Source organism: Procambarus clarkii, chromosome 38, assembly GCF_040958095.1.
Source record: "Procambarus clarkii isolate CNS0578487 chromosome 38, FALCON_Pclarkii_2.0, whole genome shotgun sequence".
In the NCBI taxonomy this organism is placed as follows: domain Eukaryota; kingdom Metazoa; phylum Arthropoda; class Malacostraca; order Decapoda; family Cambaridae; genus Procambarus; species Procambarus clarkii.
Window position 1 is genome coordinate 34801822 of NC_091187.1, and position 72089 is coordinate 34873910.

At 43.7% G+C, this 72089-nt stretch overlaps 1 protein-coding gene across 1 annotated transcript; it reads left to right on the plus strand.

Moving 5' to 3' along the window:
- Positions 1–10248: 10248 nt before the first annotated feature.
- LOC138372331 (fibrous sheath CABYR-binding protein-like) lies at positions 10249–26544 on the plus strand. The gene is made up of 2 exons (XM_069337612.1): positions 10249–10469; positions 25749–26544. The coding sequence occupies exons 1-2, from the start codon at positions 10249–10251 to the stop codon at positions 26542–26544; spliced, it is 1017 nt and encodes a 338-aa protein (XP_069193713.1).
- The last annotated feature ends 45545 nt before the right edge of the window (positions 26545–72089 follow it).

Sequence of the window (72089 nt, forward strand, 5' to 3'; positions counted from 1 at the left end):
CACACACACACACACACACACACTCACACACACACACACACACACACACACACACACACACACACACACACACACACACACACACACACACACACACACACACACCCTCACCCTCTAAACGCACCTGGAAAGAACAAGTGAAACGAAATGAGCGCATTCGTCCCCGTGGGACGTGGCCAGAGACTAGGCACGAGGACAGACGAGAGAGCCAGCCAATAACCTGTCAACCAGCCCATCCACCTGAACACGAGTCGAAATATATATATATACAATAAAAATATATAAAATACGAAATCAACGTAATAACACAATCAAATTTCGGCCGTAAAAATGAATCTTTAATCAGTTTTTAAACACATGAACGAAAATCTGAAGTACTGAACACTACACAAATGAACACCTGACACAGTTATGGACAGAGGAGGGGGGGGGGGATGTTATGCAAACAACACAACGACTAAACAACCTCGACCATTATAGTCTTCAACAACCCCATTAACAACACTACTAGCCACACAACACAACCCTTCAGTCCAACCACTACCACCCCCTGGTACTGGTGGTGGTGGTGGTGGTGTGATTGTGGTCGTCTGAGTGATGGAACTTTAAACTGTATTTTTGTAAATTCTTAAAATTTCCAAGCACCAGTGGCGGAGATTCGAAGCCCCCGCTCGTGTGATGCAACGGTGAGCGAAGTGCCACTGTGCCACCACCCCACAGGAGTAAGGGGTGGTATTATTCAGCTTATTCAACCGCCCTTTACCCAAGTGCTTTGGTTATTCATGGTATTTACAAGGTGTAGTCTGGGGACCGTTCAGCAGGGGAGGGGCAGCAGGGGGAGAGGCAGCAGGGGGAGAGGCAGCAGGGGGAGAGGCAGCAGGGGGAGAGGCAGCAAGGGGAGAAGCAGCAGGGGGAGAGGCAGCAGGGGGAGAGGCAGCAGGGGGAGAGGCAGCAGGGGGAGAAGCAGCAGGGGGAGAGACAGCAGGGGGAGAGGCAGCAGGGGGAGAGGCAGCAGGGGGAGAGGCAGCAGCAGGGAAGAGGCAGCAGGGGGAGAGGCAGCAGGCGAGGCAGCAGAAGGACGCAACAGGGAGACGAGCGAAGCAGCAGAGAACACAGAGGCTTGCATCGCAGCAACAATGAACACCAATGAAGGGGTGTGGCAGCATGAAGAACACCCCAAGTGTTCATTTTGTGTTCACCAGCGCCACCACCGTCTCCAGGGTTCTGGAGAACACCACCCAAGTGTTCAACGGGTATCGAACCCCCAGTGTCTACACCATCGTGTCGTATATTGCACCAACTAGCAAAATACAAAGCCCTAACCTAACCAGAAACGCACGAACACCCAAGCAACCTACCTAACCCAATTTAGTGATGCATAGAAAACTGGATTTGTGAGGCGCAACTTCTCATAGTGTTTTTGAACGTTAGGGGGAGGACCTTAACGGACAAAATATGACGTACTAGTTGAGAGGACGGGTTAGGATGGACTCACAAGAGGACATCTTGTCCCCCTTGTGGATTTATCTGAAGATAAATCTACCCGTGTCGACTCCAAGAGGACACGGGTGGATTTGACTTGCTGGAAAGTAATCGCTATTTTTATTGGGGGATTTAGAGAGCAGGATCATCCACAACTTTCTCTCTCTGTCTCTCTGTCTGTTTCTGTCTCTGTCTCTCCCTTTCTCTGTCTCTCCCTTTCTCTCCCTCCCCCCCTCCCTCTCTAGGCTAAGAAGTTTATCACCTCGTAAACTCAGACAGAGAGAATTAGCACCATTTTTTCTCCAAATCTTACCTTGAATCAGCCGCTAATTCTCAGATAATGTCCCAAATGTCTTCATGCCATGTAAATGTCCCGTGCTTAACGACCCAACAGTTGTGAGGCGGATAGTTCTCTCTCTCTCTCTCTCCTCTCTTTTTTTTCCTCGGCTCCCCTTGTTCTCTCTCTACTCCTCCCCTCTTTGTCTTCCCTTCCGTCTCTCCCATACCCTCCCCTGTGTGTGTGTGTGTGTGTGTGTGTGTGTGTGTGTGTGTGTGTGTGTGTGTGTGTGTGTGTGTGTGTGTGTGTCTCTCTCTCTCTCTAAACCTCCAGAAATTGGAATGACAAATTATTTCTGTTCATCCAATGAAAACATTCTAGTATAGTATTAGTCGCATTGTTGAGGGATCTTGATACAAAGCAGAGCATCTCCCCCCCCCTCAGACCAGAGGGCAGCCCCCCCCCCCCTCAGGGGTTGAAGGATTGGTGCCCTTCTACACGCAGAAGGGCACCAAACCTTCCCCTCGTCCCATCCCAAAGCCTTATCCTGACCCCTTCCAAGTCTTATAAAGTCGTAATGGCTTGGCGCTTTCCCCTGATATTTTTTTTTATTAAAAAATCCTACCTCATACTCAAATGCTCATTTCTGGAACCAGTCTTCTGGCATATCTCTAAACTTTCTCCTAATATCTCTAAACTTTCTCATAATATCTGTAAGCTTCCATGCAGGAGCTGCATGCTCTAATATTGGTCTCACATAGGTAGTGTTCAGTACTAAGATTTAAATTTTATCAGGATTGCATTTACCAGGATTGAAGTCAAGAGGTCATCTTTTAAACCATTCCCTGCATGTACGCCCAGGTCTCTGTGGAGTAGTAGTGTGTAGTCATGATCATTTCTAGTTATTTCAAACAGTTTTGCATCATTGGTGAATGTAGACATGTATAGAAATCTATTTTCTCTGTTGGGTCATTAATATATAAGAAAATGGATAGTATTGATCCTTGCGGGGCTTGTATTGGTCGCTATCCTCTATCCTCGTGTCTACTTTATCTTTGTGATATCTTGAAAATTATTTACGACTTTATATTCATCTTTATATTTTCTGGCCGAAACGCTGCGCGTACTAGTGGCTTTACATGAATGTAATTACTATGCTATGTATCCTCACAATCCCAATGTACCTTCTTGTATATATATGTAAGTAAATAAATAAATCTTCCCATTTTTTTTATCTTCACTAAGTGCCTGTCTCTCTCTCCCTTTTATCCTTCATGAACTAATTCTCCCAGATGTGTCTTGCGCTTGCAATAGCTCACTCAAGCTCCTAGTGCCTCATTCGCCTAATCATTCTCTCACTTGACCAATCTTTCTTCCGCCAATCCTACTCACTCACTCCTTAATCCCTGCAACAAACAATTTCTCCCTCACATAATCTCTCCCTACTTCCCTTATCACCTCACTAACGTAGTTCTTCCCTAAATCCTTCAGCATCCCCCCCACGCGAGGACTCCCTCCAGCTATCTTACATATACACAGAAGGGGAGGGAACTATCAGGATAAAGCGCCAAGCCATTTCGACTATGTAGCCCTTAGAAGGGGTCAGGATAAGGATTTGGGATGGGACGGGATGGGGGGGGGGGGGGGAGAGGAATGGTGCCCAGCCACTTGGACAGTTGGGGATTGAACGCCGACCCGTATGAAGCTAGGCCATTGCTCAACCGTCGAGCTCAAATGGTTGCGCGCGCGCACACACACACACACACACACACACACACACACACACACACACACACACACACACACACACACACACACACACACACACACACGCGCGCGCGCGCGCGCGCACGCACACGCACACGCACACACCCACACACTCTCTCTCTCTCTCACTCTCACTCTCACTCACTCACACTGCAAGAGTCAAATAGAGAAAAAGATCTGGGGGTCGATATCACACCGAACCTGTCCCCAGAGGCCCACATCAAAAGGATATCATCAGCGGCATATGCTAAACTGGCCAACATATGAATTGCCTTTAGAAACTTTTGTAAGGAATCGTTCAGAACCCTGTATTCCACTTATGTAAGACCAATCCTGGAGTAAGCAGCTCCAGCCTGGAGTCCATACCTAGTTAAACACAAGACGAAGTTAGAGAAGATTCAGAGGTATACCACCAGGCTGGTCCCGGAACTGAGAGGAATGAGTTACGAGGAAAGCCTAAGGGAACTAAACCTCACATCCCTGGAAAACAGAAGAGTAAGGGGAGACATGATAACCACCTACAAAATTCTCAGGAGAATTGACAGGGTGGACAAAGACAAACTCTTTAGCACGGGTGGAACACGAACAAGGGGACACAGGTGGAAACTTAGTAACTAGATGAGCCACAGAGACGTTAGAAAGAATTTTTTCAGTGTCAGAGTAGTTAACAGATGGAATGCATTAAGTAGTGATGTGGTGGAGGCTGACTCCATACACAGTTTCAAATATAGATATGATAGAGCCCAATAGGCTCAGGAATCTGTACTCCAGTTGATTGACAGTTGAGAGGCGGGACCAAAGAGCCAAAACTCAACTCCCACAACTACAACTAGGTGAGTACACTCTCACTCACTCTCGAGCTCCCTCCCAGACCCACTCCCAAACGCAATATTCTCATTTTAGAGCCGAGGCAATGAAAACTAGTCAAAATGAGTGGTAATTTAAACCTTCACTCGTAAAATTGCTGGCTGGGAGCCCCAGTTGAGTAATTTCTCCACAAGTTGGGAGTCTAAGATGATCCGGTGAGCCACAACCAGGAAACTTTTTTTCGATTTTTCGAGGTCCAGTAATTATCCTGGCTTTAGTGTTGAGTCTGATGCCCTTTGTAACGGAAGCAGTTTGCTTCAGCGGGCGTTGGTTGATTTACTTAACGTTGCAGCGCTTGGCGTTGGTTCACCTGGCGTTGATTGGTTCTGGCGTTCAGTTAGGTGGAATTGTTTTGCTTGACGCCATCTTAAATGGTCTTCCAGGCTTTGTGCTTGTATTTATATATAATTAGCGTTTAACTCATTTCATGCTGATTTACCTTGCAATTATTATTATTATTAACATCTTTATTGACAATTACAATTTTGCCTAATCTGAGGATTTCAATTAAGTCTTATTAAAGTGAGGATAATGCTGGTATTCACTGTCATACAGGACAGAGGGTCATACACAAGACAATAGGTCTAAACTGTAGGCTGAAGCGCGCGCGCACACAAACACACACACACACACACACACACACACACACACACACACACACACACACACACACACACACACACACACACACACACACACACACACATACACACACACATACACACACACATACACACACACATACACACACACATACACACACACATACACACACACATACACACACACATACACACACATACACACACACATACACACACACATACACACACACATACACACACACATACACACACACATACACACACACATACACACACACATACACACACATATATATATATATATATATATATATATATATATATATATATATATATATATATATATATATATATATATATATATATATATATATATGTATATATATATATATATATGTATATATGTTACAATCAATGTTTCAATGTATAATATGTAAAAACAACTTTCTATTGTGCACTGCCACATGTGGGCAGGGATGGGTTCATAAGTGATGCAGCTTATAAATAAAATTGTTCTTCATTCTTTAAAATGGACAAGCAAATTTTGGATAAATTGTTAGGATGTCGTCCAGAACACCTGAGTCAATGAAAGAGTTACACAGTTGGTGGTACAATAGGCCAGGAGGTCTAAAGTCTCTTACGGTTTCACATTCAACAATATAGTGTTCTAGTGAATGCATTTAAGGTTTATCACAGAGTTTACAATCTGAATATTCTGGTAGTGGCTCAGCCTCACTAACCTGCCAGATGTGCCTATAGCCAAGGCGAATTCGCGCAATGACTACATCACATTGCCTGGTCCGGTTACTGTGCTCACCATACAAATGCCTATTATTACACAAGTTGTCTTAGCTTTTAATACTGTAGCTTTCTGGGCATTTCTTAGTCCTTCTAAATCTGAATTAATTTGTTTAATTTGTATGCTTCCTTTTTGTATGCTTTTGTATGTATTGTATTGCACTAGATAATCCTAAGTCATAATCAGTGTGTTTCCCCAGCAATAATTCACCTTTCTCTATATATTTTAAGTTCTCCAATTTGGGAAAGCAGAAAAATTCTCTCCCCTAAGATCATTTTATATTTCAAAGATCCTGATGCATGTCGCTAAAGATCTCGTCTCGTTAGGTAAAGCACACCTTAGCAGCAGAGGTAACGTAAAAGCAGTTAAGAACAATATATCCACGATTACACACAGAAATCACAATTGCGTGATGCATCAAATGAACAAATCCACAAGGATCGTGACGAGGATTCGAACCTGCGTCCGAGAGCATCCCAGACGCTGCCTTAGTCGATTAAGGCAGCGTCTGGAATGCTCTCGGACGCAGGTTCGAATCCTCGTCACGGCCCTTGTGGATTTGTTTATCCACGATGGTAAGACCCTCATATTGATCAAAATCTAAAACGCCGATGTTCTCCCTGTCAGGTTCGTAATACAAAAACCCGGTTTTCAAAGTGACTGGTATTTTTAATTATCTCTGCTGATTCTAGAAATTTTAACCACATGGAGAAAAATGTCATTAATAAAACGTAACATGTTACCAGTTCAGGGATGAACAGACTTCGTAAGTTTGAGGACGGAGCTTTTAAATCTTTCTATTTTTTAACAGTATTATTGGTAAATATATATTTTTTAAATCGGTCATTCACCCTTCTCTTTATTTTTATTTGCATAGTTATTTTATGATGTGATTATAGTTATAACTCGACAACGAGAGTGGACAATGTACAGTTCCGTCTTTGATTCTTACAACTGTCTGTATATTCTTCTATGGAATTTACGGGCTATTCATGCCCGTGCAATCTTTGGGTGGTTATCTCTTGAGGTTATCTTGAGTTGATTTCGGGGCTTTAGTGTCCCCGCGGCCCGGTCCTTGACCAGGCCTCCACCCCCAGGAAGCAGCCCATGACAGCTGACTAACACCCAGGTACCTATTTACTGTTAGGTAACAGGGGCATTCAGGGTGAAAGAAACTTTGCCCATTTGTTTCTGCCTCGTGCGGGAATCGAACCCGCTCCACAGAATTACGAGTCCTGCGCGCTATCCACCAGGCTACGAGGCCCCATCTCCTTCTGTTGTGGGTGGCTTTATCTTTATCAATCAATCTTTCTATGGAATTTGAAAATGTCTGTGTACTCTTCTATGGAAGTTACAACTATCTGTGCATTCTTCTGTGGCACTTAAAATTATTTTCACATTCTTCTTGTGGAACTTACAACCAACTGAACATTGTTCTCGAGAACTTGAGACTAACTGAGCATCCGTCTTAAGAACTTACAATTAATTGTGCATATTTTTTTGGGGGGGATAATTATAATTGTAACAAATTACTTTTCTGCTCTAATGTTTTGGCTTGTGATTTCCTCCCGGAGAATTAGACTTAGCCTAAAACTTCTTAGACTTAGATCACGTTTGCTGAGATTCCTTAACCTGAAAGACGAAGAGGTAAACAGGTTGCTGGGAAGGTTTAAAGCATCTTATGTGAAGGCTTCGAGCTCAGGTAACCCGTCCTCACACCTGATAAGTCGCATTGTTTTTGTTTTGATGAAATAGCCCGAAGCTGGTGTCGAGCTTGTGTTTTTTATAAATTTTTTGAGTTAAAACGATTGAATATTTTAAAATGGTAGTAAATCGAGAGAATTGACTGTGGAGAGTCAAGCAGAGACGCCCATGAGTTCCCATTAGTTGAAAAGATTGTGAAGAAAGACTTTAGGTCGAAATCCATGTGCGTAAGTCACACATTTTATACTCCAAAAGACATGAAATCAGTATATCCACGATTTTCCCTTCAACAGTTCGGTTTAACTTATTGGGATATATATATATTACAGCAGGTTCTCCTCTACACGCGCGTGAGACGAAATAGAACGAGGTTCTTCACTTTCTTTTCCAATTAAGGAACCTTTTTCTCTCTCACTGAAGGTTCTTAAAGTCGTCGTCGAGGTGGACAATGCGAGAAAAGTCATTCTTTTTTTGGGGCATCGGATTTTCCAGTTGTGGAGCTTCTGTTTGAAGCCTTTATTGTTAACTTCAAATGTGTTTCAGCCTTTTTCTTGGAAGGATAGATTCATCTCACTGAGGCGCTCGAGAATTGAAGGCATGTAATGCAGTATTCCCAGCCAGTAGTTATTTTCACTGCCTTTTTTCTTACAAGAATTCAGTCATTAGGAGTAAAAACTTGCAACAGTGACTTCTTTCAAAGGCATGACAAATAAGTTCTTCTGTAAGGCAAATAAGTTCTTCTGCAAGGCAAATAAGTTCTTCTGCAAGGCAAATAAGTTCTTCTGCAAGGCAAATAAGTTCTTCTGCAAGGCAAATAAGTTCTTCTGCAAGGCAAATAAGTTCTTCTGCATGGCAAATAAGTTCTTCTGCATAGCAAATAAGTTCTTTTGCATGGCAAATAAGTTCTTCTGCATGGCAAATAAGTTCTTCTGCATGACAAATAAGTTCTTCTGCATGGCAAATAAGTTCTTCTGCATGGCAAATAAGTTCTTCTGCATGGCAAATAAGTTCTTCTGCATGGTAAATAAGTTCTTCTGCATGGCAAATAAGTTCTTCTGCAAGGCAAATAAGTTCTTCTGCATGGCAAATAAGTTGCGAATATTAGGCAGTTATGTTCTTACAGAGCTCAGAAAATGGGTGTGATATCTTGGCATTTATACGTACGATAATTTCTAGTACGGCATTTATTACTCTCAATGTCATTTAGGAAACATTCGATATCATTTGTCAGAGTTTTACTTGTACCCCCCCCCCTCCCCCCTCTTTGAATAGACGCACAGATAATCTCTTAGGATCCCACATTTGAGTAATTTCATTTTTGTTCGACGTGGCCGCTACTGGTATAGATTCGATCATTGCCACAGAGTTGATCGATTCCTTTGATGCAGCAGTTCTAATTCAGACCAGTCTTTTGTAGGAATTCTTCTAAATTCGAAAATATGTATTATATCTTTTCATTTAAACTTCTGCTGAAAGCGAAAAATATACTTTTGCGTGGCAGGGTATCTACAGTCCGTAATCAACTGAGCTCCTCAAATAGAAGTCCAAATTAGTTGTTTTTCTAAGCCTGGTAAGTCTTTTTAAACTTTAAGCAACTGACGCATTTCTGTTCAACATATAATTAAATAGAGGAATTGTCGTTTCCCCCCCCCCCCCCCCCCCACCCTAGTATTCTTTCCACCAAGAATATTCTCATAGGAAAACACCCAAACAGGTAAGAATCATATTCCCTGCCGTGACGAAAGACCTCCTGTAATGTATTGAGTGTTGTGTTGACGGTGGATATTATATGTTCTCATAATATATTATGTAAATCCCAGAGGATTCTCCACATATGGGAAGCGTTGTTTTGTGAACAACTTAATAGACTTGTGCTCATGTTGGGGCGGCGCGTCGTTGCGAACGCTCACAACGGCACTACATAAACTGATGAAGTAAACTGGCCGAACCTAATCCAACCAACCCGTCCTCGACTCAAGTCCATTACATCCAACGGTCGACCCCACAGACGCATTCATAAACTTTTACATGCTGTTCAGTGAAAACGGGAATTTTCTCAAATAGAAATTAATATTATAATATATTAGCATATTGTGCATATATAGGCATAGGTTAGGTTAGGTTAGGTGTTTAGGTTCGGTTGGCGATTATTTGTATTTGTAGTACGTGGGTGAAGCATTTATAGCGATGTGGTTCGAACAAAACTCGCCAGTGAAGCACTTGTTCCGGAAGTGTTCGAACGTCAGCAGTTGTGAGTCGTGTGTAAACCGCTTTTCATTCATAAACAGGGGGTTTGACGGGTGGATGAAATCGCTTTTGGATCTTTGTTTGGAGGACGGGCTGCTACAAATACACCCTGGGGCTGAGTGGACAGCGCTCTAGACTCGTGGACCTAGGGACCGGGGTTCGATCCCCGCACCCGGCGGAGACAGAGGGGCAGAGTTTCCTTAATCCTGATGCCCTGTTACCTAGCAGTAAATAGATACCTGTTAGTGTGTGTGGAGGAAAATTAATAGTAGTTAGTAACAATTGATTGATTGACAGTTGAGAGACGGGCCGAAAGAGCAAAGCTCAACCCCCGCAAGCACAACTAGACGAATACAAATAATCGCCAACAGAACCTAAACACCTAACCTAACCTGTGCCTATATATGCACAATATGCTAATATAATTTATATTTAAGAAAATTCCTGTTTTGAATGAACATTATGAATAAATTTATGAATGCGGTCGACCGCTGGATGTAATGGGCTCGAGTCGAGGACGGGTTGAAATGCTTCACCCACCAATGCTTCTTCATTATCGTACACTTGTTGGGGTTGAATTCCAGCAACCATTTGTTTTGCCCACTCCTGTTGTTTGTCAAGTTCATCCTAAAATCGTCAGCAGTCGTTCTCGGGTTTTGCTACATGCCTCCTTAGTTTTGCCTCGATTGCAAACATTGCCATGCACGGACTCGGTCCCTCGGTTAGGTCATTCTCATCACTTAGGACCAGTAGGGATCCCTGGACCGACCCTTGGGAAGCTCTAATTGTTACCTTTCTACAACACGAAACCTGATCCTTGATTGTGATTGGCTGTTTTCTGTTTTTCAAGTAATCCCTTCCCCAGTTGAGTGTCTTCTTGGTTATCCTTGCTTTGCTGCCTCATCTTGAACTCCAGCTGTTCATGAGGAACAGTATACCTGCTTGATGGGGTTCTGGGAGTTGTTCTACTCCCCAAGCCAGGCCCGAGGCCAGGCTTGACTTGTTAGAGTTTGGTTTGTGTTAGGCTGTTGCTTGGAGCGGCCCGCAGGCCCACATACCCACCACAGCCCGGTTGGTACCGTACTTCAAGAAAACTATCTAGTTTCCTCTTGAAGATGTCCACGGTTGTTCCGGCAATATTTCTTATGCTCGCTGGGAGGACGTTGAACAACCGCGGACCTCTGATGTTTATACAGTGTTCTCTGATTGTGCCCATGGCACCTCTGCTCTTCACTGGTTCTATTCTGCATTTTCTTCCATGTCGTTCACTCCAGTACGTTGTTATTTTACTGTGTAGTAAAATAAGCAAGCCAAAATTATCAAATGTTTTTTGACAATTTTAGGAAAATACAGTGTTCCAAGCCGTCTTTTCCTGTCCAATTTTAGTAACTTTGTAATAGAACTTGATCAAGTTTGCCAGACACTACTTTTCTCTTCTAATGCCATGTTGCGTATTTGTTACAAAGTTTATACTTTTCAAAGGTTCAATTATTCTCAACCTGATTACTTTTTCCATCACGTTACACAGAATACTTAGTTATCAGTGGCCTGTAATCTGGTGCTTCTAGTGTATCCCCTTTTTTAAATATTGGGTCCATGTTTGTATTTACCAAACTTAGGGGAAGTTTCCGGTCTTAAGTGATTTATTTAGAACTTTAGTTAACAGATGACGAAGCACCTCTACAGCCTCCTTCAGCAGCCGTTGTGATATTAAGCCTCGTTCTATTGACTTTATTCCATCTCCTTCCTCCAAGTGTTTCTTAACCTCCTCCACAGTAACTACTTTGTCATCCATTGTTACCTCTAACCTTTGATCTCTCGACTCTGGTCTCCCTGCTGGTTCTTTTCTCAAGACTTACTGAAATCTTTCGTAGAGTTCATCACATACTTCGCTGTCTTTTAATGTGAGAATTCTACCTTAATCCTTCAGCCTGATCACAAAAGTCTCTTACTGTTGTTTGCCTTCTTATATGGATATAGAACAGCTTTGGTTGGCCCTTAGCTTTTGCAGCAATGTTGTTTTTTAAATTGTCTCTTTTTAGGGGATGGGGGGGGGGGGAGTAGTAGTAGGCTCAATGGCAAGGGTCAGAGAGCAGACACCTTTATGTTTAGTCCAGCCTTCGGTACTGTCACCCGTCACTTGGAATTTTATGTAACTTTGTGAAGACCAAACTACACATCACAAGATGGGAAAAAACGACAATGTTTCGGTCCGTCGTGGACCATTATCAAGTCGTATATATTTACCGATTTTCACTAATACTTTTCCGTGTGAAATGCGTCACTTGCAGCCTTAATTCGTCACACTAACACATTATTCTTGTATTTGGTGCTTCTTTTTTGACTTCAGGCATCACCTTCATTTCAAAACACTCCAACCTGGAGGGCCTCGACGCGGGTATGCAATCCCATATCTCTCTGCTTTTCACCTCCTCTTTGATTATCCATCTGTCACACTCGCATCCCAGTGATTGGTAAACATCCCGTTTATCCCCTTTTGTACCGGGTCGTCAACTGTGTTTGACGAAAATCGCGAAATGTTGTCATTTTGCATCAGCGACTTGACGCCTGGGAGGTTATTCAACGCCCGGGCGTCATTCAACGCCCGGGCGTCATTCAACGCCCGGGCGTCATTCAACGCCCGGGCGTCATTCAATCTCTTCAGATTGAATTGGAACTGAATCTCTGCGACTCCTGTGGTTGCCTTCTCTTTATGGAACAGATAAAATCAATTCAAAGACTTTTTTCACATATAGTTCTACATTTATAATTGGGAAAATTTACTTGAAAAAGTACAGTACATTGATTACATGTCACAACGCAGCATAGCAGGTAAATGTTGTCATTATAAGAACCGGAACAACTCCACAAGGGCCGTGACGAGGATTCGAACCTGCGTTCGAGAGCATCCCAGACGCTGCCTTAATCGACTGACCTAGGAACCGGAAACTTAATTGGTAAAGATACGTTCAAGTCTTCATTCTGGCTTACTCTCTCTCCTCTTTAGGTTACACTTCTTGGGACTGAACTCTAGCAACCATTTGCTTGTTCAGTCTTGTAAATTGTCAACGTCAGCTTATTACCTTCTGCAGTTCTCGATTGTCACGTGCCTCGTTAGCTTTGCGACGTCTGCAATGATTGACAAGGACAAACTCACATCCTCGACGAGGCCATTCACATTAATTAGGAACAATAGGGTGGCTCCCAGGACCGACCCTTGACGTATTCCACATCTGACTGTCCTCAGACTCGAACCCTCGGCTCTGACTACGACTTTGTTTTCTGTCATTCATAAAGTCCCTTACCCCCCCCCCCCAATCCCAGTTCAGTGTTTTCTCAAGCAGCTCTCTTACTGCACCTTGAGCACCAACCATGCCTGAGGAACAGTATGAAAAGCTTGCTGACAATCTAGGGGGGAAATATAATCTATCCAGGGGCCTCGTAGCCTGGTGGATAGCGCGCAGGACTCGTAATTCTGTGGCGCGGTTTCGATTCCCGCACGAGGCAGAAACAAATGGGCAAAAGTTTCTTTCACCCTAAATGCCCCTGTTACCTAGCAGTAAATATGTACCTGGGAGTTAGTCAGCTGTCACGGGCTGCTTCCTGGGGGTGGAGGCCTGGTCGAGGACCGGGCCGCGGGGACACTAAAAAGCCCCGAAATCATCTCAAGATAACCTCATCTCAAGATATATCCAGCCTACCTTTGTCTGTCTTGTTACAGCAACCTTGTTACATAACTCCATGGCGGTGATGGTGGTGAGAATTGTTGGTGATTTATCTCTGGGGTTTGTGGTGTTTGTGGTGATGCGTGTCGTTGTTGTTGTTGATGCGCGCTGTGTTGTGGTAGCAGTGTGTATTCACCTAGTTGTGCTTGCGGGGGTTGAGCTTTGGCTCTTTCGACCCGCCTCTCAACTGTCAATCAATCAACTGTTACTAACTACTAACTATTTTTTTCTCTCTCTCGACACACACACACACACACACACACTCCCAGGAAGCAGCCCGTAACAGCCGTTAAACTCCGAGGTACCTATTTACTGCTAGGTAACAGGGACATTAGAGTCAAAGAAACTCTGACCACTTGTTTCTGCCTAGTCCGGGAATCGAACCCGGGGCCACAGGATTACGGGTCCAGCGCGCTGTCTATTCAGCCACCAGACCCGTGTGTGTGTGTGTGTGTGTGTGTGTGTGTGTGTGTGTGTGTGTGTGTGTGTGTGTGTGTGTGTGTGTGTGTGTGTGTGTGTGTGCGTGTGGTGATGTATGAGGCGAGGCGGCAGTGGTGGTGGTCGTGGTGGTGGTGTGGGTAATATATCCAAAAGTCGAGCCTTTTGTGCCCTGACTGTGTGTCACTCAGATAACACCAGACCAAGATAAACCCAAACCAGTATTAATGATTAACGCCCAGGCGAACAAAATCCACGGAATATAGAATGTTTATATATATATATATATATATATATATATATATATATATATATATATATATATATATATAACTGAAAACTCACACCCCAGAAGTGACTCGAACCCATACTCCCAGAAGCAACGCAACTGGTATGTACAAGACGCCTTAATCCACTTGACCATCACGACCGGACAAAATGAGGTGATAGCCGAGGCTATTTGAACCACCCCACCGCCGGCACTCGGATAGTAATCTTGGGCATAGCATTTTACCAAATCACCTCATTCTTTGGGGCACACGTGAGGAACACAAATGCGAACAAGCCTGAATGGTCCCCAGGACAATATGCAACTGAAAACTCACACCCCAGAAGTGACTCGAACCCATACTCCCAGAAGCAACGCAACTGGTATGTACAAGACGCCTTAATCCACTTGACCATCACGACCGGACAAAATGAGGTGATAGCCGAGGCTATTTGAACCACCCCACCGCCGGCACTCGGATAGTAATCTTGGGCATAGCATTTTACCAAATCACCTCATTCTTTGGGGCACACGTGAGGAACACAAATGCGAACAAGCCTGAATGGTCCCCAGGACAATATGCAACTGAAAACTCACACCCCAGAAGTGACTCGAACCCATACTCCCAGAAGCAACGCAACTGGTATGTACAAGACGCCTTAATCCACTTGACCATCACGACCGGACAAAATGAGGTGATAGCCGAGGCTATTTGAACTACCCCACCGCCGGCACTTGGATAGTAATCTTGGGCATAGCATTTTACCAAATCACCTCATTCTTTGGGGCACACGTGAGGAACACAAATGCGAACAAGCCTGAATGGTCCCCAGGACAATATGCAACTGAAAACTCACACCCCAGAAGTGACTCGAACCCATACTCCCAGAAGCAACGCAACTGGTATGTACAAGACGCCTTAATCCACTTGACCATCACGACCGGACAAAATGAGGTGATAGCCGAGGCTATTTGAACCACCCCACCGCCGGCACTCGGTCGGCTATTTGAACCACCCCACCGCCGGTCGTGATGGTCAAGTGGATTAAGGCGTCTTGTACATACCAGTTGCGTTGCTTCTGGGAGTATGGGTTCGAGTCACTTCTGGGGTGTGAGTTTTAAGTTGCATATTGTCCTGGGGACCATTCAGGCTTGTTCGCATTTGTGTTCCTCACGTGTGCCCCAAAGAATGAGGTGATTTGGTAAAATGCTATGCCCAAGATTACTATCCGAGTGCCGGCGGTGGGGTGGTTCAAATAGCCTCGGCTATCACCTCATTTTGTCCGGTCGTGATGGTCAAGTGGATTAAGGCGTCTTGTACATACCAGTTGCGTTGCTTCTGAGAGTATGGGTTCGAGTCACTTCTGGGGTGTGAGTTTTCAGTTGCATATTGTCCTGGGGACCATTCAGGCTTGTTCGCATATATATATATATATATATATATATATATATATATATATATATATATATATATATATATATATATATATATATATATATATATATATTATTAAATATGACCGAAAAAGTAAGATTAATAATTCTAACACGAATTCAGGCTTGTTCGCATTTGTGTTCCTCACATGTGCCCCAAAGAATGAGGTGATTTGGCAAAATGCTATGCCCAAGATTACTATCCGAGTGCCGGCGGTGGGGTGGTTCAAATAGCCTCGGCTATCACCTCATTTTGTCCGGACGTGATGGTCAAGTGGATTAAGGCGTCTTGTACATACCAGTTGCGTTGCTTCTGGCAGTATGGGTTCGAGTCACTTCTGGGGTGTGAGTTTTCAGTTGCATATTGTCCTGGGGACCATTCAGGCTTGTTCGCATATATATATATATATATATATATATATATATATATATATATATATATATATATATATATATATATATATATATATATATATATACATATATATGTCGTACCTAGTAGCCAGAATGCACTTCTCGGCCTACTATGCAAGGCCCGATTTGCCTAATAAGCCAAGTTTTCCTGAATTAATATATTTTCTCTAATTTTTTTCTTATGAAATGATAAAGCTACCCATTTCATTATGTATGAGGTCAATTTTTTTTTATTGGAGTTAAAATTAACGTAGATATATGGCCGAACCTAACCAACCCTACCTAACCTAACCTAACCTATCTTTATAGGTTAGGTTTAGTTAGGTAGCCGAAAAAGTTAGGTTAGGTTAGGTTAGGTAGGTTAGGTAGTCGAAAAACAATTAATTCATGAAAACTTGACTTATTAGGCAAATCGGGCCTTGCATAGTAGGCTGAGAAGTGCGTTCTGGCTACTAGGTACGACATATATATATATATATATATATATATATATATATATATATATATATATATATATGCAACAATGATCACAAAAACACTGATCCAAGTATGCAGAATAACCACATATGAAAAATAGAAAATGCTTAACGCGTTTTCGGCTAATTCGCCTTCATCAGAGCAAAGTAGATACATACATGTGATTCTACTTTGCTCTGATGAAGGCGAATTAGCCGAAAACGCGTTAAGCATTTTCTATTTTTCATATGTGGTTATTCTGCATATATATATATATATATATATATATATATATATATATATATATATATATATATATATATATATATATATATATATATATATATATATATATATATATTATTAAATATGACCGAAAAAGTAAGATTAATAATTCTAACACGAATTTTCTCAATCTTTCGTACATTACGCTTCACTGTTGGAGGTAAATAAAAAATCAATTCTCCAAAATTCATTTTTATTTCTAGTATGACGCGACACGGGCGCGTTTCGTAAAACTTATTACATTTTCAAAGACTTTAGTTCACAAATACACAACTGAATAGAACTTACGTATCTCCGATTTTATATCTACATTTGAGTGAGGTGGAAGGGGTGATGTGGCATTAACACAAGACAGAACAAAATGTGGTATTAATAGGGTATTAATTTCATCAACACAAGACAGAACAAGGGTATTAATAGGGTATTAATTTCATCAACACAAGACAGAACACGAAACAATGGATATTGAATAGAAATGTTTGTAGAAAGCCTATTGGTCCATATTTCTTGATGCTTCTATATTGGAGCGGAGTCTTGAGGTGGGTAGAATATAGTTGTGCAATAATTGGCTGGTGTTGACTTCTTGATGTGTAGTGCCTCGCAAACGTCAAGCCGCCTGCTATCGCTGTATCTATCGATGATTTCTGTGTTGTTTACTAGGATTTCTCTGGCGATGGTTTGGTTGTGGGAAGAGATTATATGTTCCTTAATGGAGCCCTGTTGCTTATGCATCGTTAAACGCCTAGAAAGAGATGTTGTTGTCTTGCCTATATACTGGGTTTTTTGGAGCTTACAGTCCCCAAGTGGGCATTTGAAGGCATAGACGACGTTAGTCTCTTTTAAAGCGTTCTGTTTTGTGTCTGGAGAGTTTCTCATGAGTAGGCTGGCCGTTTTTCTGGTTTTATAGTAAATCGTCAGTTGTATCCTCTGTTTTTTGTCTGTAGGGATAACGTTTCTATTAACAATATCTTTCAGGACCCTTTCCTCCGTTTTATGAGCTGTGGAAAAGAAGTTCCTGTAAAATAGTCTAATAGGGGGTATAGGTGTTGTGTTAGTTGTCTCTTCAGAGGTTGCATGGCTTTTCACTTTCCTTCTTATGATGTCTTCGACGAAACCATTGGAGAAGCCGTTATTGACTAGGACCTGCCTTACCCTACAGAGTTCTTCGTCGACTTGCTTCCATTCTGAGCTGTGGCTGAGAGCACGGTCGACATAAGCGTTAACAACACTCCTCTTGTACCTGTCTGGGCAGTCGCTGTTGGCATTTAGGCACATTCCTATGTTTGTTTCCTTAGTGTAGACTGCAGTGTGGAAACCTCCGCCCTTTTCCATGACTGTTACATCTAGAAAGGGCAGCTTCCCATCCTTTTCCATCTCGTAAGTGAAACGCAGCACGGAACTCTGCTCAAATGCCTCCTTCAGCTCCTGCAGATGTCTGACATCAGGTACCTGTGTAAAAATGTCGTCAACATACCTGCAGTATATGGCCGGTTTCAAGTTCATGTCGACTAAGACTTTTTGCTCGATGGTACCCATGTAGAAGTTTGCAAACAGGACACCTAGGGGAGAACCCATGGCGACCCCATCTATTTGCTTATACATGTGCCCATCCGGGCTCAAGAAGGGTGCCTCTTTAGTACAAGCTTGGAGTAGTTTCCTCAGAATACTTTCTGGCATGTCAAGAGGAGTACAGGCTGGATCACGATACACTCTGTCGGCTATCATTCCGATTGTCTCGTCCACAGGTACGTTGGTAAACAGTGATTCTACGTCCAACGAGGCTCTTATCCCTGTGGCCCGTGTGCCCCGCAGTAAGTCAACAAATTCCTTTGGAGACTTCAGGCTGAAGGCGCAAGGAACATAAGGAGTCAGCAGGCCGTTGAGTCGCTTCGCCAGTCTGTACGTGGGTGTGGGTATCTGGCTAATGATTGGCCGAAGTGGGTTTCCAGGCTTGTGCGTCTTGACATTTCCATACGCATATCCAGGTTTATATTCCCCAATGATCTTTGGCAGGTGGAGTCCGGATTTCTTGGCGTTCACAGTTTCGATCAGTTTGTTGACCTTTGCTTTTAATTCGGCTGTAGTGTCCTTCTTTACCCTTTGGAACTTAGTTTGGTCAGAGAGTATGATGTTCATTTTCGCCAGATATTCGTCTTTTTTAAGAATGACATATATTGGCGACTTGTCACCTCTCCTGACAACTATCTCCTTGTTCTCACGAAGGCTTTTAGCTGCCGCTTTAAGCTCGGGGGACAGTATGGTGCTTCTGTAGTTGCCTCGATTCTTTCCTCCTTCTGCAATAAGTTCTGCTTGTAAGGTATCTTTGGTAGTGACCTTTTGTGTCTCGAGGTCGAATATGTCGTCTAATAGAATTTCCAACTCTACTTTCCGGGCCATCTCACTCGGTCTGGACATAACATGACAGTTTATGCCCAGATTTAGGAGAGTGACTTGGTCCTCAGTGAGGTTAATTCCTGCAAGGTTCAGGAAGCCATCTCTTGGTCGTGGAATTGCCATAGGTCCTCCATATAATGTTGTTAGTTTCTTGATAATCCTTGTTTCAGTGCTGAGGTGATGTTGGTCACCTCAAATCTTAATCTTACTTTTTCGGTCATATTTAATAATATATGTCTACAGGAAAGACTGCTACCAAAATATACTAATATTAAAGCGCACGACCCAGCAGCAAGGAATCAAGCCTTCACGATAAAATATCGCCAGGATCTGATTCGTGATCAGATATACAAGGCAGAGAATGAAATCAAAGACAACAAAACGCAACTACTTCATGCTACAAACGAGTGGAGAAATAGCAACATCGACGATAGTATCCGTACCCGCATTGAACAACACCTCGACATCCTCACAGACCAACATCACCTCAGCACTGAAACAAGGATTATCAAGAAACTAACAACATTATATGGAGGACCTATAATAAACTATATTATATATAAACTATATTCCCCTAATTGGGGAATATAAACCTGGATATGCGTATGGAAATGTCAAGACGCACAAGCCTGGAAACCCACTTCGGCCAATCATTAGCCAGATACCCACACCCACGTACAGACTGGCGAAGCGACTCAACGGCCTGCTGACTCCTTATGTTCCTTGCGCCTTCAGCCTGAAGTCTCCAAAGGAATTTGTTGACTTACTGCGGGGCACACGGGCCACAGGGATAAGAGCCTCGTTGGACGTAGAATCGCTGTTTACCAACGTACCTGTGGACGAGACAATCGGAATGATAGCCGACAGAGTGTATCGTGATCCAGCCTGTACTCCTCTTGACATACCAGAAAATATTCTGAGGAAACTACTCCAAGCTTGTACTAAAGAGGCACCCTTCTTGAGCCCGGATGGGCACATGTATAAGCAAGTAGATGGGGTCGCCATGGGTTCTCCCCTAGGTGTCCTGTTTGCAAACTTCTACATGGGTACCATCGAGCAAAAAGTCTTAGTCGACATGAACTTGAAACCGGCCATATACTGCAGGTATGTTGACGACATTTTTACACAGGTACCTGATGTCAGACATCTGCAGGAGCTGAAGGAGGCATTTGAGCAGAGTTCCGTGCTGCGTTTCACTTACGAGATGGAAAAGGATGGGAAGCTGCCCTTTCTAGATGTAACAGTCATGGAAAAGGGCGGAGGTTTCCACACTGCAGTCTACACTAAGGAAACAAACATAGGAATGTGCCTAAATGCCAACAGCGACTGCCCAGACAGGTACAAGAGGAGTGTTGTTAACGCATATGTCGACCGTGCTCTCAGCCACAGCTCAGAATGGAAGCAAGTCGACGAAGAACTCTGTAGGGTAAGGCAGGTCCTAGTCAATAACGGCTTCTCCAATGGTTTCGTCGAAGACATCATAAGAAGGAAAGTGAAAAGCCATGCAACCTCTGAAGAGACAACTAACACAACACCTATACCCCCTATTAGACTATTTTACAGGAACTTCTTTTCCACAGCTCATAAAACGGAGGAAAGGGTCCTGAAAGATATTGTTAATAGAAACGTTATCCCTACAGACAAAAAACAGAGGATACAACTGACGATTTACTATAAAACCAGAAAAACGGCCAGCCTACTCATGAGAAACTCTCCAGACACAAAACAGAACGCTTTAAAAGAGACTAACGTCGTCTATGCCTTCAAATGCCCACTTGGGGACTGTAAGCTCCAAAAAACCCAGTATATAGGCAAGACAACAACATCTCTTTCTAGGCGTTTAACGATGCATAAGCAACAGGGCTCCATTAAGGAACATATAATCTCTTCCCACAACCAAACCATCGCCAGAGAAATCCTAGTAAACAACACAGAAATCATCGATAGATACAGCGATAGCAGGCGGCTTGACGTTTGCGAGGCACTACACATCAAGAAGTCAACACCAGCCAATTATTGCACAACTATATTCTACCCACCTCAAGACTCCGCTCCAATATAGAAGCATCAAGAAATATGGACCAATAGGCTTTCTACAAACACTTCTATTCAATATCCATTGTTTCGTGTTCTGTCTTGTGTTGATGAAATTAATACCCTATTAATACCCTTGTTCTGTCTTGTGTTGATGAAATTAATACCCTATTAATACCACATTTTGTTCTGTCTTGTGTTAATGCCACATCACCCCTTCCACTTCACTCAAATGTAGATATAAAATCGGAGATACGTAAGTTCTATTCAGTTGTGTATTTGTGAACTAAAGTCTTTGAAAATGTAATAAGTTTTACGAAACGCGCCCGTGTCGCGTCAGACTAGAAATAAAAATGAATTTTGGAGAATTGATTTTTGATTTACCTCCAACAGTGAAGCGTAATGTACGAAAGATTGAGAAAATTCGTGTTAGAATTATTAATCTTACTTTTTCGGTCATATTTAATAATATATGTCTACAGGAAAGACTGCTACCAAAATATACTAATATATATATATATATATATATGTCGTACCTAGTAGCCAGAACGCACTTCTCAGAGTACTATGCAAGGCCCGAATTGCCTAATAAGCCAAGTTTTCCTGAATTAATATATTTTCTCTAATGTTTTTCTTAAGAAATGATAAAGCTACCCGTTTCATTATGTATGAGGTCAATTTTTTGTTATTAGAGTTAAAATTAACGTAGATATATGACCGAACCTAACCAACCCCACCTAACCTAACCTAATCTATCTTTATAGGTTAGGTTTGGTTAGGTAGTGGAAAAAGTTAGGTTAGGTTAGGTTAGGTAGGTTAGGTAGTCGAAAAACAATTAATTCATGAAAACTTGGCTTATTAGGCAAATCGGGCCTTGCATAGTAGGCTGAGAAGTGAGTTCTGGCTACTAGGTACGACATATATATATATATATATATAATATATATATATATATATATATAATATATATATAATATATATATATAATATATATATATAATATATATATATAATATATATATATATAATATATATATATAATATATATATATATATATATATATATATATATAATATATATATATATATAATATATATATATATATAATATATATATATATAATATATATATATATATATATATATATAATATATATATATATATATATATATATATATATATAATATATATATATATATGTATATATATATATATATATAATATATATATATATATATATATATAATATATATATATATATATATATATATATATATATATATATATATATATATATATATATATATATATATATATAATATTGTTACAGGGGGGGGGTTAAGGGGAAAATGAGTTGTTAGTCTGTCTGTCTCTCGTGACTTACTAGAGTCTGTCGGTCCCTAAGATGAGGACCACCCACCGCCACAGGTCTACGCTCCCACACACCTGGGTGCCACTGATCGCTCTAAGAGCCCTTCAGTCGAACCACGGAGGAATCGCTACCAGCAATTCCAGCCTCGTCCCACGGAAGAGTGAAGGTAGACTCGGATGTACCCTCAAGACGTCGCTTCATGCGGCAACAGCACTTACTCTTGCCCGCTGTAACAAAGGGTCCCTCGTCCACACCTGTGTCACTCGACTATCTACAAGGTCGCCAGCTGGGTTTATAACTCTGCACCCCAGCAGTGCAGTTCAGTGGTTACACACCATACTTCCAGACAGTGTTATGTGTTGCCACTCTCTGTTGAATCAGGATTGCCAGCCTAAGGTAGGTTTCTATAAATATCAGTGTTGTTAATTAACTCAGCCTATGGTGTGGAGGGGTGGGGGGTCATAGACCACCTTTTTAGAACGATTTGATACATCTGTAAAGACCACGTGGAGCTGTGAAGACGTCCCAGACGAGAAGGTAATCTGATAGTTACGTTGCTCTCTCTCTCTCGCTCTCGCTCTCTCTCGCTCTCTCTGGCTCATTCTCACTCTCTCTCCTCTCTCGCTCTCTTGCGACATGTTTATACCGAATGATATCTCCTGTTCCTTCTCTTGTCTTTGTTTCTTTCCTTTTTTTAATTGTCTTCGTCTCTTTACGTCGTTTCTCGTGGAAATATAGACAACCTATGAACGGTGCTCCTCGACACAGTGGTGGACGACCTTGACTCTTGAGGAACGACAAGGCAACTACTCGACTTTGGGTGCCTCGACTCTGTTGGGTCGACACAAGTGTTCCTCGGCTCGGGGTGTCAAGGAAGGTGCTCCTCGACTTTCAGAGTCGAGGAGGACACTATTAGACGTCTTCTTGAAGTCCTTCTTGAGAAAAACTAATGCCTAAACTTTCTCCCTTACCGTCATAGGCGATTTAATGTTGATGTTCTTTTCTTTGAGGCCCAGTAAATATTTTTTTTCATCTTTCACACTAAATTGTTTTTTTTTCTGTGGCTAGCCTATCCACCAATCACTGTCCACCAATCAACCTGTTCAGCAACACCCTATCCACTCCAGCTTGTACACACACTAGTCTGTGTCTCAAGTAGTCTATATACTTAACCAGCACCAACAGGCGCTACGAGAACTACCACCATCACTACAGCCTCTATTATCACCACAGTTACCACCATGACCACTACCACCACAACCTCTACCACCACCATCACCACCACCACAACCTCTACCACCACCATCACCACCACAACCTCTACCACCACCATCACCACCCACCACCATCACCACCCACCACCATCACCACCACAACCTCTACCACCACCATCACCACCCACCACCATCACCACCACAACCTCTACCACCACCATCACCACCCACCACCATCACCACCACAACCTCTACCACCACCATCACCACCCACCATCCCCACCACCACAATCCTCACCACTGCCAATATCCCCGAAGCTAAGCCCCAAGGGATCTCCTTCCTGTTGACTTTGGTATTGTGCACGATTGGTAAATTCCTTCATATCGACAATGGGCACGACCTGAAGGGCTGGTGTTTACGCTGCCTCGCTGACCCCGACTTGACCCCGGCTTGACCCCGACTTGACCCCGGCTTGACCTGAAGATCTCGTGTCTCCTGCCCGTCTCAGACTTTCCGCCCTGCTTGTGGGGTCATGCCCTGCTTGGGGGGTCGTGTCCTGCTTGGGGAAGGTCGTGTCCTGCTTGGGGGGGGGGGTCGTGTCCTGCTTGGGGAAGGTCGTGTCCTGCTTGGGGGGGTCGTGTCCTGCTTGGGGGGGTCGTGTGCTGCTTGGGGGGGGGGTCGTGTCCTGCCTGTGGGTCGTGTCCTGCTTGTGGGTCGTGCGCTGCTTGTGGGTCGTGCGCTGCTTGTGGGTCGTGCCCTGCTTGGGGGGTCGTGCCCTGCTTGGGGGTCGTGCCCTGCTTGGGGGGTCGTGCCCTGCTTGTGGGTCGTGCCCTGCTTGTGGGTCGTGCCCTGCTTTTGGGTCGTGCCCTGCTTGTGGGTCGTGCCCTGCTTGTGGGTCGTGCCCTGCTTGGGGGGTCGGGCCCTGCTTGGGGGTCGTGCCCTGCTTGTGGGGTCGTGCCCTGCTTGGGGGTCGTGCCCTGCTTGTGGGTCGTGCCCTGCTTGATGGTCGTGCCCTGCTTGAGGGTCGTGCCCTGCTTGGGGGTCGTGCCCTGCTTGGGGGTTCGTGCCCTGCTTGAGGGTCGTGCCTTGCTTGGGGGTCGTGCCCTGCTTGGGGGTCGTGCCCTGCTTGGGGGGTCGTGCCCTGCTTGAGGGTCGTGCCCTGCTTGGGGGTCGTGCCCTGCTTGGGGGTCGTGCCCTGCTTGGGGGTCGTGCCCTGCTTGGGGGTCGTGCCCTGCTTGGGGGTCGTGCCCTGCAACAGGAGAACACCCACACATCAGACCACTGGTGCTGGTATTTACAAACCAAACAGCACCGAGATTGCTGATGAACAGAAGAGAGAGATCTCGGAGCGTTAATGGATTGGAAAGTGCTTACTTGGTAAACTGCACGAGGAGCAACAAAGGGATAGGGTAGGGAGAGGCGATGGAGGAGAGGTGGCAGTTGGTGGAGAGAGACACACACAGACAGACAGAGAGACAGATACACAGACAGACTAACCCCCCCCCCCCCCCACCCAATAATCTTGCCATACTCAGAACCCCTGGCCCACCACACCATTACTGAAACAAGTAAAACATATAAATTTTAACATTTACTTACATAAACTTATAAACCAATAAATGCAATTCAGTATGTCCTGTTTAATAAATTAATATCACATTCTTCACGGAAAATCCCCCTACAAAGTGTGATAATATATATAAATCCTTTACATTTAAGTATAGTAAACTGCAACTTCCTAAGAGTTGTGTATACAGGGAAGTGAAGTGTTCCAAACCCACGTATATGATAAGAGGTCAAAGAGCCACATATAAGGACACGTCTGCTCCCTGGATATGCTAATCTCACGACACTTGCCCCACATAAACCCACACATTTACCACAAGAAAGTTTGAGCTGAAGGTGAAGTTGGGCAATCTTGAACTGCAAAAGTTGATCGTTCTTGATATGTAACGACTCTAAAGACGAGACGCGAGTGTCAAGCGTCAAACTGGGAGTCCACAAGCCCAGGAGATTGACCAGGCCAGGAGTCCACAAGCCCAGGAGATTGACCAGGCCAGGAGTTCACAAGCCCAGGAGATTGACCAGACCAGGAGTCCACAAGCCCAGGAGATTGACCAGGCCAGGAGTCCACAAGCCCAGGAGATTGACCAGGCCAGGAGTCCACAAGCCCAGGAGATTGACCAGGCCAGGAGTCCACAAGCCCAGGAGATTGACCAGGCCAGGAGTCCACAAGCCCAGGAGATTGACCAGGCCTGGAGTCCACAAGCCCAGAAGATTGACCAGGCCTGGAGTCCACAAGCCCAGGAGATTGACCAGGCCGGGAGTCCACAAGCCCAGGAGATTGACCAGGCCAGGAGTCCACAAGCCCAGGAGATTGACCAGGCCAGGAGTCCACAAGCCCAGGAGATTGACCAGGCCAGGAGTCCACAAGCCCAGGAGGTTGACCAGGCCAGGAGTCCACAAGCCCAGGAGATTGACCAGGCCAGGAGTCCACAAGCCCAGGAGATTGACCAGGCCAGGAGTCCACAAGCCCAGGAGATTGACCAGGCCAGGAGTCCACAAGCCCAGGAGATTGACCAGGCCAGGAGTCCACAAGCCCAGGAGATTGACCAGGCCAGGAGTCCACAAGCCCAGGAGATTGACCAGGCCAGGAGTCCACAAGCCCAGGAGATTGACCAGGCCAGGAGTCCACAAGACCAGGAGATTGACCAGGCCGGGAGTCCACAAACCCAGGAGATTGACCAGGCCAGGAAATAGTTTGACCAGGATTCAAGCAAACCAGGAAACCAATGACCCCAGAACCACCAAGTTAAGACTAGAGACAGCGAGGTCGGAAGACGGCAGAGCCAGAAGGCTATAGGTCTGGGAGCCTACCTGAAGAGAAGGGCACACGAAAAGGCCACAAGAATAGGACACCAAAAGAATGGGAGGCCTTAAGAATATTAGGCCAACACGCATTCACTGGAATCAGGAACGAGAGGCCAAAAGGAGTAGGCCACAGGAGCAGTAGTAGTGAAGGCATACCTGGTGAAGCCTCCCTGATACGCCACACACCTGGTGAAGCCTCCCTGATACACCACACACCTGGTGAAGCCCCCCTGATACACCACACACCTGGTGAAGCCTCCCCTGATACACCACACACCTGGTGAAGCCTCCCCTGATACACCACACACCTGGTGAAGCCTCCCCTGATACACCACACACCTGGTGAAGCCTCCCTGATACACCACACACCTGGTGAAGCAGCCCCTGATACACCACACACCTGGTGAAGCCTCCCTGATACACCACACACCTGGTGAAGCCTCCCTGATACACTATACACCTGGTGAAGCCTTCCTGATACACCACACACCTGGTGAAGCCTCCCTGATACACCACACACCTGGTGAAGTCTCCCTGATACACCACACACCTGGTGAAGTCTCCCTGATACACCACACACCTGGTGAAGTCTCCCTGATACACCACACACCTGGTGAAGCCTCCCTGATACACCACACACCTGGTGAAGCCTCCCTGATACACCACACACCTGGTGAAGCCTCCCTGATACACCACACACCTGGTGAAGCCTCCCTGATACACCACACACCTGGTGAAGCCTCGCCTGATGCACCACACACCTGGTGAAGCCTCGCCTGATGCACCACACACTTGGTGAAGCCTCGCCTGATGCACCACACACCTGGTGAAACCTCGCCTGATGCACCACACACCTGGTGAAGCCTCCCTGATACACCACACACCTAGTGAAGCCTCGCCTGATGCACCACACACCTGGTGAAGCCTCCCTGATACACCACACACCTGGTGAAGCCTCCCCTGATACACCACACCTGGTGAAACCTCTCCTGATACACCACACACCTGATGAAGCCTCCCCTGATACACCACACACCTGGTGAAGCCTCCCCTGATACACCACACACCTGGTGAAGCCTCCCTGATACACCACACACCTGGTGAAGCCTCCCCTGATACATCACACACCTGGTGAAGCCTCCCCTGATACACCACACCTGGTGAAGCCTCCCCTGATACACCACACACCTGTTGAAGCCTCCCCTGATACACCACACACCTGGTGAAGCCTCCCTGATACACCACACACCTGGTGAAGCCTCCCTGATACACCACACACCTGGTGAAGCCTCCCCTGATACACCACACACCTGGTGAAGCCTCCCCTGATACACCACACACCTGGTGAAGCCTCCCCTGATACACCACACACCTGGTGAAGCCTCCCCTGATACACCACACACCTGGTGAAGCCTCCCCTGATACACCACACACCTGGTGAAGCAGCCCCTGATACACCACACACCTGGTGAAGCCTCCCCTGATACACCACACACCTGGTGAAGCCTCCCCTGATACACCACACACCTGGTGAAGCCTCCCCTGATACACCACACACCTGGTGAAGCCTCCCTGATACACCACACACCTGGTGAAGCAGCCCCTGATACACCACACACCTGGTGAAGCCTCCCCTGATACACCACACACCTGGTGAAGCCTCCCCTGATACACCACACATCTGGTGAAGCCTCCCTGATACACCACACACCTGGTGAAGCTTCCCGTGATACACCACACACCTGGTGAAGCCTCCCGTGATACTCCACACACCTGGTGAAGCCTCCCCTGATACACCACACACCTGGTGAAGCCTCCCCTGATACACCACACACCTGGTGAAGCCTCCCTGATACACCACACACCTGGTGAAGCCTCCCTGATACACCACACACCTGGTGAAGCCTCCCTGATACACCACACTCCTGGTGAAGCCTCCCCTGATACACCACACACCTGGTGAAGCCTCCCCTGATACACCACACACCTGGTGAAGCCTCCCCTGATACACCACACACCTGGTGAAGCCTCCCCTGATACACCACACACCTGGTGAAGCCTCCCCTGATACACCACACACCTGGTGAAGCAGCCCCTGATACACCACACACCTGGTGAAGCCTCCCCTGATACACCACACACCTGGTGAAGCCTCCCCTGATACACCACACACCTGGTGAAGCCTCCCCTGATACACCACACACCTGGTGAAGCCTCCCTGATACACCACACACCTGGTGAAGCAGCCCCTGATACACCACACACCTGGTGAAGCCTCCCCTGATACACCACACACCTGGTGAAGCCTCCCCTGATACACCACACACCTGGTGAAGCCTCCCCTGATACACCACACACCTGGTGAAGCCTCCCCTGATACACCACACACCTGGTGAAGCCTCCCCTGATACACCACACACCTGGTGAAGCCTCCCTGATACACCACACACCTGGTGAAGCCTCCCCTGATACACCACACACCTGGTGAAGCCTCCCTGATACACCACACACCTGGTGAAGCCTCCCCTGATACACCACACACCTGGTGAAGCCTCCCCTGATACACCACACACCTGGTGAAGCCTCCCCTGATACACCACACACCTGGTGAAGCCTCCCTGATACACCACACACCTGGTGAAGCCTCCCCTGATACACCACACACCTGGTGAAGCCTCCCCTGATACACCACACACCTGGTGAAGCCTCCCCTGATACACCACACACCTGGTGAAGCAGCCCATGTGAGAAATTTCCCACCTCCTCATACATAATATTACACACATTTAATTGTATTTACACATGAAGATGCGTCTCCCGTTGTTTTTATTAATTTAATCTAATGTTTTTATTAATTGAATCTAATGTTTTTATTAATTTAATCTATTGTTTTTATTAATTTAAATCATTAAATCGTACAATTCTTCTGTTATCTCTGTAAGGAAATTCCCAGAGTCCTAACATGCCACTTGTGCAGTAGAGGGAATTATCTGGGGAAAGTACCGAGCCATTACGACTATATAGCACTGGGAAGGGGTTAGGATCAGGATATGGGATGGGACAGGGGGGAAGGAATGGTGCCAACCACTTGTACGGTCGGAGATTGAACGCTGACCTGTATGAGGCGAGACCGTCGCTTTACCGTTCAGTCCAAGTGGTTGGACATAGTTGACAGGTGAATTCGTCGAATTTACGTCTCTTGCAAAATCATTTCTGCTTGTAACATGAGTGTTATTTGATGCACAAACATTAGTCATAAATTATAATTAATAAGGTGCTAAGAGAATCTGTTTCAATATCCACTCCTTCCTGGAACTGAAGAAATAATTAAGCGTCTATGAACGCACTTGGGGAGTTGGGTGACCAGTCGGTCCTCCTAAGGTTCCCCCAACATCAAGAAAACGGTCAATGTAAAGTGCCCTCTCCTAACAGACCAGAGGACCCAAAACAGAAAACGGGACAGTACGTCACTTTCGCCAGCCGGTTCTGTTTTCTAGTGCAATTTTTTTTTTGTAACGCCTACGAATGAAAAGCGACATTCATTGTAGGAGGACAGGTTGCGGACGCTGTGTCTGTCCTCCTGAGATAACCCAGAATTGCAAGATACATATTATTATTAACATCTTTATTGACAATATTAAATTTTGTCTAATCTGAGGAATTCAATTAAGTCTTATTAAAGTGAGGATAATGCTGGTATTCACTGTTACACAGGACAGAGAGTCATACACAAGACAATAGGTCTAAACTGCAGGCTGAAGCGCGCGCGCGCACATTATAATATTAATATATATATATATATATATATATATATATATATATATATATATATATATATATATATATATATATATATATATATATATATATATATAAATATATATATATATATATATATATATATATATATATATATATATATATATATATATATATATATATATATATATATATATTATTAAATATGACCGAAAAAGTAAGATTAATAATTCTAACACGAATTTTCTCAATCTTTCGTACATTACGCTTCACTGTTGGAGGTAAATCAAAAATCACTTCTCCAAAATTCATTTTTATTTCTAGTCTGACGCGACACGGGCGCGTTTCGTAAAACTTATTACATTTTCAAAGACTTCACAAATACACAACTGATTAGAACTTGCGTTTCTCTGATTTTATATCTACATTTGAGTGAGGTGGGAAGGGTGATGTGGCATTAACACAAGACAGAACACTAGGGGATATTAATAGGGTATTAAAAGTATCAACACAAGACAGAACAGAAACAATGGGTATTGAATAGAAGTGTTTGTAGAAAGCCTATTGGTCCATATTTCTTGATGCTTCTATATTGGAGCGGAGTCTTGAGGTGGGTAGAATATAGTTGTGCAATAATTGGCTGTTGATTGCTGGTGTTGACTTCTTGATGTGTAGTGCCTCGCAAACGTCAAGCCGCCTGCTATCGCTGTATCTATCGATGATTTCTGTGTTGTTTACTAGGATTTCTCTGGCGATGGTTTGGTTATGGGAAGAGATTATATGTTCCTTAATGGAGCCCTGTTGCTTATGCATCGTTAAACGCCTAGAAAGAGATGTTGTTGTCTTGCCTATATACTGGTTTTTTTGGAGCTTACAGTCCCCAAGTGGGCATTTGAAGGCATAGACGACGTTAGTCTCTTTTAAAGCGTTCTGTTTTGTGTCTGGAGAGTTTCTCATGAGTAGGCTGGCCGTTTTTCTGGTTTTATAGTAAATCGTCAGTTGTATCCTCTGATTTTTGTCTGTAGGGATAACGTTTCTATTAACAATATCTTTCAGGACCCTTTCCTCCGTTTTATGAGCTGTGGAAAAGAAGTTCCTGTAAAATAGTCTAATAGGGGGTATAGGTGTTGTGTTAGTTGTCTCTTCGGAGGTTGCATGGCTTTTCACTTTCCTTCTTATGATGTCTTCGATGAAACCATTGGAGAAGCCGTTATTGACTAGGACCTGCCTTACCCTACAGAGTTCTTCGTCGACTTGCTTCCATTCTGAGCTGTGGCTGAGAGCACGGTCGACGTATGCGTTAACAACACTCCTCTTGTACCTGTCAGGGCAGTCGCTGTTGGCATTTAGGCACATTCCTATGTTTGTTTCCTTAGTGTAGACTGCAGTGTGGAAACCTCCGCCCTTTTCCATGACTGTTACATCTAGAAAAGGCAGCTTCCCATCCTTTTCCGTCTCGTAAGTGAAACGCAGCACCGAACTCTACTCAAATGCCTCCTTCAACTCCTGCAGATGTCTGACATCAGGTACCTGTGTAAAAATGTCGTCAACATACCTGCAGTATATGGCCGGTTTCATATATATATATATACACACACACACACACACACACACACACACACACACACACACACACACACACACACACTCACACACTCACACACTCACACACACACACTCACACACACACTCACACACACACACACACTCTCTCACACACACTCTCACACACACACTCTCACACACACTCAGACTCTCACACACACACACACTCTCTCACACACACACACACACACACACACACACACACACACACACACACACACACACACACACACACACACACACACACACACACACACACACACACACACACACACTCACACACTCACTCACACACTCACACTCACTCACACAGGTCCTCGCAGCCAAGCGGACAGCGCACTCAAGGATCGTAGTCCGAAGGGCCCGGGTTCCGATCCCGGTCAGGGTCTAAACAAATGGGAAGTTTTTCACCTGATGCGTCTTTTCTCTTAGCAGTAAATATGAACGTGGGAGTTACACACATCCCAAGGATGCAACTGTGTGTGTGTGTGTTTACTAGTTACGTTTTTGCGGGGGTTGAGCTTTGCTCTTTCGGCCCGCCTCTCAGCTGTCAATCAACTGTTTACTAACTACTTTTTTTTTCCCACACCACACACACACACACACACACACACACAGGAAGCAGCCCGTGACAGCTGACTAACTCCCAGGTACCTATTTACTGCTAGGTAACAAGGGCACTTAGGGTGAAAGAAACTTTGCCCATTTGTTTCTGCCTCGTGTGGGAATCGAACCCGCGCCACAGAATTACGAGTCCTGCGCGCTATCCACCAGGCTACGAGGCCCCTCAGAGAGGGGCCTCGTAGAGAGAGTGTGTGTGTGTGTGTGTGTGTGAGAGAGAGGGAGAGAAAGAGAGGGAGAGAAAGAGAGAAAGGGAGGGAGGGAGAGAGGGGGGGGGTGTAGTAGATGGAGGAAAAATAGGTCGTACATTGGACAACCGACGGACAGAGAGGTGGGGTCCAAGAGCTAAGAGCTCCATCAAGTAGGCACAAGCAGTAAACACAACTAACCTACCCACCCACATACCACAACCGTCATAGGAATCCAAATGATGCATATGTAATCACCATTCAAAATAATAAAAGTTAGAAAATTATGTTTTGATGAGTGAATTGTCTGCCCAAACAGGCAGGCCGACGACCCTACCACCACCACGCTACCAAATGGCTCCATACACACGCTACCAAATGGCTCCATACACACGCTACCAAATGGCTCCATACACACGCTAGTGAAATTAAACTTCTAGACGCAGCCCGCCACACCACCACCAACTGCGACCACTCGCCTACCACCAAAGAGCAACTTTGAAAAACAAAATAATAAACACGAAAAAATATGATGGAGTGAGGAGAAGCGGGCAGGTGCAGGAATACACAACACTCACCCCCATCAAACCCGATTACCCCATCAGGGCCCCATTCCTGTCCCTCGAGCGTGGCCCCGACATCAAACCCAGACTCTGCTTTTATAGACACATATTCTTCCAGCGACGAAATTGCTCGCTTTGGAACTGGTATGTCAGTGTGGGGGCTGAAGGGTGTTCCTGGGAAGGTGGAGATGTTGGCATGGGAATGGGTGAGGCTGCGGACGGGAGATAAGTTGCCTGGCAGTTGGAAACTGAACGACACACAAGAGGCACGACTCCCAAGGCAATCCCTTCAACCATTACTGGAGACGACGGATTCGTGTTTTCAATTAACATATTTTAGTAATGCTTACTGGCCAAATTTTTTGAGTTATCTGCGACGACTGCCAGAATGCTTGGTGGTATATACGTCGTTGTTCACGGGGGTGTGAAACCGGCCTCGTGGTGTTGGGGGGTGGGGGGGGTGTTTTTGAATTCAGCTTCTAGGAACAAAAACTTGCAAGTAGCACGGGCTATAGTGAGCCCGTAGTGGACTTACCTGGCACAGGCGCGGGGCTGTAACTATGGCAGAGTTAGTGATATTCTAACTGGTAACTGTGACGGAGTTGAGAGTGACAGTTACTCGCTCTTGTTACTGGTGTCTTTTAGTACTCTCCGGCTCGGGACAGAAGGAGAAAATAACACCTCACAGTGCCGAGGAAAAAAATAATTATTCACGAGACTAAATATTTATTGTTCATTAAGTGTTGTATTGTCCTGCACTGGGTCAATACAGGTCAAGTCCTCGAGGCCTGGCTGGGTCAATACTTAGTTCTGGAGTCAGTAAAACATAAGACACCTCTTCCTCTCACTGACACAGTCAATATACTCGCCTAGATGTGTTTGCAGGGTTGAGCTTCAACTCCTAAGACCCGCTGTTAGTGCTATTGATTGGTTCATGCAGTGAATCTGTATTTACTGTAACTTAATGATATTTGCCGGTAAAGCTGAGCGCGTGTATTGCTTCAACATCTTTTTAACTCGTTCAATTTATTTCCAACTGTTACTCTAAACGGAAATTACCTTAGGAAACACACACACATTATCCTGATATATATAAAAGAGAAAGATATCACGTTAATATGGTCCTATCATCCTAGTCAAGTTTCTCCATTACCTTAGGACTTTGTGACTCATTTGTGTTTACAGTCTCTATCCCTTTTGTGGTGGTGTTATTTATTCTCTCTGTTGCTTGTCTGTTTTCTATTCCATATATAAACTTGTTCATTGGTATCGTGTCCTCGTCCTTACTCCATCTGTTGTTGCAGTGTAATGAGGTCCAGTTCTCGGCACCAACCTTGGGGTCAATCGTTGCACTTTCTCTAGTGTTATTTTGACTGTTTCTTTTCCCATTGGTGATCACTGGGACTGATTATTACAGAGTGAACTTCACGTACAGAAGTTTGAAGACTTCCCTTCCTGGGTTTTATGATTTTTTTTGTTAATAATTGAAAAACTGGAATATGCGGTAGATGTATTTATTCTCATGTCAGCCTCCGGCTGCTTTAAAGTTGCAGTTAATGAGTTAACTGCAACTCTTAAGAGTTGCAGTTAAGGGATTTAAGGGAACTGAGTTGCAATTAAGGGGGAAGCTCTCTACTCATTGATACACATTATATATATATATATATATATATATATATATATATATATATATATATATATATATATATATATATATATATATATATATGTATATATATATATATATATATATATATATATATATATATATATATGTATATATATATATATATATATATATATATATATATATATATATATATATATATATATATATATATGACAATGTCAGACCACGGAGGAAAAATGAAACAGGAAATTTCCTTAAGTAGGAAACATCTTTCCTTCAGAAGGACCTTCTGAAGATGTATTTAATATACGAAAGTACTTAAGGAAATTTCCTGTTTCATTTTTCCTCCGTGGTCTGACATTGTCACATTCTTAATCACGTGTTTATTTTCGTGATATACACACACATATATATATATATATATATATATATATATATATATATATATATATATATATATATATATATATATATATATATATATATATATATGTATATATATATATATATATGTATATATATATATATATATATATATATATATATATATATATATATATATATATATATATATATATATATATATATATATATATATATATATATATATATATGTCGTACATAGTAGCCAGAACGCCCTTAAATTATAATGAGACATTGTAAGCCTCTCTATCAGAGTTTTTTCTTAAACTGTTGTGCAATATTATAACCTAAAAATGGATCAAGTTTGTACATTCCAGTACTAACATTAAAAAGATTTGGACACTGACTGATTAGAGCAGACTCAATTAAATTCCGTTCCTTGAAATCCCCACAGGTGGTAATGCTTTTTGCCCCATTCCAGTTAATATTGTGATCGCATAAACTCGTATGTAGATACAATGCATTAGACGTTTGGGCAGTTCTAATACTATAAGCATGTTGTGACAACCGCAATTGTAAGGACTTTCCTGTTTGTTACAGGTACACAGAATCACAATCATTGCAGGGAATCGAATACACGCAACCTGCTGTATCAGGGGAGTTTTTTATTAAATTGGATTTGATCGTACTATTAGTGAACACCAAATTTATATTAAGTTTCTTAAAAATCAGAGACAATTTTTCAAGTCCACTCGCATAAGGTACCACCAATGAGTTAATAATTTCTGGTTTCGCCTTAGGGACGTGATTATAAAACGTACGCTTGGCTTGTTCAAACGAGAAACCCAAAAATTCTTAGGATATTGTAAACTCTTCCCAATTTCATATATTTTAGCAATCTCTTCATCAAAAAACTCAGGGCTGCATACCCTCAAAGCTCGTAGAAACATTCCTGAAAATACTGCCTGTTTAACTTTACTATGATGATTCGAATAAAAATGAACATACGACCCCACGTTGGTAGGTTTCCTATACACATTAAATTTGAACTTTCTAGTGACTCTATGAATCATAATGTCCAAAAACGGAAGAGTACCATTCTCCTCAGTCTCACAAGTGAATTTTTTTTTAAGGTACCAAAGAATTGAGTTCATTAAGAAAAACTATCTGGTCTTTGTCGCACGGCCATAAGCACAAAATATCATCAACATACCTAAACCAAACTACATTAGCCGGGAAAATCCTGGATAAGATTTTTGTTTCGAAGAATTCCATATACAAATTGCTTTAAACTGGGGAAAGGGGATTGCCCATCGCCATTCCAAATGTTTGTTTGAAAATTTTTCCATTAAAACTAAAATAATTGTCTTTTATACACAATTTGATAAGTTCCAATACTTTATTGGTCTGCAAGCTCAAATTATATTTAGGCAGTTCCTCAAGTAGAAATTCTAACAGATCATCAACAGGTACTTTAGTGAATAAAGAGGTCACATCAAAACTTATTAGTTTAAAATCAAAATTTAAATTCAGTGTGGATAGCTTATTAACTAAGTCCACATTGTTTGTCAAGTGTGAGTTGGAAATAGTACCAACTATAGGGGACAAAACTTTGACTAACCACTTAGAGCGTTTATAAGCCGCCGAACCAACTGAACTAATAATCGGTCTTGCCGGATTATATGGCTTATGAGTTTTTATAAGACCATACATGTAAGGAAGAGAGGGGGATCGACTTGTTAGCCTAGATATCAACTCTTTATCGCCTTTACACACAGTTTTAAGAATTTTATTAAAATGTGCAATCACTTTTTCAGTAGGATCTCTATTAATCAATAGATAAGTATCCCTGTCTTCCAGGAGTAACTCCATTTTTCGGACATAGTCATCTTTATTCATAATAACTACTGCATTTGACTTATCAGCCTTGGTAATATGTAATGAACTATCTTTTTTGAGATTTTTGAACGCATGAACAAATCGATTTGGACAATTAGGAACAGAATTGTTAAGTAAAACGCCATACATCATACATTTGCACACATTAATATCTTCAACTGAGACATTGCTATACTTTTCAAGATTGCTGAAACCTTTGGCAATATCTACATAATTGATTGTTCCGTTAGATGTGGCAAAGCTCAGGCCATATCCTAATGCACTAATCGTGTCATTATCAAGCTGTCTATCCGAGAGGTTTATAACAAAATCCCAGAATTTTCTGTTTATAACAGAATCCCATGAAAAATAAACAACTGGGACAACAGTTGTTGTCCCAGGCGGGACAGAAATGCTTGGCCACATTTCCTTTCACTTAATGCATCTGTTCACCTTTCAAATTCAAATTCAAATGTTTATTTAGGTAAAGTACATACATACAAGGGATGATACAGATATTGATGACTATAGAGATAGAGCTAGTACATACAATGCCTAAAGTCACTATTACGCAAAGTGTTTCGGGCAGGAAAAACACTAAAGACTAAAACTTAATACTAATTGAGATTAAAGTATAAAATGTGTTGAGAAAATATACATTTTGGGTCTTAACGTTCCCGTGGTCCGGTCCTCGACCAGGCCTCCTTTTTGTTACACACCCCCAGGAAGCAGCCCATAGCAGTTGTCTAACTCCCAGGTACCTATTTACTGCCAGGTAACAGGAGCATCAGGACGAAAGAAACTCTGCCCACTTGTTTCTCTCTCCACCAGGGATCAAACCCGGAACCTCAGGACTACGAATCCAAAGTGCTGTCCACTCAACTATCAGGCAGTACCTATGTAAGTAGGTACAGTACTCAAAAGTTAGTAAGCTTGTTGTGGGGTTGAATCCTGGGCGGGGGTCAGTAATTCAACCTGGGGGGGGGGGGGAACCTCGATATAAGCCTAACATGTATGAATACACTCTGGCTTTCTATCCCGACACAATGAATTATTATTATTATTATTATTATTATTATTATTATTATTATTAAATTCCAGCTAGAAAAAATCATCAGGACAAATGGGGGGGGGGGGAACCTTCAACAAACCGCCAGCTTCCAGTCTTCATCAAGACCACTAGTGTTAGTGGCTCTCAGGTAAATTCAGGTAAATTTAGGCACTGTGCTTGTGTTACTTATGAATCCTCTACTGTTCATGTGTTGTTTTTATGTATGCATTTACTCTTAACTAAATATTATTATTATTATTATTATTATGGGCAGTGACTTAATAATAACACATTTAAAGATGTCAATAATGGACCAGAGTGCTGCTTGAGTCAGGAGATTATTATTGTTCTAACTGCTGACTTATGCTGAGTAATTACAGGCCAGAGGTAATTTAGGGATGCAGATCCCCCCAGGAACAGCTACCATAGGCAAGATATGAATAACTGAGTGAATAACAGTTATAAGGGAAGGGCAAGGTATGTAGGTACCTCAAACCAGCAGGTCTGATGGGTCTAATGACCGGACATTTAATAATTCAGTGTAAGATTATATCCCAGTTCTTGCTCACAAAATTTTCCAAAGTAATGTTGAAGATTATGAGACTCGCCACCTTCCACTGCTAGCGGTACCCAGGCCTCATCCCGACATGTATTACGTCGCACTGTCTGCTGCACGTCTTGTGCTCCCAACACATTTTACTATCACAATAGGGGTAACTTTTTTCCAGACCTTTTGTGTCTGATTTGTTATCAGACCTGATAACTAAGATTACATTGCTCCAAACATTACCTACATTTCACATAAAATACAGCAGGTGTGCTTTAAATATCCTTTAACACCCTTCCTTTAATCGTTCAAATTCTTCTTCTTTAAGACAGGAGGTGCAGATGGTCTTCCTTGTCTTCGTGAAAGATTGATCAAATCTCCTGATGACAGCCTCGAGTTGACTGTGATGTCAGCCAGTGATGTTGTGATGAGCGTCAGGTCGCTTGAACACCAGCACCAAGCATACACCGGGCGCTTACTACAGTCATCCGAATGCTCTGTAATATTTTTTCTGCGGTTGGAAGAAAACGCTCACAGAGTGGGGGACTTATTTTATTTTTATAATAATAATAATAATTAATTATTTATTAAATACAAATAATTAATTAATAATAATAATCATAATAAGTGATTAAATAATTGATAATCCTTAAATGAAGAAGCATAATAGCTCATTATAACGAATAAAGATAATTAAAGTGGATAATTAATTATGGTGACTAATAATGATTAGTGAATAACCATAAATTATTATACAGAAATTATATTAATGGATAGCCATTATAATGATAATATATTAAATCAAATACAGTGAAGTGACATCTCTAATTAGTAATTGAAAGTTGCATGATTGAATTTACGGTAATTCCAATTCTTGGTATTCTTGGCTTATCACTTTGGGGGTTCCGTCGTAGCACCCCCAATCCCGTGAGGGCCAACGGCGCGGAACCCCCACCCCCGAAGGGCGAGCAGAAGCTGGCTGCTATAAGTAGTAACATGACTTCTCTCTACCGTGGCCGTAAGCGTGCCCGTATGCCCGGAGAGAGGCCATTAAAAAACAGTCAGGTTTCCCTGACTGAAAAAGATACCATTCCGGGTCTACTAGGCAGATGCTGCTAACTGACGCAGCTTCCTTGGAGGGCCGACGGAGCGCCATCTTAACGAGCCATGTGGCGTAGAGGGCGGGAGAGCCCACCAACAGTGACCCTGGGAGGAGTGCATACTGCCAGGTTTGTACTCCATGCAGGGAGTGCTTTTCACCAAGGCGAATGACTGGTCGATCCCGTGTACATCTTCGTCGTAGTAGCCCACCCTCACAGAGACCAGTCCTGGAAGGCTGGCCCCAGGGCGGGTGTGGGAAAGTGAACGCTGTCCACACCGAGGCCGACTCCCCAGGGTCGACCCCGTGTCGGTCGCTGTCGCTGTGGTGAGCCCCTTGGATGTGGGGCGGAGGTGGCAGCTTAGAAGCGTGTAGGTCGCCTCCCAGGATACCTCTCACGGCGGGCATGAGAGCAGTGGTCCGCCTTTCGGGCCCCACCGCGTGTTCCTCGATCATCAATGGTTTTCCTCGTGCGCGTCCTATCGTGGATCTGGAAGTATTAAAAGCAGTAAGGGTGGGCAGAAGCTGGCGTGCAGTGGTAACGTGAAAGGCAAAGACACAGTTGCGGGAAACCCACCCCTAAGTGTACTGCTGGCAACTTAGGCTGCAAGAGTGGGGATGACTGGATGCGACACCTGTAGCGAAAGGTAGGAATTGGTAGAATTGAATGAAGTCGCAAGCATAACTGAGTGGGGAGTAGCATAGAAGCCTAGTGATGGTACTGCCAGATACAATAAGTGCTAACTCCTGGAACAATCAGACGCCTCCTCTGCGGGAAACGAAGAGAAATAGTGAATGTCAGCGTCTAGTAGTTAGTAGGCTCCAGTACGGCAATTATTAATAACAAGGCAAATTATATTTCAATGTTAAAACACAAAGCAGACAGTGGACTGCAGGTGACTCCAAATGACTGCATAGAGTGCAGCGAAGTCCATATCGCTATGCAGTGGGTAAATACTAAATAATGCCAACAGGCCAAGGTAAGAGGATGTTAAGTGGGCATCGAACTGCGAAACCACTTACGCTCCAACAAGACGAATTAGAACTGTAAAGAAATTATTATTAAGAATGGAGAGAAAATGCGATCTTCCCTTCTTCTCCCGTGAAAATCCTCGGCTGGGACACGCCATCTGGAGCCTCGGCAGCTGGACCATTGCAGCTGCGGCATCTTCGCTTGGACACCACTAAATATGAACTTCAGCAGCTGGGACATCCTCGGCTGGATACCTCCTTCTGGAGCCTCAGCTGCTGGGTCATCGGCTGGAAGAATCAAGACGGATGAAGATAGACAGACTACAGGATGACCTGGTAAACTGGAGGAATGGTCTACAAAATGGCTGCTAAAGTTCAATTCAGGAAAGTGTAAGGTAATGAAATTAGGTGAAGGGAGCAGGAGGCTGAACACAAGGTACCATCTGGGAGGTGAATTCCTGCAAGAGTCAAAAAGAGAGAAAGATCTGGGGGTTGATATCACACCGAACCTGTCCCCAGAGGACCATATCAAAAGGATATCATCAGCGGCATATGCTAGACTGGCCAACATAAGAACTGCTTTTAGAAACTTGTGTAAGGAATCGTTCAGGATTCTGTATACCACTTATGTCAGACCAATCCTGGAGTATGCAGCTCCAGCCTGGAGTCGATACCTAGTTAAACACAGGACAAAGTTAGAGAAGATTCAGCGGTATGCCACCAGGCTCGTCCCGGAACTGAGAGGTACGGGCTACGAGGAAAGGCTAAAGGAGCTGAACCTCACATCCATGGAAAACAAAAGAGTAAGGGGAGACATGATAACCACCTACAAAATTCTCAGGGGAATTGACAGAGTGGACAAAGACAAACTCTTCAGCACGGGTGGGACACGAACAAGGGGACACAGGTGGAAACTTAGTACCCAGATAAGCCACAAAGACGTTAGAAAGAATTTTTTCAGTGTCAGAGTAGTTAATAAATGGAATGCACTAGGCAGTGATGTGGTGGAGGCTGACTCCATACACAGTTTCAAATGTAGATATGATAGAGCCCAATAGGCTCAGGAATCTGTACACCAGTTTATTGACAGTTGAGAGACGGGACCAAAGAGACAAAGCTCAACCCCCGCAAGCACAATTAGGTGAGTACAATTAGGTAAGTAGGGGTTGCTTTTTCACCCATAAGGTTGTTAACCCATGGAATCGCCTGTCCGCCGAAGTATAAATGCCGAGACATTACTTTACTTTAGTCCAAAACTCATTTACAGAAACATTTCAGGAACAATTGGGGGGGGGGGGCATTTGACAAGGCGTCGGCTTCCTGTCCCCATCGTTGCCACTAAAAATATGGTGGGCTTCAGGTAAATTAATTAATTAATTATACTTGGGTCATTAATTAGTTTGCATCAAGACATTTTAATAAACCTTGTGTATAAACGATTTTCTTTGATTATTCGGCCTGAGAGCTCTTGAATATGTATTAAATTGTTAATAGGACAAAAACTACAAAGGCCAAATTGTGAATTTATTTATCATAATTAAGTGTATATATTTCCTTACAAGATCCCCAGATTTAATAATGATTCTTAACATAAATGTGTATGCTTTAAATTATACACTAAATGTCTGTTTTTTTATGCTGCCACCTGAACTGAAAATACAGGCTACAAATAATTCAGAGAGAGAGAGAGAGAGAGAGAGAGAGAGAGAGAGAGAGAGAGAGAGAGAGAGAGAGAGAGAGAGAGAGAGAGAGAGAGAGAGAGAGAGAGAGAGAGAAAGAGAGAGAGAGAGAGAGAGAGAGAGAGAGAGAGAGAGAGAGAGAGAGAGAGAGAGAGAGAGAGAGAGAGAGAGAGAGAGAGAGAGAGAGAGAGAGAGAGAGAGAGAGAGAGAGAGAGAGAGAGAGAGAGAGAGAGAGAGAGAGAGAGAGAGAGAGAGAGAGAGAGAGAGAGAGAGAGAGAGAGAGGGAGAGAGAGAGAGAGACAGACAGACAGACAGACAGACAGACAGACAGACAGACAGACAGACAGACAGACAGACACTCAGAGAGACAGACAGAGAAAGACAGAGACAGAGTAAGATAAAAAGGTTAAAAAAACATAATATCTTCCTCCTAGTGTTTTTATACTCAAGAGACGAGTTAAGAAGGTTAACGTTCAAATAAGTTTGTGGTTTAAATTTTCTAATGATTTTCATAAACACAAATTTATTTTCATCAAGGGTTTTCACCACAGTTACTGTTTTATGTGCTAAAATAGGAGTCAGTGGACCAGAATGTCATTTAATATTTAATCATAATTTTATTAACGTATCTATGTATGGTAACAGTTAATACTAGAGCTTCCTGACGTTTCAGAGTCAGTGATTGTTCTTCTGACGGACCAAGGTCCCCGAAGTATCGTGGCTTTACCAACACGAATTGGGACACTTGGTCTAATACCAATAAAATGAAGAGAATATTTATTACTGTTTACCGTCATGTGATCTTATTTTCTATAATTTTAATATAAATCCTATATTATAGAATTGTATTTTAAAAGCCATTTCTTTTACAGATAGATAATATAGCCTTTTATATTCTTTTATAATAGAAACAAATCCGTTTAGATATATTCGTCACTTAGCTGGCCGTCACTTTAAGAGCCGGTGGGTCTGGCTAGTAACTGGCAACCCATTCTCGCACTTTCTTTCAGTCAATATTGACTTATTAAATACGTGCATATGTGACATACTAAACATACTAGTTTACCTTGAAAAGCTTCATAGAAAACACCGACCTTACCTAACCTTCTTAGTATATTAATATAAGCATCTTATTGCTTCGTAATTAGTTTTTCTCACCTAGTTGTGTTTGCGGGGGTTCAGCTCTGGCTCTTTGGTCCCGCCTCTCAACCGTCAATCAACAGGTGTACAGATTCCTGAGCCTATTGGGCTCTATCATATCTATCATATCATATCATACACTTGAAACTGTGTATGGAGTCAGCCTCCACCACATCACTTCCTAATGCATTCCATTTGTCAACCACTCTGACACTAAAAAAGTTCTTTCTAATATCTCTGTGGCTCATTTAACACTCAGTTTCCACCTGTGTCCCCTTGTGCGTGTGCCCCTTGTGTTAAATAGCCTGTCTTTATCTACCCTATCAATTCCCTTCAGAATCTTGAATGTGGTGATCTTGTCCCCCCTAACTCTTCTGTCTTCCAGCGAAGTGAGGTTTAATTCCCGTAGTCTCTCCTCGTAGCTCATACCTCTCAGCTTGGGTACTACTAGTCGGGTGGCAAACCTTTGAACCTTTTCCACTTTAGTCTTATCCTTGACTAGATATGGACTCCATGCTGGGGCTGCATACTCCAGGATTGGCCTGACATATGTGGTACACAAAGTTCTGAATGATTCTTTACACAAGTTTCTGAATGTCGTTCGTATGTTGGCCAGCCTGGCATATGCCGCTGATGTTATCCTCTTGATATGGGCTGCAGGAGACAGGTCTGGCGGAATATCAACTCCCAAGTCTTTTTCTTTCTATGACTCCTGAAGAATTTCCTCTCCCAGATGATACCTTGTATTTGGCCTCCTGTTCCCTACAACTATCTTCATTACATTACATTTGATTGGGTTACCCTCTAACAATAATTGTTCGACCATTCCTTCTGCTTGTCTAGGTCTTCTTGAAGCCTCAAACACTCCTCTTCTGTTTTAATCCTTCTCATAATTGTGGCATCGTCCGCAAACATTGAGAGAAATGAATCGATACCCTCCGGGAGATCATTTACATATATCAGAAACAAGATAGGACAGAGTACAGAGCCTTGTGGGACTCCACTGGTGACTTCACGCCAATCGGACGTCTCACCCCTCATCGTAACTCTCTGCTTCCTATTGCTTAGGTACTCCCATATCCACTGGAGCACCTTACCAGCTACACCTGCCTGTCTCTCCAGCTTATGTACCAGCCTCTTATGCGGTACTGTGTCAAAGGCTTTCCGACAATCCAAGAAAATGCAGTCCGCCCAGCCCTCTCTTTCTTGCTTAATCTTTGCCACCTGATCGTAGAATTCTATCAAGCTTGTAAGGCAAGATTTACCCACCCTGAACCCATGTTGGCGATTTGTCATGAAGTCCCTTTTCTCCAGATGTGTTACCAGTTTTTTTTCTCACGATCTTCTCCATCACCTTGCATGGTATACAAGATGTGTGTGTTTACTAGTTGTGTGTTAACTGTGTGTGTGTGTGTGTGTGTGTGTGTGTGTGTGTGTGTGTGTGTGTGTGTGTGTGTGTGTGTGTGTGTGTGTGTGTGTGTGTGTGTGTGTGTGTGTGTGTGTGTGTGTGTGTGTGTGTGTGTGTGTGTGTGTGTGTGTGTGTGTGTGTGTGTGCGTGTGTAAACACGCGAATGTATGCTCTCCGAAACTTATGTGAAGGCGCGCACACACACACACACACACACACACACACACACACACACACACAGGAGGCTGTAAGCAGGTTTGTCCCAGCCCGACAGGAAAAAACAGAGAAGCAAAGGAAGAATCCGTGGTTTAATAAGGAATGTATGAAAGCAAAGGAGCAGAACAAAAGGGCATGGAGGAACTTCCGTAATAACAGAACACCAGAAAGTAGAGAGAGATACCAGAGAACCAGGAACGAGTATGTCGGTGTGAGAAGAGCAGCTGAGAAAAGGTATGAAAATGATATAGCTAATAAAGCCAAGACCGAACCAAAGCTACTACACAGTCACATCAGGAGGAAGACAACATTGAAGGAACAGGTGATGAAACTTAGGGTGGGCGAGGACAGGTACACAGAGAATGACAAAGAGGTGTGTGAAGAACTCAACAAAAGGTTCCAGGAGGTCTTTACAATAGAACAGGGAGATGTCGCGGCGCTAGAAGATGTGGCAGCAATCCAGGTGACCTTGGATAGGTTCGAAATTACAAGAGATGAGGTCAAGAAGCACCTATTGGAGCTGGATGTGAGAAAAGCCGTTGGGCCGGATGGAATCTCGCCATGGGTATTGAAAGAGTGTGCAGGAGCACTTTGCCTACCACTCTCCATAGTGTATAGTTGGTCACTGGAAACGGGGGACCTACCAGAAATATGGAAGACTGCTAATGTAGTCCCAATATACAAAAAGGGTGACAGACAAGAGGCACTGAACTACAGGCCAGTGTCCTTAACTTGTATACCATGCAAGGTGATGGAGAAGGTTGTGAGAAAAAACCTAGTAACACATCTGGAGAGAAGAGACTTCGTGACAACCCATCAACATGGGTTCAGGGAGGGTAAATCTTGCCTTACAGGATTGATAGAATTCTACGATCAGGTGACAAAGATTAAACAAGAAAGAGAAGGGTGGGCGGACTGCATTTTTTTGGACTGTCGGAAAGCCTTTGACACAGTACCCCATAAAAGGTTGATGCATAAGCTAGAGAAACAGGCAGGAGTAACTGGTAGGGCGCTCCAGTGGATAAGGTAGTACCTAAACAATAGGAAGCAGAGAGTTAAAGTGAGGGGTGAGACCTCAGACTGGCGTGAAGTCACCAGTGGAGTCCCACAGGGCTCTGTACTTGGACTTATCCTGTTTCTGATATACGTAAATGATCTCCCAGAGGGTATAGACTCATTCCCCTCAATGTTTGCTGACGACGCCAAAATTATGAGAAGGATTAAGACAGAGGAGGACAGCTTGAGGCTTCAAGAAGACCTGGACAAGCTGCAGGAATGGTCGAAAAATTGGCTGTTAGAGTTTAATCCAAGCAAATGTAATGTAATGAAGATAGGGGTAGGAAGCAGGAGACCAGATACAAGGTATCACTTGGGAGATGAAATACTTCAAGAGTCCGAGAGAGAGAAAGACCTGGGGGTTGACTTCACGCCAGACCTGTCCCCTGATGCTCATATCAAGAGGATAACAGCAGCAGCATATGCCAGGTTGGCTAACATAAGAACGGCCTTTAGAAACTTGTGTAAGGAATCTTTCAGAACATTATATACCACATATGTCAGACCAATCCTGGAGTATGCGGCACCAGCATGGAGTCCATATCTAGTCAAGCATAAGACTAAAATGGAAAAGGTTCAAAGGTTTGCCACCAGACTAGTACCCGAGCTGAGAGGTATGAGCTACGAGGAGAGACTACGGGAATTACACCTCACTTCGTTGGAAGACAGAAGAGTTAGGGGGGACATGATCACCACATTCAAGATCCTCAAGGGAATTGACAGGGTTGATAAAGACAGGCTGTTTAACACAAGGGGCACACGCACTAGGGGACACAGGTGGAAACTGAGTGCCCAAATGAGCCACAGAGATATTAGAAAGAACTTTTTTAGTGTCAGAGTGGTTGACAAATGGAATGCATTAGGAAGTGATGTGGTGGAGGCTGACTCCATACACAGTTTCAAGTGTAGATATGATAGAGCCCAATAGGCTCAGGAACCTGTACACCTGTTGATTGACAGTTGAGATGCGGGACCAAAGAGCCAGAGCTCAACCCCCGCAAGCACAACTAGGTGAGTACACACACACACACACACACACACACACACACACACACACCTACCAGGCACTCCCAGGCACCCCCCTAGCACCCCCCCACTCACCCCCACAGCCCCCACTTGCCCCCCAGACACCCCCCAGTTCCCCCCCAGACCCCTGGTGAAAGGGGGAACTCTGACACCCGAGTTTCCAAGAAAAGTCTCAAGGTTTGGTACACCAATGCTGATGGGGTAGCCAATAAAGCAGAAGAGATAAAAGAAAGAGTTAGTGAGGCAGACCCAGACATAGTGGCAATAGTGGAAACTAAAATAAATGGCATGATCTCGGATGCAATCTTTCCAGAGGGGTACCAGGTGATAAGAAAAGAAAGGACACAGAGACAGGGAGGAGGAGTGGCACTACTAATAAAGCGGAAATGGAAGTTTGATGAGCTGGAAAATCCGGGTACCAATGAAAGCACAAGCTTCATACATGGAACTCTGACAGTGGATGGGAAGAAGATTGTAATCTTGATACTCTACAATCCCCCACCAAACAGTAGAAGGCCCAGGCAGGAGTACGAGGACAGCAACAAGACATGTATGGATGAACTGCAGAGGGCAGCAACTTTAGCGCATAGAATGAGAGCGAAGCTGCTGGTCATGGGGGACCTAAATCACGGAGAGATAAATTGGGAAACGAGGAATCCCCATGGCGGGGAGGAGACCTGGGGAGCGAAGCTGGTAGACGTTATTGACAGGAATTTCCTAACACAGCATGTGAAAGAAGATACTAGGGAAAGAGGAGGGGATACGCCCAGCCTATTAGATCTCATTATCACTCAGAATGTAGAAGACATCGAGCAGTTGGAACATGAAATACCACTAGGAGCTAGTGACCATTGTGTCCTAGTCTTTGACTACATGATGGAGCTTAAAATTGTGACCAAAGGACAAGAGGTCCGGGAAAGGAGACTTGATTACAGAAAAGGGGACTACAGAAGGATAAGGGACTACCTGGGAGAAGTGCAGTGGGAGGAAGAACTTAGAGGAAAAACAGTGCAAGGTATGATGAACCAAGTCATATTGAAATGCAAGGAGGCTGAAGATAGATTTATTCCAACAATAAAGGAAAAAAGCAGGAGGGAATATAATAACCCATGGTTTAATAGACAGTGTCAGGAAGCAAAGGTGAGAAGCAGGAGGGAGTGGAGGAAGTACAGAAGACAAAGGACAGAGGACAACAGGATTAGATGTAACAGAGCTAGGAATGATTACATTAACATAAGACGAGTGTCGGAAAGAAATTATGAGAACGATATTGCAGTCAAAGCGAAAAAGCAACCAAAATTACTACATAGCCATATAAGAAGGAAGATGTCGGTAAATGACCAAGTGACAAGACTGAGGAAAACAGAAGGGGCATATACAGAAAGCGACAAGGAAATCTGCGAGGTACTGAATGCAAAATTCCATGGAGTGTTCACAACCGAGCCTGAGCAGCTCCCATTGTTAGAAGAGATTACCCAAGATGAAAGACTATCGGATATAGAGGTGACAGCAGAGAATGTAATGAAACAGTTGACAACACTGGATGCAAATAAAGCTGTTGGACCAGACAAAGTATCACCGTGGATACTCAAAGAGGCAGCGCAGGCTCTCAGCGTGCCTCTGGCAATGATCTTTAATGAGTCACTTATGTCGGGAGAATTGCCCAGTTGCTGGAAGGAGGCAAATGTCGTACCGATTTTCAAAAAGGGTGATAGGGAGGAGGCACTTAACTACAGACCCGTATCACTGACAAGCATCCCCTGCAAAATACTTGAAAGAATAATTAGGCTAAGACTTGTTGAGCACCTGGAGAGCATTGGGTTTGTAAACAAGCACCAACATGGGTTCTGGACAGGGAAATCATGCCTAACAAACCTTTTAGAATTCTATGATAAAGTAACAAGGATAAGGCAGGACAGAGAAGGCTGGGCAGACTGCATATTTCTTGACTGCCAAAAGGCCTTTGATACGGTACCGCACATGAGACTGCTATACAAACTTGAGAGGCAGGCAGGAGTAAGCGGAAAGGCCCTAGTATGGGTGAAGAACTACCTAACAGGAAGAAGCCAGAGGGTAATGGTAAGGGGCGAAAAGTCGGACTGGCGAACAGTAACAAGTGGAGTACCTCAAGGATCGGTGCTGGGACCAATCCTCTTTCTAATTTACGTAAATGATATGTTTACAGGAGTGGAATCATACATGTCAATGTTTGCAGATGACGCAAAATTAATGAGAAGAGTTGTGACAGACGAGGATTGTAGGATCCTCCAAGAGGACTTAAACAGGCTGCAGAGATGGTCAGGGAAATGGCTACTGGAGTTTAACACCAGTAAATGTAAAGTTATGGAAATGGGATCAGGTGACAGGAGACCAAAGGGACAGTACACAATGAAGGGGAACAGCCTACCTGTAACGATTCGAGAAAGAGACCTGGGAGTGGATGTGACACCTAATCTAACTCCTGAGGCACATATAAATAGGATAACGACAGCAGCGTACTCTACACTGGCGAAAATTAGAACTTCATTCAGAAACCTAAATGAGGAAGCTTTTAGGGCGCTTTACACTGCCTACGTGAGACCCGTCTTAGAGTATGCCGCGCCATCATGGAGCCCCCACCTGAAGAAACACATAAAGAAACTGGAGAAGGTTCAGAGGTTTGCGACGAGGCTTGTCCCAGAGCTACGAGGGATGGGATATGAAGAGCGGCTGAAGGAACTGAACCTTACGACACTAGAGAAAAGAAGGGAGAGAGGAGATATGATAGGGACATATAAAATACTCAGGGGAATTGACAAAGTGGAAATAGATGAAATGTTCACACGTTATAATAACAGAACGAGGGGACATGGGTGGAAACTGGAAACTCAGATGAGTCACAGAGATGTTAGGAAGTTTTCTTTTAGCGTGAGAGTAGTAGAAAAATGGAATGCACTTGGGGAACAGGTTGTGGAAGCAAATACTATTCATACTTTTAAAACTAGGTATGATAGGGAAATGGGACAGGAGTCATTGCTGTAAACAACCGATAGCTAGAAAGGCGGGATCCAAGAGTCAATGCTCGATCCTGCAAGCACATATAGGTGAGTACATATAGGTGAGTACACACACACACACACACACACACACACACACACACACACACACAAACACACACACACACACACACACACACACTCACACACACTCACACACACCTGAGGGGGGCCTGATAGCTGAAAGAATACCGCTCTGGACTCGTAATCCTAGGGTTTGGTTCGATCCCTTGTGATGGCAGAAACAAAATGGGCAGAGCAGAGTTTCTTTCATCCTGATGCGCCTGTTACCTAGAAGTAAATAGGTACCTGGGAGTTAGACAGCTGTTACTGGCTGCCTGGGTGTGTGTGTGTATGTGTGTGTGTGTGAGAAAAACAAAAAAATTAATTAGTTGTTAGTAACAGTTGATTGATTGCCAGTTGAAAGGCGGGCCGAAAGAACCGAGCTTAACCCCCACATGCACAACTAGTTGAATACAACTAGGTGAATACACACGTCCTCTTAAAATATGAATATACGTACGGCACTAACAATATTGGTCACTCAGGGCGGATACTGACCAATAAACGCGAGCTGATGGCTTGTCAGTAGCGATGTGTGAGACGATAACAAGCGATAGGGAGCAGGGAGAGACACGTAGATAACACAAACTGGGAAACATATAGATACAAAAGGAAACAGATAAAATCATGCTAAAATAAAATATATAAATTAAAGAAAATGAGGAGAATATGCAAATTGATAAGAAGAGGAAAAAAGTAAAGGGACATCGTTACGTGTGAAAATAAATAGAGGGTAATGAGACTAAGTAAAGAAAAAATACGGAAAGAAAAAGTAAATTAGATAGTAGGACTCAGTGCTTCCAGACCTTGGTAAAGGTAGAAATGACAGCGATAATGTTTTTACAAAAATCGAAGGTAAGGAAGGTAGGTTTGAACTTGGGAGAAAATAAAGTAGAAAAAGAAATTCATAAAAAGAGTTGAGGATGACATGACCAATAATGGAAAAGAGAAATCGGAGAGAGCAATGAAAGTAGAGGAATGACAGATACGAGAACACAAAATATAACATTAAGCTAAACTAAACATGAGAAAGGGATGAATAGAGGAAGAGTTTGAAGAGAAGGTGAAGGAAGAAGGAAGAAGGAATTATCTTGAGAAAGCGACAAGCCGTTACGAGTATATAAACTTAAGGAGTGGAAAGAAAGAGTGGCAGGGAAGAGAGGACACGATAACAGCTAGAAAAGAAGGACCCTGCACAAAAAGAGAACCTCCTTAAACACCTGGATCATCGGGAATCGAATGCCGATCCTGCAAGAAGCGAGACGAATGCTGTTCCAACTGAAGCGAATGGATAAGAGAGAGAGAACTAAAGATAGGAGATTCAGAGATAGAGAACCCAGCCCCAGGACCTATTCACGCGACCTCCCCCCCCTCCCTCTTCAGGGAAGCGAAACGAGTGGTGTGTGCATCTTCTTCCTCATCCCTGATTCTTGTGCTTGCATGAGGTGCTCCTGGCAGCCTTATTCAAGCAATTAGCCCCAGGTGGGTCTCAGAGAGGCGGTGGGAGGACACGAGAGGCTCTACGATGAGGCATAACGATGATAAAGGGAGAGAGAGATACAAGCATAGGGGAAGTGGGGGACAGTGTTAGCTGGAACATTTTGGGATGGGAAAACAATACATTTTTTACCGAAACTGGAAACTAACCATTTTAAATCAAAGCACAAAAGAATGTTTGTTGAAGCATTTTTTTGGTTTTAAATTAATGTACTTAGAGTTGCCCCGTAATGGAAAAATGAGGTTAAAAATATGCAAAATGAGTATTAAATGTGGATGCTTAGTGGATAAAGGCTGTGAACCAGAATACTGAGGTGGGGGGAGGAAACTTGGTGGCTGACCTACAGTGTCATTGGTGAGTCTGTGGTGTGTCAGTAGCTCAAGGGTGTGGTGAGTGTCTGAAGCTTAAGGGTGTGGAGAGTGTGATGGTAGGTTTAGTGGTCTGGAAAGGTGTGTTGTTGGAGCTTACGGAAGGGCTGGGTATATCGGGGGCTATAGAAGGGGTGTAGATATGCCTCTAGCTCTAGGCAAGTGGTAGACGCTCCGGCCGCTCTAGGAGTCGGGTAGAGGGGCCAGTAGCTCTATGCATATGTGGTAGATGTGTCGGTAGCTCTAGTGGTCGGATGGGTGGTTCGGTGGCTTTACGGGAGTGGAGGGTTTAACAGTGGCTTAGAGTGTGCGTTGGGTGTGTGTGGTGATTGTGGGTATTTAATGAGCCGGTCGGCCGAGCGGAGAGCGCGCTGGACTTGTGATCCTGTGGTCCCGGGTTCGATTCCAGGCGCCGGAGAGAAACAATGGGCAGAGTTTCTTTCACCCTAGCATTAATGCACAACTATATTCTACCCACCTCAAATCTCCGCTCCAATATAGAAGCATCAAGAAATACGGACCAATAGGCTTTCTACAATCACTTCTATTTAATACCCATTGTTTCGTGTTCTGTCTAGTGTTAATGAAATTAATACCCTATTAATGCCACCTCTTGTTCTGTCTTGTGTTGATGAAATTAATACCCTATTAATGCCACCTCACCCCATCCACCTCACTCAAATGTAGATATAAACAAAATCGGAGATGCGTAAGTTATATATATATATATATATATATATATATATATATATATATATATATATATATTAGTATATTTTGGTAGCAGTCTTTCCTGTTGACATATTTTATTAAATATGACCGAAAAAGTAAGATTAATAATTCTAACACGAATTTTCTCAATCTTTCGTACATTATGCTTCACTGTTGGAGGTAAATCAAAAATCACTTCTCCAAAATTCATTTTTATTTCTAGTCTGACGCGACACGGGCGCGTTTCGTAAAACTTATTACATTTTCAAAGACTTCACAAATACACAACTGATTAGAACTTGCGTTTCCCTGATTTTATATCTACATTTGAGTGAGGTGGGAAGGGTGATGTGGCATTACATTTGAGTGAGGTGGGAAGGATGATGTGGCATTAGAGGATATTAATAGGGTATTAAAAGTATCAACACAAGACAGAACACGAAACAATGGATATTGAATAGAAGTGTTTGTAGAAAGCCTATTGGTCCATATTTCTTGATGCTTCTATATTGGAGCGGAGTCTTGAGGTGGGTAGAATATAGTTGTGCAATAATTGGCTGTTGATTGCTGGTGTTGACTTCTTGATGTGTAGTGCCTCGCAAACGTCAAGCCGCCTGCTATCGCTGTATCTATCGATGATTTCTGTGTTGTTTACTAGGATGTCTCTGGCGATGGTTTGGTTATGGGAAGAGATTATATGTTCCTTAATGGAGCCCTGTTGTTTATGCATCGTTAAACGCCTAGAATTTTATCGTGAATCTTCACGATAAAATATCGCCAGGATCTGATTCGTGATCAGATATACAAGGCAGAGAATGAAATCAAAGACAAAAAAACGCAACTACTTCATGCTACAAACGAGTGGAGAAATAGCAACATCGACCATAGTATCCGTACCCGCATTGAACAACACCTCGACATCCTCACAGACCAACATCACCTCAGCACTGAAACAAGGATTATCAAGAAACTAACAACATTATATGGAGGACCTATGGCAATTCCACGACCAAGAGATGGCTTCCTGAACCTTGCAGGAATTAACCTCACTGAGGACCAAGTCACTCTCCTAAATCTGGGCATAAACTGTCATGTTATGTCCAGACCGAGTGAAATGGCCCGGAAAGTGGAGTTGGAAATTCTGTTGGACGACATATTCGACCTCGAGACACAAAAGAAGGTCACTACCAAAGATACCTTACAAGCAGAACTTATTGCAGAAGGAGGAAAGAATCGAGGCAACTACAGAAGCACCATACTGTCCCCCGAGCTTAGAGCGGCAGCTAAAAGCCTTCGTGAGAACAAGGAGATAGTTGTCAGGAGAGGTGACAAGTCGCCAATATATGTCATTCTTAAAAAAGACGAATATCTGGCGAAAATGAACATCATACTCTCTGACCAAACTAAGTTCCAAAGGGTAACGAAGGACACTACAGCCGAATTAAAAACAAAGGTCAACAAACTGATCGAAACTGTGAACGCCAAGAAATCCGGACTCCACCTGCCAAAGATCATTGGGGAATATAAACCTGGATATGCGTATGGAAATGTCAAGACGCACAAGCCTGGAAACCCACTTCGGCCAATCATTAGCCAGATACCCACACCCACGTACAGATTGGCAAAGCGACTCAACGGCCTGCTGACTCCTTATGTTCCTTGCGCCTTCAGCCTGAAGTCTCCAAAGGAATTTGTGGACTTACTGCGGGGCGCACGGGCCACAGGGATAAGAGCCTCGTTGGACGTAGAATCGCTGTTTACCAATGTACCTGTGGACGAGACAATCGGAATGATAGCCGACAGAGTGTATCGTGATCCAGCCTGTACTCCTCTTGACATGCCAGAAAGTATTCTGAGGAAACTACTCCAAGCTTGTACTAAAGAGGCACCCTTCTTGAGCCCGGATGGGCATATGTATAAGCAAGTAGATGGGGTCGCTATGGGTTCTCCCCTAGGTGTCCTGTTTGCAAACTTCTACATGGGTACCATCGAGCAAAAAGTCTTAGTCGACATGAACTTGAAACCGGCCATATACTGCAGGTATGTTGACGACATTTTTACACAGGTACCTGATGTCAGACATCTGCAGCAGCTGAAGGAGGCATTTGAGCAGAGTTCCGTGCTGCGTTTCACTTACGAGACGGAAAAGGATGGGAAGCTGCCTTTTCTAGATGTAACAGTCATGGAAAAGGGCGGAGGTTTCCACACTGCAGTCTACACAAAGGAAACAAACATAGGAATGTGCCTAAATGCCAACAGCGACTGCCCTGACAGGTACAAGAGGAGTGTTGTTAACGCATACGTCGACCGTGCTCTCAGCCACAGCTCAGAATGGAAGCAAGTCGACGAAGAACTCTGTAGGGTAAGGCAGGTTCTAGTCAATAACGGCTTCTCCAATGGTTTCATCGAAGACATCATAAGAAGGAAAGTGAAAAGCCATGCAACCTCCGAAGAGACAACTAACACAACACCTATACCCCCTATTAGACTATTTTACAGGAACTTCTTTTCCACAGCTCATAAAACAGAGGAAAGGGTCCTGAAAGATATTGTTAATAGAAACGTTATCCCTACAGACAAAAATCAGAGGATACAACTGACGATTTACTATAAAACCAGAAAAACGGCCAGCCTACTCATGAGAAACTCTCCAGACACGAAACAGAACGCTTTAAAAGAGACTAACGTCGTCTATGCCTTCAAATGCCCACTTGGGGACTGTAAGCTCCAAAAAACCCAGTATATAGGCAAGACAACAACATCTCTTTCTAGGCGTTTAACGATGCATAAACAACAGGGCTCCATTAAGGAACATATAATCTCTTCCCATAACCAAACCATCGCCAGAGACATCCTAGTAAACAACACAGAAATCATCGATAGATACAGCGATAGCAGGCGGCTTGACGTTTGCGAGGCACTACACATCAAGAAGTCAACACCAGCAATCAACAGCCAATTATTGCACAACTATATTCTACCCACCTCAAGACTCCGCTCCAATATAGAAGCATCAAGAAATATGGACCAATAGGCTTTCTACAAACACTTCTATTCAATATCCATTGTTTCGTGTTCTGTCTTGTGTTGATACTTTTAATACCCTATTAATATCCTCTAATGCCACATCATCCTTCCCACCTCACTCAAATGTAATGCCACATCACCCTTCCCACCTCACTCAAATGTAGATATAAAATCAGGGAAACGCAAGTTCTAATCAGTTGTGTATTTGTGAAGTCTTTGAAAATGTAATAAGTTTTACGAAACGCGCCCGTGTCGCGTCAGACTAGAAATAAAAATGAATTTTGGAGAAGTGATTTTTGATTTACCTCCAACAGTGAAGCATAATGTACGAAAGATTGAGAAAATTCGTGTTAGAATTATTAATCTTACTTTTTCGGTCATATTTAATAAAATATATATATATATATATATTAGTATATTTTGGTAGCATTCTTTCCTGTAGACATATATTATTAAATATGACTGAAAAAGTAAGATTAATAATTCTAACACAAATTTTGTCAATATTTCTTATGTTTCTTTTCACTGCCCACTTGGGGACTGTAAGCCTCAAAGAACTCAGTATATAGGCAAGACAACAACATCTCTTTCGAGGCGATTAACGATGCATAAGCAACAGGGCTCCATTAGGGACATATAATCTCTTCCCACAACCAGACCATCACCAGAGAAGTCTTAACAAAAAACGCGGAAATCATCGATAGATACAGCGATAGCAGGAGGCTTGATATCTGCGAGGCACTACACATTAAGAAGTCAACACCAGCAATCAACAGCCAATTAATGCACAACTATATTCTACCCACTGCAAGACTCTGCACCAATATAGAAGCATCAAGAAATATGGGCCAATAGGCCCTTTGCAGTTACTTCCATTCTTCCCTTTAACTTACCCAATATTATACCCATTGTTTCGTGTTCTGTCTTGTGTTGAAAGTTTGTTTTCACCTCATCCAAAACTGTTGTAACATATCACCTCACCCAAATGCAGGTATAAAATGAAAGCTGTTTAAACTCTGTTCAGTGTTTGCAGGTTATAGTTGTGTGTGTGTAAACTAAAGTCTTTGAAAATGAAATAAGTTATTACGAAACGCGTTCAAGTGTCGCGTCAGACTAGAAATCAAAATGAATTTTGGAGAATTGATTTTTCAATTACCATCGACAGTGAAAAGAAACAAGAAATATTGAGAAAACTCGTGTTAGAATTATTAATCTTACTTTTTCGGTCATATTTAATAATATATGTCATTAGGAAAGACTGCTACCAAAATATACTAGTTATAAAACGCACGACCCAGCAGCAAGGAATCAAGCCTTCACGATAAAATATTGCCAAGATCTGATTCGAAATCAGATACACAAGGCAGAAAATGAAATCAAAGACAACAAAACAGGAAAAGTTTACCCTCCCTGAACCCTTGTTTTTCTCACGATCTTCTCCATCACCTTGCATGGTATACAAGTCAAGGACACTGGTCTGTAGTTCAGTGCCTCTTGCCTGTCGCCCTTTTTGTATATTGGGACCACATTTGCCGTCTTCCATATTTCTGATAGGTCTACCGTCTCAAATGACCTACTATACACTATGGAGAGTGGCATGCAAAGTTCCTCTGCACACTCATTCAGTACCCATGGACCCATGGCGAGATCCCGTCTGGACCAACAGCCGTTCTAATATCCAGATCCAGCAGGTTTCTCTTGACCTCCTCTCTCGTAATTTCGAACCCTTCCAAGGCCGCCTGGTTTACTTCCCTTTCTCCTAGCACAGTGACCTCACCTTGTTCTATTGCGAAGACCTCCCGGAACCTCTTGTGGAGTTCTTCACACACCTCTTTGTCATTCTCTGTATACCTGTCCTCGCCTGTTCTAAGTTTCATTATCTGTTCTTTCACTGTTGTTTTCCTCCTGATGTGACTGTGGAGTAGCTTTAGTTCGGTCTTGGCTTTGTTTGCTATATCATTTTCATCATTTTTCTCTGCTTCTCTTCTCACCCTAACATACTCATTCCTGGTTCCCTGGTACCTCTCTCTGCTTTCTTGTGTTCTGTTATTCCGGAAGTTTCTCCATGCCCTTTTGTTCAGTCACTTTGCTTCCATACATGCCCTATTATACCATGGATTCTTCTTTTTCCTCTCGGATTTTTCCCTTTGGGCCGGGATGAACCTGTTTACTGCCCCCTGATACTTTTGGTTGACATAGTCCATCATGTCGTGTACAGACTTAGCTCTGAGGTCTGTGTCCCAAGGTATTTACCTTAGGAAACTTCTCCCCTTCTCATAATTCCCCTTTCGGTGTGCCAGCCTTTTGTTTCCTAGTTATTTTAGGGGGGAGATAATTCCTAGCTCTACTAGGTACTCAAAGTTCAATACGCTGTGATCACTCATTCCCAAGGGTGCTTCCATCTTAGCTTCCCTTATATCTCACTCATTTAGAGTAAATATCAGATTGAGCATGGCTGGTTCATCTTCTCCTCCCATTCTTGTTGGTTCCTTGATGTGCTGGCTTAGAAAGTGTCTTGTTGCCACGTCCAGCAGCTTAGCTCTCCTTGTTTCTAGTCCTCCATGCGGGTCTCTCTTCTCCCAATCTATCTTCCCGTGGTTGAAGTCTCCCATGATTAGTAGTCCAGATCCTTTCCTGCTGGCAACAGAAGCTGCTCTCTCTATTATGTTAATGGTGGCCAAGTTGTTTCTATCATATTTGGGTCTTCTCTCATTTGGTGTTGGATTATATATGACAACGACTATAATTTTTTGTCCTCCAGTTGTTATGGTACCTGTTATGTAGTCACTGAAACCCTCACATCCCTGAAAACCCATCTCAAAATCCCAGCCTTTTCTTACCAGTGTATGTACTCACCTAGTTGTGTTTGAGGGGGTTGAGCTCTGGCTCTTTGGTCCCTCCTCTCAACTGTCAATCAACTGGTGTACAGATTCCTGAGCCTACTGGGCTCTGTCATAGCTACATTTGAAACTGTGTATGAAGTCAGCCTCCACCACAACACTACTTAATGCATTCCATTTGTTCACTACCCTGACATTGAAAAAAAATCTTTTTAACGTCTCTGGGGCACATCTGGGTACTAAGTTTCCACATGTGTCCCCTTGTTCGTGTGTGTGTGTGTGTATGTGTGTGTGTGTGTGTGTGTGTGTGTGTGTGTGTGTGTGTGTGTGTGTGTGTGTGTGTGTGTGTGTGTGTGTGTGTGTGTGTGTGTGTATGTGTGTGTGTGTGTGTGTGTGTGTGTGTGTGTTTGGTGTTTGTGTGTACTCACCTAGTTGTGGTTGCGGGGGTTAAGCTGTGGCTCTTTGGTCCCGCCTCTCAACTATAAATCAACTTGTGTACAGATTCTTGAGCCTACTGGGCTCTATCATACCTACATATGAAACTGTGTATGGAGTCTGCCTCCACAACATCCCTCTAACTGTTTTCTTAGCATCAGGGCTTAGCTGAATGAGGAGTTCTCCAAAACTCATTTTCGTAATTTCAATGTGACAGGTGTTTAGGTGAAGCTCGCCAAGGTGAAATATAATTACACCTTAAAATTACAGAAATGAGTTTTGGGGAACTCCTCTTTCAGCTAAGCCCAGATGCTAAGAAAATAGAGGGATAGAAGTCCTAAATCAGAAGATAGTAAATACAGACAACAGTAAATACATACACAACTGAATAGAACTTACACATCTCCGATTTGTTTATATCTACATTTGAGTGAGGTGGATGGGGTGAGGTGGCATTAATAGGGTATTAATTTCATCAACACAAGACAGAACACGAAACAATGGGTATTGAATGGAAGTGATTGTAGAAAGCCTATTGGTCCATATTTCTTGATGCTTCTATATTGGAGCGGAGTCTTGAGGTGGGTAGAATATAGTTGTGCATTAATTGGCTGTTGATTGCTGGTGTTGACTTTTTAATGTGTAGTGCCTCGCAAACGTCAAGCCGCCTGCTATCGCTGTATCTATCGATGATTTCTGCGTTGTTTACTAGGATTTCTCTGGCGATGGTTTTGTTGTGGGAAGAGATTATATGTTCCTTAATGGAGCCCTGTTGCTTATGCATCGTTAAACGCCTAGAAAGAGATGTTGTTGTATTGCCTATATACTGGGTTTTTTGGAGCTTACAGTCCCCAAGAGGGCATTTAAAGGCATAAACGACGTTGGTCTCTTTTAAAGCGTCTCTTTATATATATATATATGTGAGGAGGTGGTTCACCAGCTCACTTACAATAGTGCTCTTATGCCTGTGGGAGCCAGTACACTTGTTAAGTGCACTTGTTAAGTGGGCGGACTTAAGTTTTGTACCAGCAACCGAAACATCTAGTGTTTGGGCTCATGTGAGAGCCCTAGTCATCAGCAGTCCATAAATGTTACCCTGGCCGGGGTGGCATGTCTGTGGACAGTGCTAGAGCTGATAGCATCATCTCATTGTATGGCATGGAGCCAGACAACTTTGCGCGCGAACGCATAGGCCGCAGGCGTGGGTTGGGTAGACATGTGGGGCCCCACGCTCGCTGGCCACTTGAGTGGTTGTCATGGAGACAGCCGCCATCTTAGTAAACATCTTGAGCCGCCATGTTGGTCGGCCATCTTGGAGCTGCCCTAGGGGCTATGCTACACCGTCGCTGATTGGATGAGAGGGGTAGGCCGCTGTATGCCTTCCTCTCATTGGTTATTTCGAGAAGGACGCGGGAAGAGCCGGTGTGAGCATCATTCTGAACTCAGCCGCCACCTTGTCAAGACGTTCCTGTACTCAATTCGGCCAAATTGATGTATAGGGCGTCGTGGTGGCTGGACTACAACTGCTGATGCTTCCTGCTTCACCTACGACATCGGTCGTCACAGAATCCGGCCGAAGTCGTCGCTTGGAGGGGTTTAAGACATTATTGTATGCAGGGGGTAGAGGTACAGTGATCTGGGATCGTGGGGGAATGTGCATACGAGCAGCAACAGACTCGTAGATCCCATACCAGTGATGATTAGACTTGCTAGTGCTCTGTAGCAGTCGATGGGAACGGGGAAATTCGTGTCAGTGTTAAGGCAATTTCCCATGTTGGTGTGAGACGCTATCGTTGTGCGCGTCACCTGGGTATGAACGCTTCACTTCACCGGGGAGTCGAGGGTGCGAACTCGGCCGTGTTGAGTGGGAGGGGTTCGAGTGTGCGCCAATTTTCCGTATAAGTACTACGGTCAGGAACTACCGCCGCCTACGCCACCCGGAGCGAGCCAGCCACCTATAGCGGGGTGCCTGATGTATGGGAATGGTGTGTAAAGCCGGCAGTGTGAATGAGTAAGTACCTATGTGTGTATTTCGGTGATTAGTAGTCTCTAAAGCTTGAATTCGAGGTCAAGTGTTCCGTCACATTGTCACGCAGCACCTGTTCAGGTGGAGTGAATTGTGGGCGAGGAGATTAATCACCTGTGTTGTCATCTTGTCAGTCCAGAGGGACTTAAGGTCTGGTGTACACAGACGTACAGTGTGTGTGTGTGTGGGTACACACGGGAACACAGAATATACATAGATTAGCCAAGGACTGAGAAGATGTCCATGTAATAAATACTTTTATTTCATTGTGGTAATCATTTTTGATCGTCCGTGGGACGGAGTGATATCATTTCCATGTGTGGTCTTGCAGGTGTGGAATTCCAACACTGAGCGCTCAGGTATGTGTAACGCCAGTGATTCCTGGCAATGATTATTGTGGAGTGTGCCACAGTGTGGCTTAAATTTCTTGTAGTGTTCCCAGGGCCGTGACAAGTGTGATTTATATAAATATATATATTGTGGTTGCAGTATTAATTAACGTAATTATGGTGGGGTTTGGTGAGTGACGAGGCCGTCTAGAGAGACCGCCCCCGCTCTGTCGAGTAACGTAACTCTCGAGTGTTTATCGGCATGCGTGACCGATAAATCACTCACCCATGTGATTTAAGGAGTGTGAGATTCTCCTTAGTGTTCCCAATAACGTTTGATAGCTGTAGGCTACATGTGTCAGCGGTAATTATATATATATATATATATATAATCGTAGTGTCACGGTGCCCAGTGTTATTGTGTTATTTACTGTGTGGTGATTGCAATATATTGACCTATGTTCTAGGGGTCATTTGCAGCAGTAAGTAAGTAAGTGTGTGCAGTATCCTAATATTTGGAAATTGGAGTACTTGCCGTGTGTGTTATTGCAAAGGGGGTTGTTATTTGATAGTGATTGTTGCTAGTGTTGAGCAATCACCGGATGTGATTGCAGTCCAGTAAAACCATTGTGGGGCAGGGTTCTAGAGGGTTCATGTCCTGTAGGTTATTTTGCTAGATTCTGCAGTATTGTCATAGCAACCGGATTGTAACGTAAATCACTGTGATTTGTTAGTGTGATTTGTCATTGTCGTGGGGGAACTCGGCTGTAGACGAGTACTTGGATATACATATATTCTCCTGGTTATCTGGTAGGACATCGAAGTCCAGTATTCAGTGAGGTGATTGCGAGGCAATTAATATAACGTAACCAAGGGAACGCCCATTGCTTTAAGAGAATTTGTTCTTTGACAATTTGAGTAACGTAGAATACGTTTGGGTTAATTTACTTTCCTGTAAGCAGCTACGGTAGTCTCGAGGAGCCTAGCCATCAGCCAGATAAGAATTAGAGTATTGTCTGTCGTAATTAACGGTCAGTGGGCCGGGTAATTGACGTGTTTCAGGAAGTCAAAGTAATTAATCTCGATCCTTGGTTGATCGACTCACACGAAGGCTACATTGTTCCATTAACGTAACGTCGTTATCTGCCCGGAAGTACCGGCATTGGATTGACTCGTGAGAGGAGTAACGTCATTTAGAATAACGTAAACGTGGGGCTAATTTCTGTTATTAGTCGCCTGAATTGGTCTGAGTATGGAAGGCTCAGACGGAATTCGTACCTTAATGTAAATTGCTGAGCCAGTGTGAAAGGTCGCGTATTTTAATTGTTTAATTATTGATCTTGAGGATAGTAATTAATTACTCTAAAGGTAATCACGAGTGATTACCGTTCTCTTAGCACTTTGGACATTGCAAATCAGAGTTTACCATCGCTGAGTGATTAGTAACCGATTAACGTAAATTAACGTAACTAGTAGAGATTAATCAGCTGTCTGGAAGTACAGGGATTAATGGGATTTTCTCACTGAATGCTCGACGGGTAGAGTGTTGTTTGATTTCCGCGGTACTAGTGACAGTTGTAAGAGTTGTTAATTTAACGTAAATGTTACCTTGTTATTAACGTAAATGTTATTGTGTTATTAACGTAAATCAATTGTTATTGATTGTTGATCGTCCGTGGGACGGAGTGTTAACGTAAGGATTAATTTGTGGAAGGGTGCTGGAGTTGCCAGTGAACCCATTAGTTATTGTTGTCATTGAAAGACTGCTGATTTGATTGCATTGCAACCGCTGTTGCAGGTGTAGACTGCACTGAGGCGTAGAACAGTTAGGAGGTTACTGGAGACGTATTTCAGAACCTACTGTGTCATTTGTTGTAATTGTGATTATAGATCTGTTAGTTCTTGCTTGCTTGTTGATTCCTTTGTGGTCACGCTTATGTTCGAGTTAGTTCATTATGCAGTCCGAGGGGCTGGTGTCTAGCTGTCATTGATAGTGTCACAGGAAGGATTTCGAGTAACGTCATTGACATTTCTTTTGTTTTGTTGTAGTAGTTAGTACTTTATTGAATAAACTAAGTTGTTATGGTTAACACTGTCTTTTCGTTACACCCCCACACATTATTATTGTTATGCAAATGTTCTTCACACTCGACTAAAATTGAGACTAACTTTCTGAGCTTTGGATCAAATATACGGCACCACACAACAATAAATTATTGTTGTGAGAGCCCGTGACCTACTCGTTAGATTCGCTTCGGCGATTGGCGAAGGTCGGCGGCCTAAGTGGGGGGGATTTCAATTTTCATTGGGGTCTCGGCGTTTGCTCGCGCCTAGTCAATTGTTCATACATGGTCCCAAAGTGAGGAATGAGCTGGTTACTACACTGGTGTGTTAGCTAAGCAAGTCCTTCCTCAGGCGACCTAGTTGAATATCACGACAGGAATAAAGGTTAAAGAATAAAGAAAATTCTTAGAAATTTTCCGAGCTAAAATTCCTTATACCAATTTCAATTTATTCCAAAACTTCTCACAAGTTAAAAACTACACAAACTCTCACAGCGTGGCGCCCAACGTGGGGCCGTAGACTTTTGATTCATAATCAGAAAAGTGAGATTCATCAAGTTGAGAAACCTATGAAAGGTGTGCAGAACATTGCAGAACAATATTGCTGTGGGTGTGTATGTTGTCGGTTAGCAGGATTAGGTACACACACACCACACACACAGAATGGATGAGGATTATAGAAAGAAGTACGTATATCTGTATGTGACTAAGTATGGCGTGCTGCCAAAGGATAGAAACAGTCGTACAGATGAGGAATGTAGGCGGTATGTTGAGGACCATAATGCCTATGTACGGCGTCTATGTCTAGAAAGAGCAAACAGAAGTGATCTAGGGGACAAGGGAGTTCCCCTAGCCGACCGTGGTATAGTCGGTATGTTAGGGGGTGTGGGATTGAGTCCACCCCAGGAAAAGGAAGGGGAGTCGCGACCCCAGCCTAGGCTAAGGACTGATTCCTTGGGCCACAGAAACGTTTCGTTAGAAGTAGTCAATCAGATACCAGAACAACCTCTCAGGAGGGGGACTGAACAACCCCAGGAGGAAATTACTTTAGAGTACCTAGCAGCTCAAGCTGATGCTATGAAACTGCAAAGAGAGGATAAGGCCAAATTTGTGACTTACATGTGGAATGCCCACCACGAGAGATTGACTAGATTGGAGATTGCAAGAGTGCAATCCGAGGCAAGGACGGGGAGTCAAGCCCCTCCTGCCGCGCCAAGCTCAGAGGTACAGGCGCTGGAAGTAGAGGTACCTCCTCTATTGCCAAGAGAGGAGAAGATCGATCCTAGGGATGCATACCTAGATCGATGTGTGACGAAGGTTGAAAGGTTTACTCAAGCTCCAAGTAAGGGAGCCAAACCTAAAGAAAGTAAGTCTAAGGGACACCAACAGAAACCCAAGGTTAAGGGACCCAGGTGCTTCACATGCAACATGGCAGGTCACCGAGCAGCTAAGTGCCCGAGCAACACTAGGCTTAAGACTAAGAAGGTGACCAAGGTGCAAGTTACAGGCATGAGTACCATGGGAGGTGATGCCCTAAGACACACACTCGAGTTAACTAGAGGAAGAGTTAATGGGCAATGGACGAGTGTCTTTCGAGACCGGGGTGCTACAGTTAACATGGTCAGGAGCAGTTTGGTTGAGCCTGAGAGTAGAACAGGTCGAACCCTCCGTGTCCAGTTCCCAGATGGCACTGGTAAGGACATGGAAGAAGTGTCCGTGTTGGTAGACACCCCATATATCAAAGGTAAGATCAAGGCTGCGCTAAGTAGAAAGGCAGTGTATGGACTTTTGATAGGTAATACTCCTGGTATAGAGAACCAGGTGGGTCTGTCCTGTGGAAATGACCCAGAGGAAACAGGAACAGGTGAGAGGAAGGTTAAACCCGCTGGCGTTGACACCAAGCGTCAGCCGGCCGGTCGAGCAGAGGTCACCGCCGCTCAGACAGAAGAAGAGGCGCAGCAGGTGAAAGGAAACCGGAGCCATCCTCCTCTCCCTATTGCACAGAAAACGAGAACTGATTCAGAGGGACTCAGATGGGTCTCACCAGCTGACGGCGATGTCACACGGCCGCCAGCTGAGGAAGTCAAGGTCGCCTCTTATCAGGCGAAAGATCAGGTGCATGAGGTAAAAGGAAAAAAGAGCAATTTTCCTTCTTTCATTTCACAGAAAACGGAGGTGAGCCCAGTGAGACGGGTGTGGCCCGGATCAGGTGATCCCGCCACAACCTGTCGACCAGCCAGACCCGCGAGGGTTAACACCACTCAGGAGAGTAAACGTCTGCTGGATGTTACCAGTGGTGAGGCTAAGGTAGCTGTGGTTCCCACAAGTGAAGTGGATATTCTGCACCAATCTTTCAGGCTGTTGGAAGATCGTTCAGACAAACGAACGGTCGCTGAGAGATTGAAGAACGAGCAGGTCAGTGACCTAGTGCTCAGTGAGGGGCGAGGTTTGACAGCTGCTGAAGAGGCCTCAGCCCGGTCAACTCAGTCGGTAGAGCAACCCGGTCTGAGAGTGACAGACAGACAGGAAGAAAGACCCTGTCACCGGGAAGTCAAGACAGTCTGCTAACTGTCGGGATTGTGTCGGTAGGGTAGGGAAGGTGTTGAGTCTGTACTTCATTGGTAAGTCCATCCCAGTGTGCTACCTATTGTGTCCAGTATGACACAGACCTGTGGGGCGAGAGTGTGAAGGGACTGAGGAAGGGAAGCTGCGAGGCGTTGAGCCGGCTTAACCTGGACCCAGAACCTGAGCACGACCGCACTATGGTCAGGAAGTACCACCCTGGACGAGCCAGTGACGTCACATCTTGTCCCGCCAGCCACCGACGTCAACAGAAAACGGATGAATCACCACCACCACCCAGCCGCCGTGCACTTAATTAAGAGCCAAGTGTAAGTGGCTGGTGATTTTTAGATGAAATTTTCCTCCGGGAAATTTTATCTTTTTGGTGGGGAGTTATGTGAGGAGGTGGTTCACCAGCTCACTTACAATAGTGCTCTTATGCCTGTGGGAGCCAGTACACTTGTTAAGTGCACTTGTTAAGTGGGCGGACTTAAGTTTTGTACCAGCAACCGAAACATCTAGTGTTTGGGCTCATGTGAGAGCCCTAGTCATCAGCAGTCCATAAATGTTACCCTGGCCGGGGTGGCATGTCTGTGGACAGTGCTAGAGCTGATAGCATCATCTCATTGTATGGCATGGAGCCAGACAACTTTGCGCGCGAACGCCTAGGCCGCAGGCGTGGGTTGGGTAGACATGTGGGGCCCCACGCTCGCTGGCCACTTGAGTGGTTGTCATGGAGACAGCCGCCATCTTAGTAAACATCTTGAGCCGCCATGTTGGTCGGCCATCTTGGAGCTGCCCTAGGGGCTATGCTACACCGTCGCTGATTGGATGAGAGGGGTAGGCCGCTGTATGCCTTCCTCTCATTGGTTATTTCGAGAAGGACGCGGGAAGAGCCGGTGTGAGCATCATTCTGAACTCAGCCGCCACCTTGTCAAGACGTTCCTGTACTCAATTCGGCCAAATTGATGTATAGGGCGTCGTGGTGGCTGGACTACAACTGCTGATGCTTCCTGCTTCACCTACGACATCGGTCGTCACAGAATCCGGCCGAAGTCGTCGCTTGGAGGGGTTTAAGACATTATTGTATGCAGGGGGTAGAGGTACAGTGATCTGGGATCGTGGGGGAATGTGCATACGAGCAGCAACAGACTCGTAGATCCCATACCAGTGATGATTAGACTTGCTAGTGCTCTGTAGCAGTCGATGGGAACGGGGAAATTCGTGTCAGTGTTAAGGCAATTTCCCATGTTGGTGTGAGACGCTATCGTTGTGCGCGTCACCTGGGTATGAACGCTTCACTTCACCGGGGAGTCGAGGGTGCGAACTCGGCCGTGTTGAGTGGGAGGGGTTCGAGTGTGCGCCAATTTTCCGTATAAGTACTACGGTCAGGAACTACCGCCGCCTACGCCACCCGGAGCGAGCCAGCCACCTATAGCGGGGTGCCTGATGTATGGGAATGGTGTGTAAAGCCGGCAGTGTGAATGAGTAAGTACCTATGTGTGTATTTCGGTGATTAGTAGTCTCTAAAGCTTGAATTCGAGGTCAAGTGTTCCGTCACATTGTCACGCAGCACCTGTTCAGGTGGAGTGAATTGTGGGCGAGGAGATTAATCACCTGTGTTGTCATCTTGTCAGTCCAGAGGGACTTAAGGTCTGGTGTACACAGACGTACAGTGTGTGTGTGTGTGGGTACACACGGGAACACAGAATATACATAGATTAGCCAAGGACTGAGAAGATGTCCATGTAATAAATACTTTTATTTCATTGTGGTAATCATTTTTGATCGTCCGTGGGACGGAGTGATATCATTTCCATGTGTGGTCTTGCAGGTGTGGAATTCCAACACTGAGCGCTCAGGTATGTGTAACGCCAGTGATTCCTGGCAATGATTATTGTGGAGTGTGCCACAGTGTGGCTTAAATTTCTTGTAGTGTTCCCAGGGCCGTGACAAGTGTGATTTATATAAATATATATATTGTGGTTGCAGTATTAATTAACGTAATTTTGGTGGGGTTTGGTGAGTGACGAGGCCGTCTAGAGAGACCGCCCCCGCTCTGTCGAGTAACGTAACTCTCGAGTGTTTATCGGCATGCGTGACCGATAAATCACTCACCCATGTGATTTAAGGAGTGTGAGATTCTCCTTAGTGTTCCCAATAACGTTTGATAGCTGTAGGCTACATGTGTCAGCGGTAATTATATATATATATATATATAATCGTAGTGTCACGGTGCCCAGTGTTATTGTGTTATTTACTGTGTGGTGATTGCAATATATTGACCTATGTTCTAGGGGTCATTTGCAGCAGTAAGTAAGTAAGTGTGTGCAGTATCCTAATATTTGGAAATTGGAGTACTTGCCGTGTGTGTTATTGCAAAGGGGGTTGTTATTTGATAGTGATTGTTGCTAGTGTTGAGCAATCACCGGATGTGATTGCAGTCCAGTAAAACCATTGTGGGGCAGGGTTCTAGAGGGTTCATGTCCTGTAGGTTATTTTGCTAGATTCTGCAGTATTGTCATAGCAACCGGATTGTAACGTAAATCACTGTGATTTGTTAGTGTGATTTGTCATTGTCGTGGGGGAACTCGGCTGTAGACGAGTACTTGGATATACATATATTCTCCTGGTTATCTGGTAGGACATCGAAGTCCAGTATTCAGTGAGGTGATTGCGAGGCAATTAATATAACGTAACCAAGGGAACGCCCATTGCTTTAAGAGAATTTGTTCTTTGACAATTTGAGTAACGTAGAATACGTTTGGGTTAATTTACTTTCCTGTAAGCAGCTACGGTAGTCTCGAGGAGCCTAGCCATCAGCCAGATAAGAATTAGAGTATTGTCTGTCGTAATTAACGGTCAGTGGGCCGGGTAATTGACGTGTTTCAGGAAGTCAAAGTAATTAATCTCGATCCTTGGTTGATCGACTCACACGAAGGCTACATTGTTCCATTAACGTAACGTCGTTATCTGCCCGGAAGTACCGGCATTGGATTGACTCGTGAGAGGAGTAACGTCATTTAGAATAACGTAAACGTGGGGCTAATTTCTGTTATTAGTCGCCTGAATTGGTCTGAGTATGGAAGGCTCAGACGGAATTCGTACCTTAATGTAAATTGCTGAGCCAGTGTGAAAGGTCGCGTATTTTAATTGTTTAATTATTGATCTTGAGGATAGTAATTAATTACTCTAAAGGTAATCACGAGTGATTACCGTTCTCTTAGCACTTTGGACATTGCAAATCAGAGTTTACCATCGCTGAGTGATTAGTAACCGATTAACGTAAATTAACGTAACTAGTAGAGATTAATCAGCTGTCTGGAAGTACAGGGATTAATGGGATTTTCTCACTGAATGCTCGACGGGTAGAGTGTTGTTTGATTTCCGCGGTACTAGTGACAGTTGTAAGAGTTGTTAATTTAACGTAAATGTTACCTTGTTATTAACGTAAATGTTATTGTGTTATTAACGTAAATCAATTGTTATTGATTGTTGATCGTCCGTGGGACGGAGTGTTAACGTAAGGATTAATTTGTGGAAGGGTGCTGGAGTTGCCAGTGAACCCATTAGTTATTGTTGTCATTGAAAGACTACTGATTTGATTGCATTGCAACCGCTGTTGCAGGTGTAGACTGCACTGAGGCGTAGAACAGTTAGGAGGTTACTGGAGACGTATTTCAGAACCTACTGTGTCATTTGTTGTAATTGTGATTATAGATCTGTTAGTTCTTGCTTGCTTGTTGATTCCTCTGTGGTCACGCTTATGTTCGAGTTAGTTCATTATGCAGTCCGAGGGGCTGGTGTCTAGCTGTCATTGATAGTGTCACAGGAAGGATTTCGAGTAACGTCATTGACATTTCTTTTGTTTTGTTGTAGTAGTTAGTACTTTATTGAATAAACTAAGTTGTTATGGTTAACACTGTCTTTTCGTTACACCCCCACACATTATTATTGTTATGCAAATGTTCTTCACACTCGACTAAAATTGAGACTAACTTTCTGAGCTTTGGATCAAATATACGGCACCACACAACAATAAATTATTGTTGTGAGAGCCCGTGACCTACTCGTTAGATTCGCTTCGGCGATTGGCGAAGGTCGGCGGCCTAAGTGGGGGGATTTCAATTTTCATTGGGGTCTCGGCGTTTGCTCGCGCCTAGTCAATTGTTCATACATGGTCCCAAAGTGAGGAATGAGCTGGTTACTACACTGGTGTGTTAGCTAAGCAAGTCCTTCCTCAGGCGACCTAGTTGAATATCACGACAGGAATAAAGGTTAAAGAATAAAGAAAATTCTTAGAAATTTTCCGAGCTAAAATTCCTTATACCAATTTCAATTTATTCCAAAACTTCTCACAAGTTAAAAACTACACAAACTCTCACAATATATATATATATATATATATATATATATATATATATATATATATATATATATATATATATATATATACATATATATATATATATATATATATATATATATATATATATATATATGTCGTACCTAGTAGCCAGAATGCACTTCTCGGCCTACTATGTAAGGCCCGATTTGCCTAATAAGCCAAGTTTTCATGAATTAATATATTTTCTCTAATTTTTTCCTTATGAAATGATAAAGCTGCCCATTTCATTATGTATGAGGTTAATTTATTTTTATTGGAGTTAAAACTAACGTAGATATATGACCGAACCTAACCAACCCTACCTAACCTAACCTAACCTATCTTTATAGGTTAGGTTCGGTTAGGTAGCCGAAAAAGTTAGGTTAGGTTAGGTTAGGTAGGTTAGGTAGTCGAAAAACAATTAATTCATGAAAACTTGGCTTATTAGGCAAATTGGGCCTTGCATAGTAGGCTGAGAAGTACGTTCTGGCTAATAGGTACGACATATATATACATATATATATATATATATATATATATATATATATATATATATATATATATATATATATATATATGCGAACAAGCCTGAATGGTCCCCAGGACTATATGCGAATGAAAACTCACACCCCAGAAGTGACTCGAACCCATACTCCCAGAAGCAACGCAACTGGTAACTACAGGGCGCCTTAATCCGCTTGACCATCACGGCCGTCAAAAGGAAGTGATAGCCGAGGCTATTTGAGCCACTTACCCGACGGCAACTCGGATGGTAATCTTGGGCATAGCATTTCACCAAATCACCTCATTCTTTGGGGCACACGTGAGGAACACAAATGCGAACAAGCCTGAATGGTCCCCAGGACTATATGCGAATGAAAACTCACACCCCAGAAGTGACTCGAACCCATACTCCCAGAAGCAACGCAACTGGTAACTACAGGGCGCCTTAATCCGCTTGACCATCACGGCCGTCAAAAGGAAGTGATAGCCGAGGCTATTTGAGCCACTTCCCCGACGGCAACTCGGATGGTAATCTTGGGCATAGCATTTCACCAAATCACCTCATTCTTTGGGGCACACGTGAGGAACACAAATGCGAACAAGCCTGAATGGTCCCCAGGACTATATGCGAATGAAAACTCACACCCCAGAAGTGACTCGAACCCATACTCCCAGAAGCAACGCAACTGGTAACTACAGGGCGCCTTAATCCGCTTGACCATCACGGCCGTCAAAAGGAAATGATAGCCGAGGCTATTTGAGCCACTTCCCCGACGGCAACTCGG

Bases quoted from the DNA above. Each gene is read 5' to 3' on its own strand.
- LOC138372331 (XM_069337612.1), top strand. From the start codon at position 10,249: ATGGGCTCGAGTCGAGGACGGGTTGAAATGCTTCACCCACCAATGCTT. The intron at 10,470-25,748 runs GTTAGGTCATTC...ACGACTCTAAAG, and splicing joins TGCACGGACTCGGTCCCTCG to ACGAGACGCGAGTGTCAAGC.